The sequence below is a fragment of the Protopterus annectens genome, chromosome 2.part0, assembly GCF_019279795.1.
Source record: "Protopterus annectens isolate FY-2018-M chromosome 2.part0, PAN1.0, whole genome shotgun sequence".
Lineage (NCBI taxonomy): Eukaryota > Metazoa > Chordata > Ceratodontiformes > Protopteridae > Protopterus > Protopterus annectens.
In genome coordinates this window covers 717849961-717922049 of record NC_056728.1, presented here as the reverse complement: position 1 = coordinate 717922049, position 72089 = coordinate 717849961, and positions in this window count along the sequence as shown.

Sequence of the window (72089 nt, the reverse complement as noted above, 5' to 3'; positions counted from 1 at the left end):
TTGCAGTCGTCTGGAAACTTGGTCAGCCATAGTCCTCCTCTGATTGCCTGTACCTCTGAGAAGTATATGCCGAACAGGAGGGGTCCTAGGACTGAGCCCTGGGGAACTCCACTTGTAACCGATTTAGAGTTGGACCTAGCTCCTGCAACTCTCACCATGTGGGTTCTGTCCGTGAGCCAGTTGGCAACCCATCTCATGATGTAGGGGTTTATATTCAGGCTGGTGAGCTTGTCTATAATACCAGAATGGGGAATGGTGTTGAAGGCCTTTGCGAGGTCTAGGTAGACTGTGTGTACCACCTCTCCCTCATCTATAGCCTTGGTAACTGTCTCAAAGTAGTCCACCAGGTTCAGGAGGCATGATCTCCCCTTAACAAAGCCGAACTGGGTAGGGTCCAGTGTTTGGAGGTTCCCAATCTCTCTGTTAATGAGTTCCATGAAGATGCACTCCATAGCCATGTAGACCAAGCTAGTCAGGCTTATAGGGTGATAGTTCCTAGGGTCTGTTGTGGCTCCACCTTTGTGGAATGGAATAACCGCTGCTGTGCTCCACTCTATGGGTACGTAGCCTGTGGCGAGGCTGAGTTTGAACAGTGTGTTTAGGTGAGGGGTTAGTTCATCTTTGAGCTCGTGTAGGATGCAGCCTGGGACACTATCTGGTCCCATTGATGCTGTGTTTTTGGCTTTGGAGAGGGCTGTTTTAACCTGAGTGTCTGTGATTTCAGGAACTCTACATTCTTCTGGTATGGTTATGGGCCCTCTTGTGGGTGAGAGGGGGGTGAAGTTTGCACTGAACCTGTCTGTCAGGATGTTGGCAATATTGGTCGGTTCAGTGTATTTTGTGCCATTCTGCACTAACTCCGAGCAGATCTGAGCATTGCCACTTAGATTCTTGACATAGCTAAAGAATGCCTTGTGGTTATCTTTGGAGTCCTTGGCAATTTTTCTTTCAAAGCTCGACTTGGATTATTTTATGAGGGATCGTAGTTTCATACTGATACTGATCAGGGATGTCTTCCCTTCTTGGGATTTTACTCTTTTCTGTACTAGTTTCCTCCTTCTATTGTATAGCTTGTTTATGGCAGGAGTCCACCAAGACTGGTTTCCTTTTCTTGGAGGAGTGAGTATTGGCTTTGCTTGGGATGGCATGATCCATGCTTTCTTGTAGGTGCCCGTAGAATGCATTAGTAAAGATTTTTGCAGCTTGGGCAGCATTATCCTTCAGCATGGGGGCTTTGAAACTTTCCACCTCGGTCTTAAGTAACAGGAAGTTTGCTTTTGAAAAGCTTTTCACAGTGGTTTTCTTGTCCGGGGGTGGGGGTGGAATGTGGATATCCAAAGTGATTTGTTTATGGTCAGATCTAACCAGCAAGGGGTTGACCTCTGGTGTGGAACACCGGTCACCCATGTTGGTGATGACCAGGTGTAATATGTTGTCACCTCTGGTGGGAATGTTGACCAGTTGAACCAGGGCTTTTGAGTTTATAAATTCTAGGAAATGTTGGGCAAGGGAGTTAGTACTCGAGTAGTTCTCCCAGTTAATGTTTGGATAATTGAAATCACCCAATATTAGGGTGTGTGGTAGAACCTTTATGTTTCCCAGTGTTTCCAGGAACGTGGAATGGGGGTCCTGGGACATGATGGGTGATCTGTAGCAAGCTACAATTTGAATTGCAATTTTTCCCATTGTTAGTTGCACATGGATGATCTCTGAAGCATCGTGCTGTGCCACTAACATGGAGGTGTGGGTATCCTTGATGAATATGGATACGCCCCTACCTTTTGTATTTCGGTTTGGGTTCTGTGGCCGAAATGTATGGAATGAGTTGTAGCCTGGTAGTGTTGGGGTGCTCTCTGGAGCCTTAAACCAGGTTTCTGTTACTGCACATATATTGATTTTCTCCATACTGAGGAGTGCCTCGAGTGCATGAATTTTGAGGTTCAGACTTCTGGCATTGAGTAGCACTACCCTCAGTTTTTTGTTACTTGTGCTATTTACAGTGATAGGTTTGTCTTTTGAGCCTTGCCTAAAAAAGGCACTATGGGAGTGGCAAGAGCCTTGGCCAGTATTCAAAAGCCTAAGGGTGACAGGTGCAAGCCATCTCTAGCGAAGCAGTGTGGCTTGTTGAGCATGTCATCCCAGGCGGACATACACTGGATCCCCTTTGAATGACACCAGAAACTTAGCAAATTGTTGAAATTGAGAATTTTTTCTTTATACCCTGGTATCATTCTTGGTGAGGGCAGGATGCTACTCAGGGTCAGGGTCATACCGGCCTGGGCTACGTGATCAGAGAGCTCTTCCATGTCTCTTTTCATGTAGTCTAGAGAGGTACGGCTCAGGTCATTCACACCAACATGGACAATGACAGAGTCATATTTGTACTTGTTCTGTATTGACTTGAGTGCTTGTGTTATGTGGTGGATCCTGGCACCCGACAGGCAGTTAACAGTAACCTTCTCCTTATTCAGCCTAGTGAGTGGGACGTCAGTGTGCCTAACTATAGAGTCACCTATTACTAGTATGTTGGGTATGTTATTTTGCCTTAAGGGCTGTGATTGCATGGCACACTGGTTTTATGAAGTATGTGTTTCATGGTTTGTGTTGGGGGGGTGGAAGTTGCTTGGATGTTTGCTTTGGAGGTCTCTGTTGGTTTTGCTGATTTTTATTTAGAGCCTCCAAGTATGTTTTCCTGTATTTATGTGTGTTTTTTTCCAGTGCTGCTTTAATGGGTTTATGTGAGACTGGTGGTGTGATGCAAGTATTTCCCTTCTCTTCTTGACTGCTTGATCCAGTCTTGGGTTGATAGAGCTTAGCCTCCAGTTTGGCTGTATAATTGCATCTCTCGCATGTATTAGTGTTTGGTGGTAGGAGGAGGGTATTGTCTGTGTACATGAAGCAGTTGTAAAATTGCCTCAAAATGCCCAGATTCACCAGTTGGACTGGAGAGTACACCTGAAACTGCCCTTTGGACATGCCTGTATAGGTACAGTGAACTGTTTTACTGGATGGCTTGTAAGGTCGAATAGAGAGCCTTGTCCTTCTGTACAGTACAGGAGGGTCTAGTGCTATGGTTTATAAGTGCTTGCTATAAGTTTTGAGTAAGTGCCAGGCTGAGAAATGAGTGGCTTGAGTGCTTAAGTTGAAAGTTTGTCTAGTTCCAAGGGAAAAATTGAAGAGGAGACTTTGTGGAGCCAGGAATAGTTTTACCCTAGCTAACCGGTGCTGCCCAGCGTGCAAAACTGGGCAAATACGGTATTTATAGCAGGGAAATGAAAGAGATAGAAATTAGCCCAAAATGGCCAATAAACTACTAATTTCTGAGCCGAAACCACTCCTCCAGGGACAGACAGGCTGCTCAAAGCTCCCCTCTCTCACAGGTGAACAGACATCTTCCTTCTATCCAATATATCTGGGATCTTCCCACTGATTTCACAGTGGGACAGGTTGACAGGCACCAGATATGGGCCACTTTACTGGACATTCTGGACATATCAGTACAGTTGTGGGGTATAATTCTGTATGCAGACTACTCCCACTGCCAGGATTAGAACCATGGCTGTGTGAGCTAAAAATAAAACAGTTCACATCTCAGTTGCATGTGCTATTCAGGCTTTATTGTCAGCTTTTTCCCTGTTTTCTGTCTATGTGTCTCTCAGTTGTACTAAATGGCCTCTGGGGATTACACCAGTCATATACAAGCATTCCTACATATTCTATTTAAGGTGCACAGTGTGGGTAACAGTGCATAATACAACAGTACTATTACATGATTGCAAATCTACATTACCATATGATACCAGAGTATACACATGCAGTCCAGAAGTTAGAACTTTATTGTCAGACTATTACGCTTTATTTACATGCATACTATATGAGACTCTTTCTGCCATATTTTCTGGTGTATGCAGTACTTGCCTTGAACAATACAGGTTTTATACAGGCAATTAATTGGGTCTATATTAGAACACCGAACATTTGAAATGTCAGGTGTTCTAATATCGATCTGTTTTCAGTGAATGCTGAAAATATCGAAGTAACAGGAAACCAATTCTTTCCTAGGGAAAGAATTTGGTTGTCCGTTTCTGTTGCTTTGCTATTTTCAGCACTCTGGTGGAAAGTTACAGGTCGGGTTCAGGTAAGTGTGCGATTGTGTGGATGTGTGGGTTAGGGTGGGTTAGGTAAGTTAGGGTTAGGGCGTGGGTGAGGTGACTGTGCGATAGTGATGGACCTTAGGGTTAGGGTTTGGGTTAAGTGGATAGTTAGTGGTGTTTGTATAGTTTAGTGTAGGGTTAAATGTTAGAGTTTGGGTGTATGTGTGTGGATTGCTGTTTGTTTGGTGTGCTTGTGTTGTGTGTATGTGTTTTGGAACAGTGAATTTTTTCCCTAGGAAAAAATTTGCTGTTCCGGATATTCGATGTTTTTGTTTTTAATTGCTAGGGTTCGATATTAGAACACTCAACATTTTGAATGTTCAGTGTTCTAATATAGTCACCAATTAATTTACTAATACTTTTTGTTTTATTTCATATGACAGTAAATGCATGAGTATTACTGACCTGCCTCGCATCACAACCTCGCTAGGCGACTGATGTGGGCCTCCTGGTTTGTGGCCCACTCCACTGCAGTTGTGGGAGATATAAGGGAATATTTAGCCATACCTATCCATGATATACATGAGCTGGTAATTATTACACACATAGTGGGATGATACTTACACAGAGCTGGGACATCGCCTTCTCCTCTAGCCTCTTGGATCCACTAGTCCAAGAGGTTCCCCTTATGCAGCTTCAGGTCGGCATAGTGATGCCTGACCTGCTCACCAGTTTGGGGTATGCCAGTGGTACTGGTGAGGTCACACTTGAGATGGGCCCATGACTCCTCCTTATATTGGGAGCCCTGGTACTGGCCCTGCAGCAGTCTCTGATCATGGTCTTTGACAAGGAGTCCTGACATGACTCTGGAATCCTGGATGCACCCGTGCTGCACCCGAAAGTGCACACCTTCTCCTCTTCCTGACCTAGTGCCTGCAAGAGGAAGCTACAACCAGTTATGAGATATATTCCCACCTCTTGGGTTTAAGTAGGGCTGATTTCCTGCACTTTTCTGTGATTGGCTGGCTTTGAAAAGGCTAAGCTATGGACAAACCTGCTTACCTAGGGTTGGCATTGTTTAAAGGGGTATACCTCTGAGCACACTGAGTTAGCTAGCCTACACATTGCTTACACATCCTAAGCTGGCCTGTGCAATGCTTAGCATTGCTTACATTAGACTTTGCATTATATTTCCTTTTTGGCATTGATTTATTATTCATCACACCTTTTATGTATGCCTGGTATCCATGATTCATGTGTACATACACTGTATGGGGTCCTTGTGTTTTATTGAGGACTTCAACACTCTATTATAATTACACCTGACTTCTGGGCTTACTGCTGTACTCCAGTTCACATATTTATGTTATGTAGTGGGTTAAGGCACATATGTCTGTATACTGATTCCTTTCACAGGTTCAGTTTGATTTTACTATGGTGAAGACTTGCTTGTGGATACCTCGTTCTTCTGTACTTTTGTAATGGCTTGGTGGTTAACTACTGTGACTATAGTATATAGGGTCCTGGGTTTAAGACTTGCAAGGCTGTTTATTTTGTTGATGGACAGAACAAGGGCCATTGGATACAGAGTGATTAGGGCACTTTTGAGCATTTGCAAGCGAGTCTGCATGGGTTTGCACGAGGGTAAGCAATGCTAACCACCGGTTACATATGCTTACAGAGAGTTAGCTTCAAAATTGCTTAACCTGTGTGTGCATTACTTACCCCCACACAAACGGGCTTAAACCTGCTTACTAGTGCTTAAATATGCTTACTACTTCTTATTGGTGCTTAAACCTGCTTACTAGTGCTTTATTCATTATGATACTGATTATGACACCTCACATGTGCATTTACTGCAGTACTCCAGTTCATAAATATATGTTATTTAGTGGATAATGCAACACAAATATTAGTCATAACGTGTTTTGCCATGGAAAATAGAATGTGCTGCATTGGGACTCGAACCGAGAATGCCTGCTCGTAAGGCGAATGCTCTGCCCACTACAGTATCGCAACATAAATATTAGTCATAACGTGCATTGCCATGGAAAATAGAATGTGCTGCATTGGGACTCGAACTGGGAATGCCTGCTCGTAAGGCGAATGCTCTGCCCACTACAGTATCACTATGCTGCTTCATTTTCATATATCTTCCTTGTTGTCCTCTTCAGCCATTTAAGCTGCATTAACCGTAGCTAAGCGATGGGCACACCCATGCACCTATGGTTAGCTTTAATCGGATTAAAAAAAAAAAGGGTTTGTTCATTTTATTTCTGTTTACTTGCTGTTGTGCATGAGGGGGACTGTTGGTGGGGATATGCGGACACCTATGAGCGGTGTCACTCATTTCTTAGCCCTTCCTGCTGTTCTTTATTGCAGGGGCATGTATATTGTTAGAGCTCTGCTTTCAGACACACCCTCTGCACTCTTACACGTTCTGCGTAAGACTAGGAGCTCAGGCAGCCTGTCTCATTAATATGTATGGCATGCTGCCATCCTGCTCCTAAACGGCCACCCCCATTCAGGACTAAGCTAGTCCTACACGGAGGAATAGTAAATCGGGGGGATTGTGTCTTGCACTAGAGAAGCACTTAACTAGTTTGTCGTTATTCCAGTTTTGGAGTGTAATAAGAGCACTTCATGCCACTATAGACATTTTCACTATTGCTGAAATCCCACCAACAAAATTACCACCCAAGATCATTATCTTGGAAAAAATAAAACCCGTGCCTGAAATTATTTTAGATTTGTCAATGTTAAAAATGTTATCCCACCAGCCTATAGAGATAGCCTTATCATGAATAGGATGTTTTGCTAATAAAATATTCCATCCGACATAAGGCAGCCACTTTTTTACATTTAAAAGCACTTAGAGAAGTCTCCCAATCCCTTTGCACACACTGGATACTGAGTCTGCAAACTCCTCTGGCACTCAACGATTGCAGTTTTGATTTCTTGCTCATAACTAACTTTACATGTTGAAAATTGTCAAGTCCCATACACCCCACACAGATGCACACAAGTGCGCACATATGAACAGATACACACACACACACACACACACACACACACACACACACACACACACACACACACACACACACACACACACACAAAGATATGCAGTTTGTCATTCCAACATCCAAAATTCCATTAATATACAAGCTTTGTAGACATTTCTGTTATCATAAATGTGTATCTCTGCTTTAAGTTTTTTTGTTTTGTTCTTTTTTTGCACAGTCTGATTTGATTTAAATTTCCATTTTGTACTTATCAGTAAGCAGTTATGAACCAAAGATAAATACACGAGTGGCCATTTAAATGTTCTTAGAACCACAGAGAAAAACTTGTCCAACATTTCTGACTACAGTGCTATTATTGTAAAGGAAAGAGAGGAAATATATGCTTGTCTATATAAACAATAATAGTTCTCTTGTGGAAATAACTGATTTTTTAAATAGGGAAAAGATAGCAAAGCAAAGTTCAGCATGCACTGAGATAAATCAGTATAACTTGGAAGGCAAGTATTCTTTGTTATGGGAATTAAAGATTTGAGCAATGTATGCCAAAAGATAGTTTAACCAAAGATATTATCATTATTGTATATTAGGAAATGTTCTGCATTTTCAAGAATTAGATTTTGTGATAGTTTTTATATAAATGTGTGGGAAATAAATATGAAGATAAAAGTGGAAAAATAAATGGCAGAGTTAAAATGTATGTGTATGTATATACTATATATATATATATATATATATATATATATATATATATATATATATATAGAGAGAGAGAGAGAGAGAGAGAGAGAGGCTTAATTCAGTAACATTGAGAATGCAGAAAAGCATTATCTTATTTTTAGTAGCCAGAGGTCAGATTGATTCATATTTTCCTAACTCACTTGCTTGACCTTAAAATAAATTTTAATCAGTCAGAATGGGACGTTTGATTGAAATCCTTTACCCTAAATTGTAAGAAGTCCCTGACTAGAAAAAGGAAGGAAATCTTTAAAAACATCTTTAAAGCCATGTCCCAAAAGTGTACTCTAAAACTGAGTTTCTTAATGTCTAGATAATAGATTTAATGTGCTATATAGACAGTAAAAGCAGAGTCATCCAAAAATCATGAAACATTTGTTGGATTTCATAGCCATCTTTACATTTAAGAAGGGAGTTGTAGTTATGAAATCTCAGTATAAAATGAGAGCTCAGAAGAATTGAGTTTCATCATTAGAACTACCATTTGTTAGATTGCAGCATTTAAAAGTAATCAACGTGTAAATAAAATGTAAATAAACTTTTCACTGATGTGAATGTGTATGCTTGTCTGAGTTAGGCTGTAGCATGAAGCTAATACATCTCTTTGCTACAACTTCTGAAGATATTTTAGACAGATAAAAAGTTGTTATGTAGACACATAATAGCTATTTGCTCAGAGAACTTTTAGTTTTGGTCCTTATCTGTGCAATTCTGAGGGGAGGGTGCCAATTAGAGGGATTGTTCAAGATGCCAGTTGAGTGGGCTACAACTTTGCCAGACACAGTTACTGAAGTTGAACAAATTCTTGAGTCCTTTCCTCTCCCCATGATTATCATAGAAAGTGCCTTAAATGTACTTTGCAAAGCTTAAAATACCACATCTATGGGCTCGATAATGTATCTGGCTACTTAACCAACAGCACCAGATCTGGCTTCACTGAACCCCTTCTTAAACGGTTCAGCTTAAGCATAGCCACACAGTATGTTCTTGTCTTACGGAAAATTGCTATCTTTATGCCCCTTCATAAAGGGACCCCACCTCATATCCCAGGAACTATAGATCCATCAGCCTACTAACATGTATTAATTTAAAATTGATTTTGTTGACTCTGATATGACAAAAATATTAATACTCTATACTTTTTTTCAAAGCAAGATCATGTCTACTTGATCTAGTAAAGTTCTTAGAGAAAGTCATTGAAGCTGTAGACAGCAGTCATTCAGTTCAAATAATGTACCTAGATTTATCCAAGACTTTTACACAATAATCCCTGCTGGAATTGCAAATCAATGTATATGCCTAAACATAAACTATGTTGTAAGATAGATAGATAGCAAACTGGCCAATAGATAAAATCCATGTAGTTAAAATAGCAGGTGCCACCTCAGAAAGCAAAAAGGTGGTTAGAGGAATACCTCAGGGGTCATTTTCTCAGACCTCTTCTTGTTCAGCATCTTCATGATGGATCACCAGACCACAAACCCAGATGAAGGACTGACTACATTCACAAATTTCATGTATTAGGAGATGGCCTTAAGTTAAATGGAAAGAAGTGTAGCATTGTCACCTTTGGTAAACAAAACATAACACAAGCTTACATTATAGATAGTACCCCAATCCAGAACTACATGATCATCAGAGATCTCAGCACCCTTTATGAGATCTCCGTACCTTTTCACCACCATGTAGCAATTAGTCACAAAATCCTTTTGTTTAGCCCAATTAATATATATAAGGGATCTTCTCATACAAGTCCAAATGTGTTATCTTTCCTCTCTACTGTACCCCAAACAAGCCAATTCTATTTTTATATGCATCAATCCAAACACATTATGTAGCTACAAAGACCTCAGAGACTCCAAACTAAAAAAAAATTACAAGACTGAAGACCTTCAGTTACCATTGTAGGCTTGAACTCTATTCCTATAGTCTGTCTCATATAAACTCATGTGCTGTGACTTATGTCTACCATTCTGTGCTCTTAATGACTCAGTACTTCTTGATGTCCTACACCTCTGCAAAAAAATGGCTACACAAACGCTCAAACTAAAGACTTCAAGCTCCATCAAATAAGGGAGACATGTTGGAGGGACAAGTTTATTACTCAGTGCTTCCCCATCTCTGAAATATGTTAAATAAAAAAACTGACTGATACCATCACTTGTTTTACAGGAAAACCTTAATGATTACATGGGCACCGATACATTTATTCCTGACCTGGAGATAGTAGGTGTCCTATGAGAGTGGATATTGACAAGGACTAACTCAGCCTTGCATACAATGTGAATATTTGAATTTATAAAAGAGTGCAGTGGTGAGTAATTCTTTTTTTCTGAGCAAAGTAATAAGACCTGGGTATCCAGCCTTTGTCTTATTAGCATGTCATCTAAGCCCCTGCAATCACCCTTCCCAGTGTTAAGTCATCAATCTCTACTTACAAATTACTATGACTAGAAACTATGGAGAACTGATCAGTTACCGTTAGCAACCAAATGCAGTGCTTTCTCTGCAATCTATAGTCAGCTAGTCATATGAGGAGACTGCAAAGAATTGTAGAGATGTGGATTTTCAGGGATGGTTTTCCCTTTGAATGTAAATATATTGCTTAATTGCCACAAGACATCAGATACAATTCTGCTCACATCAGAATATATATGTTTTTAAATTACTTTTGCCATTATTTGGGGGGGGGGACTCCCTCAATACCTCTCAGCTTCTTTACTCAATAATTTCTGACTGCCAAAATTAATGGGAGGACAAAATGAGGGATGGTATTAAATTTTACTCTAATTTATTTAAATGTTACTAGAACAACAGGTTTTGCATTAACATGCATTTTCTGAACAATAACAAGTATTAAAGCTGTAATGTCTGGTATTATTGACTGACTGTAATCCTCGGTGATTTACCAGAAAATCAGGGACAGGGAAAAAAAGTAAGAGAGAAAATCAGAAATGTTCTGCAAACTCAGAGACAGTTGAGTGGTATGATTCCCTGTATACATCTTCACTCCTTTGCTCAAGAATTTAAGACATGAATGGGGGACAAAATCATTGGACAATTTTTTAATATTATTCTAACAAATGAATAAAATGGCCATTTTTGCATCAGCATGTATTTCCTGAACAATAAAATATGATATAATGTCTAGCATTACTGACTTGTTTATAATCTTCAGTGATTAAACAGGAAAATCAAACATTTTATGTTGGACAGTACAAAGACATTACAAAAAATTAGGACAGTCTGCAAAATGAAGGATAACTGCGGGGTTTAGCAGGGACACAAGCACAAGGGTCTGCACACATATGCTCACGCACAACAAATTCACCTGGGAATAGGCAGAAACAAGGCGGTTACTTGTTTTGCAAGCAGTAAAAACAATGGGTTACTGCCTCATAGCCTTAGGATCAACAAACCTTTTCATAATTCAGGATATAACTGAATACCCACCAGAACACAGGCTTCCATACTTTTCAGAGATATATACATAGATATTCCCTGGGATTCAGCAAGCTATGCATGGAGTGCAGGAATAGTGCAAGAGCTGCTACAGGCAATATGGCCAACAAGCGATCCAGGAACGAGCTCCCGGGACGTGCATGAGCGCTCCTACACTATTCCTGCACAGACACTACTGCTATATGCTAATTACCCCAGTTGCTGGTGAAAACCATGCAAATGAGGTGAATTAGTGATCAAGGAAGCAGGCAGGCTTTTGTGCAGGAAAAGTGTAACCTGCAGAAATGTATTCAGTTACTAAACGAATACATTTCTGCAAATTACAAAAGGGAGGCATGACAGCTCCAAAGAAAGCATGTATTCAATGTAGTATGCATGCCAATGGCCAAATATATGGCCATTGGCATGGGAAATAGTTGCAAAATTATAAAAAATAACTTTTATTTTTTTTGGCAGATTTCGGCCATTTAACTGTAGGGCAACAGTGCACAAACAGGATCGGCCCGGAAATAAGAAAAAAAAGTTGAAAATAAGCTTTTAAATCCAAATCAGCATTTTGCCATGATAGTCACTGGCATACATAAGACAACAATACCAGGGAATAGTGGTTGCTAAGGGGGAAGGCTCAGTGTGAGTGTGGTAACTACAAATGAGAATTCTGTTTTATGCAAATGTGGGGATTGATACTGAATCATAGAATTCCTCTCAGTGTTATCTTGCACCCAATCGTGTTGTTGCAGCAACACCATGGTATAAGTACAAGAGGTAAATGACCTCATAAGGGGGAGTGTCATGCATGCTATAAGCTTGTTGGAGCTCTGTGGCCCGTGTTTGCCCTTAGCTAAGCACAGCTAAGGAAGGGAGTGTGTCTGAGGCTGCCTAGCAGTGTTTACATTGCCTAAATGGGTGTGCGTGCCATGCACCGGGTTTAAAAGAAAAAAAAAAAGAAACACAGGAAATAGCAGCTCTGTTCACATCTGAGCACTGGGTATGTGCAGTGTACCTCAGGGCTTAAACGGGAAGGCAATGGGAAGGGAAAACAGCAGTAGGAAGGCAATCAAGGAGATCTAGCATAGCTGGTAGGTGAAATGTATCAGAATCAGCCAATTACACAGGCAGCAGCCCAGCCCAGAACACTACTATAAACTATGAAAACACCTTTCAGTCTTGTTTTTCCCACAAACTCTACACCACCGGTGTATGCAGATGGGGAAATTTTACCTGACAAAACTAACAAAATATTAGGGGCTACTGTTGCTCTCATACATCAATATGTGGACAAGACTGAGGGTGGTGAGGATGTGAATGCTGATGACTAACTCACAGTGAGGAAAAGGAGAACAGTGTACAGACCCAGGGTAACCTACCAGGGGCTACATGAGCTGGAGATACTGGAGCACTATAGGGAAGACAGGGACATTCTACAGCAAATTGTTGAGCTGTGCCGGCCACGCCTCACACACAGAACCAACCTAGGGGAAACCAACCAAGTGGATACCAAGGTATGTGTAGACTTAAGAATACTAGCCACAGGTACCTTCCAAAGGCCAACTGGGGATATCATGGGGATCTCACAGGCATCAGCATCCAGGGTACTCCACCAGTTCCTGGATGCCACGTCAGCACATGCCGATGAGCACATATATTTCCTCAACACCCGTGAGGCGTTGACCAACAATATGTGCCTCTTCCACCAAATAACAGAATACTCTGAGGTAGTGGGTGCTATAGACTGCACGCACATACATATCAAAGCACCACCTGATGAGTGGGGTAGGGTCTACATAAACCACAAAGGCTTCCCCTCCATCAACTGCCAGGTCATGTGCGATGCCCAGGGCATTATCTTGAATGTGTGTGCTGGCAGCGCTGGAAGCTATCACAACTCCCACATCTGGCATATGACACAGCTGTATCAGACATTTGCCAGTGGGGACATCCCATATGGCCACTTAGTAGGGGATGGTGGTTACAAACTGGAGCCATGGCTGATGACACCCAGCAGAAATCCACACACACCCGAACAAGAACTCCATAATGAGGCACACGCACAAACCAGAATCATAATAGAGCTTGTGTTTGGGATGCTCAAGTCATGGTTCCGCTGCCTGGACATACCCGGTGGAGTCTTGCAGTACTCTCCAGCTACATTCACACAAATGTTCATTGTATGTGCTATGCTACACAATATGATTCTGCGGAAACAGCTGTAGCAGGAACAGCACAGGGCTAGGCCACACAGCCCCCCACCATTGCCAAGGCCATCATAGGCACAGAGGGACTCAGAGGAGGAACAACCTGAGTCTGCCCCTGTAGGCAGAAGGAGGCACACCCAGTATTCCCAGGCTTTGGCAAAGAGGCAATGCATAGCACATACACTGACATGGTAGGGACCCAGGGAATGACACCTCTCTCTGACTCACACATACAGTAAAACAGATGCCAAACATGACACTACCTGTGGTTTACCATGTATAGGGAGTGTACTATGTGCATCCGACATAGTCAGCCCTCCAGCACTGTCCTCAATACTGGCACAGCCACAAAGTAAGTCACTCTTCCTATCAATTGCTGAATGGAGTAGTATGTTCTGCTAGTTGTATCTATGGTATGGATGTGAGCATGCAAGAGAATTGGGTGGCTGAATGGAATGGCATTCCAGATAGTGGACACCTATAGGGGCAGCATGAAATCCATAACAAATACTGGTGTCAACAAAGGAGGCAGTACTAGACAAGGTGACAAATTCCACTGCAGTACGTGTGGTGGCCCAAATGTGTGTCCATAGCCCACACACATGCATGTCAGTGAGGCTCACATACCCAACACCAGCCTCAGCCAGCAGGACAGGTGTAGATGACCATAAAGAAAGGCTGTGCTAAAGCCTCTAATTGATGGTAATGGTGAACAGTCCCCCTCCAGACCTACACAGACAGACTACAACAGGTCTAGTAGTTGTATGTTAGTTCTGAAGGGTAAGAAATCTGAAACTGAAATGTAGGTCAATAAAACCCAAGATATGTACTCTACGGATATGCCTCTAGTCTGCATGATAGGTCAGAATACAAAATGAAATGGAAGTGGAAGCCAGTAGAGTACCTAAAATACCAGTGCAGTCATAGAAAATATTTAAAGTCTTCAGGTGTGCCCCCCCCCCACAATCCTATGTGGAAATGCAATAACATGTACGTGTGGATTTAATAACAGTGGAGCACAGATTACCTGTGCTGGCCCAATTTACAGGATAGATTGTTGCATGTGTACAATATGCAGGGGCCAGTGTGTTAGGTTGTTGTATGTTCAATATTGTCTGGAAGTGGTCAGCATGTAGGCATGGAGGGTTGTGTCTCAGTGGCCTATGGCCAGTACTGTTGATGACAGGGCTATGTTCTGACAACTGCAGTGCCAACCACAATGCATCTCAGCAATACCCATGTCAGCAGTCATCCATACTCACTGTCCAGATGTCAATATCTGTCACCATCTGAAAGATGGACATGCCATGAATGTGGGCCCAGACATACACACAGTACACAGGTGGAAGTATCCTAGACAGAGTACATAAAATGTAACTGTCAACTGCACACACCTTTGGAATTGTACATACAGGTTAGCAGCACATTAGTTGTCTGTGTAGTATGGAATAGTGATGTAGTCTGGTAAATCAGTGGCAGACCACAAAAGGCACAGTTATGAAGTAATGAGAGACTGTCTATGTCCCCTCACAAGGCAGCATAAGGGGAAAATCACAGGTATATCTGTGAGTCAGCTGCAAGAAGCTTCCATATCACACATGCACTCAGCTCACCTGACCATCAGCCACAGGTTTATCACAGGTCATATCCCTACTGTTGAGAATGAGTACAGTATGACCCCCACTTCTGTATGGGAATACCCACAGAATGCAGCATGCTGAAGAGGTGTCCCATGCAGGTGTGTCCCTAGCTGTAAGCAGCACCCTGACAGCATCCAGACCAATGGATTAATATGAACAAGAACTATTGCCATTAATACCTCACACACTTACCCTGTCACCCCAGGGGAATTCAGTGGCTCACAGCCTGGGAATGTAGGAGTGACAGAATGCACTGGCCTGCTACAGATGGTCTGCATCACTACCAAATGGCCTACAGTCCTCTGTCAAAGGCCTATGCCTCACCCATACTGCCAATGTATGGTATCTCATGGGGTCCCAACTAACAACATAACACAGTCAACAGAACACAAATGCAAGGCCATGTTGACAAATCCCAGCAGCATGCCCACCATGTCCTACTGCATGAACTGTGGACCAACTCCTAAATAAGGGACAACTATAGGGATTCTTCTCAGATATTGCTCGCATAATGTTACGAAGAGGATAGAATAAAAGTGTGGGGGTGGGGGGTGTAGAAGCATGGACGTCATGGAGTGTGTAAAGTCTGAAACTCTGATATGTGCCCATACTACCCCTGCCTGCAAACCCAGTAATGGGTGGCTACAAACTTACTCATAAACCAGAATGTGAAGGGGAACTGACCAGATATATGAGTCCTGCCTCTGGGTAACCTGGGTGAATCTGTACAGCTGAGAGGTATGGCCACAGCAGGATACGGCCCTTCTGTTACATTGATTTATGTACAAGCAGAGGATCCTCAGTCACCACAGTACCAAGGTGCTGGACCATTTACACAGACCTATCAGCAAGTGTCTGCAGCTACCCCTCCAGAATGGCATGAGTGTGCAAGAAAATGTAGGCTGCAGACTGCAATATTGGACACAGCTTCATTCATCTTGTACTTCCCAGGAAATAACTGTGAACAAATAAGTATATATGTCAGTAGTTGATGACATAATACATCACAGTGTAAAACAGTACATATGTCTGAATATCTCTGCGAACACCAACCATGTAACACAAGCAGCACAGACACAATAGTTACAGTATCCCACTATCTGTCACCCATTGTGACTTCATATTGTCAACCTATCTACAGATATACTGCAGAAACAGGTTGCTAGCTGTAGGTGTAGAACAACAAACCCTGGACTGGAGTACAATCTACCTGGAATGGATTCACACACTCAATACAGAAGGTCATACTGGGCATGCTCCTACACTTAAAGAAATGAAGCCCATGTCTGACAACACAGTGGACTATACATATCTGTCAGTTGCAGATGTCTGTGCACACACACCACATTGCACACCATTCATGCTTTGCACACACATTGGATAGGAATACTCGCACATATCCAAAGCTAACACTATAATATGTCAAACATACACACATAAATATATGGGGGAAGAGAGAGACAGACAGTGACAAGAGAAATTTCCATCATGAGGCCTGTCCCACCCACCACACATCCAATTGGCCAATATCACATGATGCGCTGATGTCAATCACTGTAGACGTTGCTTTTGGTAGCCCTCAGCCCTATAGTGTCTGTGGTGCTTGTGATAACTGTGTAACACGATAGTACAAATCAGTATTCATCTAGCATTTGTATACCCAGTCCTGTCAAATATAAAGTTGTGTATGACTGAGTGTGTGTGTGTGTGTGTGTGTGTGTGTGTGTGTGTGTGTGTGTGTGTGTGTGTGTGTGTTTCCAGAGGAATGGTTTATGGCCCATTCACACACTCTGCACTTCCCAGTGCCCATGTTAGCACTCCTGCTGATGTCAGTCATCTTGAAATAACCCTCTGGCCAAGTCTAAGCATGTAAACTGCGTGGCGCTTCTGATACATGTGTAATACTGTAGTGTAGAAAACTAGTTAGGTAGGAGTTCTAATCCCAGACATGGAAACTGTGTTCATGTGTTGAGATAAATGATTTTGAGGCCATTCACAGTCACTACACCTCCCATTGCCCTACTTCAGCATGCCTGCTGATGTCAGTCACCTTGAAATAACCCTTTGGAGAAATGCCAGCCCCATAAGCTCTATGGCGCTTGTGAATACTGTGAATAGTATAGTGTAGCATACTGGTTAAGTAAGATCTCTAATCCCAGAAATGGCAACTATGAAACTGTGTGTGTGCTTGTGTGAGAGAGTATGTGTGTCTTTAATGATACCTGATTTTATGGACATTCACACTTACTACTTTCCCCTTACCTCTCCTTTAGCACTGCTACTGATGTTACTCACCTTCAAAGATACCTGTGGAGCGCTCTCCAACATATAAACTCTGTGCTGCTTGTGATAACTGCGTAATACTATAGTGTTGCATACTAGTTAGGTAGGAGCTCTAATCCCAGAGATCTCAACTGTGAAACTGTGTGTGTTTGTGCGAGAGAGTGTGTGTGTGTCATTGATGATACCTGATTTTATGAACATTGACACTTACTACTCTCCCCTTACCCCTCCTTTAGCACTGCTGCTGATGTTAGTCACCTTCAAAGATACCTTGGCACAGCTCTCCACCATGTAAGCTCCATGGTACGTGCTATAAATGTGGAACAATGTAGTAGCAGTAACTGCATAGGTATGGGTTTGAATCTCATCTGTGGCAATTGTTTGTGTGTGTGCACATATGTATGTCTGTATCTCAAAGATTTTGGCCCCCTTTACACTCAGTACACATCTCAGAGCCTGACATTAGCAGTCCTGTAGATATCATTCACCTTAGAAGTATCTGCTGGCAACCCTACACCATGTATGATCAGTAGTGCATATGGTAAATGCATAATATAATGGTCTGTAAAGATTGTTAGATAGAGGTTTGAACCTCACCCCTGGCAAATGTAAATGTGTGCATGTAGGGTAAAATTATTTTTGGGATCTTTCACCTACTACATCACCCAATGCCAGTATTTCAAGGGCTGGTGATGTTCCTCACCTTTGACGTACCTTGAGACAGCATCCATCCTATAAGCTCCATGGTGCATGCCATAAATGTGGTACACTGTAGTAACAATGCATAGCTAGGTAGGGGTTTGAATCACAATACTGGCAAGTGTGTGTGTGTGTGTGTGTGTGTGTGTGTGTGTGTGTGTGTGTGTGTGTGTGTGTGCATCAGTATTCTGTGTGGAGGTGGCTGTGAGTGTGTAATAACAGGATCCATTGTGGGGCAGATTTTGCTAAATTATTATGTTGAGGACCTAGTACATGTCACAATGTCCACCTTACAAGGACAACAGATGTCAAACACTGGAAAGGTTGGTGTAGACAATCCATAGCCCTACGTGTGACATTATGGATTGGTGAACAATATAGGCAACCCTTCTATTATTTAAAGAACACTGTCCACCCACATCTCATACACAAACACACTTGGCTAGGCAACAACCACTTTATTGGTAGTCCCCTGCATATTGCTTCACAGATAGTAACCACGGTGTGATTGCAGTGGACTACATGCCTGTTGACCACAAGAGTGCCACTGACATCAGAAAGTACTTTGATGTGTTACATCTCCTGAATGAGTGTGTGTTATCTAGCAAGTAAAAGGACATGGCACCCTGTTCCATCCCCGCAGAAGGCAAATAAATGTGTACAGTGGCCCTTTTACTATGTTCCCTACCGGACAACTGCAACAACTGTAGAGTCTGCAAATGTAACCCACAAAGGGAATACCATGTCTTATACACATGCCCTGTATGGACAGATGCCACTAACTCCACTGAATACCTGTATCATGCTGTCAGTGTAGATGCAAGCACAACCTCTGTTACATAGCCAAGTCTCACCAAATGAGGTCAGGAATGCTACATCAGAAGATAACAATCTGTCCACACAACATTCCCCAGAGACCTCAAGTACACTTCCACATGTCAAAGAACATGCATGTGGGACATGTGCACAACCCAGACACTGTCCATGTTATGGAATATAGATCATATACATTGGAAGCAGTGCACATCACTGGCCACCCACAATAGTAACCCAGATGAGTGGATGGTGAATACAATACCTACCCCTGGGCACCACTCCAGGGACTACACCCCTGAGCCATACTGGGGACTATTGCCATGTGGCCTGATACCAAGGTATTCCCTTTGCCTAGCCTTGTACAGCCTTCAGGCCCATTCACCTACTACACACCTGTGAAGCAATGAACCTATGCATCTCAGTACTGGCAAGTGTGTGTGTGTGTGTGTGTGTGTGTGTGTGTGTGTGTGTGTGTGTGTGTGTGTGTGTGTGTGTGTGTGTGTGTGTATGAATGATTGTGAAGCTATTCACACTCACTACACCTCCCATTGCCCTACTTTAGCATGCCTGCTGATGTCATTCACCTTAAAATAACCCTTTGGCCATGTTTCAGCCCTCTAAGCTCTGTGGCACATGCAATACCTGCATAATACTGTAGTGTAACAAGCTAGTTAGGTAGAAGTTCTAATCCTGATCCTGCCAACTGTGACAATGTATGTGTTTCTGCGAGAAAGTGTGTGTTTGTCTTTGTTGACACCTGATTTTGTGGACATTCACGCTTACCACACTTCCCTTACCCCTCCTTTAGCACTGCTGCTGATGTCACTCACCTTCAAAGATACCATTGGCTAGTTCTTCAACATGTAAGCTCCGTGGCATGTGAAATAACTGTGTAACACTGTAATAGCAATACATAGTCAGGTAGGGGTTTAAAACTCAGTACTGGTAAGTGTGTGTTTGTGTTTGTGTCATCAGTATCCTGTTGCGGTGAATGTGTAATGACAAGATCCATTACAGTGTGGTTTTGCTACATCATTATATTGAGGACCTATATGTCCCAATATCCACATTACAAGGCCAACAGTTTTCAAACACTGTAGAGGTTGTAGACAATCCTCAGCCATAAATGTGTACAGCTATGTGCAATTACTATGTGACAGTATGGATTAGTAAACAATTTAGGCAACCATTATAATACCCAGATACCACTCTCCACCCATGGATCATACACAGACACGCTTGGCTCTTACTCCCTTCCTTTCTTACTTTCTCTCTGTCTCTGTCTCTCTCTCTCTCTCTCTCTCCCTCTCTGGTGGATGAGGAAAAGTACATCTGTTTTGCATAGGCAGCAGCTTGTGTTTTGTAGGTAATGCTCATGATCAGCTGATGGCCTGTGCATGAAATGGAGTCCCCCACTTGCTAATTGCATGTGGAACAGCTGTGGTATCATTCTTATAGCCAATTGCATGGACACACACTACTATAACTAAGCACTTTATGTGGGTGTTGGCCCTTTTCCTTCACTGTGAGCAGGACTTCATGTGGGTGTCTGACAAACAGTATCACAGAGGGTAGTTGGACATACCTCTTACAACATACACTGTGGAGACAGGCCAACAAACAGGAGGTGGATGTTCCAGAGATGGGGACAGAATGTAAGTATTGCTGTTCTATATTTGAAGTAATGTTGGTTTAACAGGGTTTGTGTGGATATGGCTGCTCTACATGATTTAAAGTCTGGCATGACAGTGTTATGTGGTTGAGGAAACTCTCACCTGTAGGGCTATCTGCAGACTGGCCAGAGTTTGGAGTCTTAGATGTGGTGTGTTGTTCACACATTTCTTATCTTTAGAAATTCAGTAGCATACTCTGATGATTGCACTCAGTACATGGTGACATCCATGTGAGTTACTAACTTCATATCCCTCAGAAGAGATATGTCACAACAAACCCTGTTACACCAAGAATTTTCTCAGTTTATCACATCAATATGTCAATATTGACCCAGTGTTTGTGCCTCTGTCTCCCAAGTCTGTCACCCTTTGTCTATATGTCATGCAGTAAGAGGTGCATATGTACAGTGTATCATTATTTACTGACATCATTCCTGATAACAAGTCAGTGATATATCAGACTGCTAGACATGTTATATATAGTAGGCCTTATATTTGAGGACAAAACCTGGACATTCTGTTGTAGTCTGTACAGTAGTGAGGTCTGTGTACTTATAGTGATTTTTGACAGAGTGTCAGTATTGTGTAGCAGTATATTGTGAATATGTTACTTGGCCTGTGTACAGACTGTGGTAGATGTCAGTGTTCTTGGTCCTGTTCTATCTGACATTGCATGCTGCTCCAGTTTCTGGTACCCTGTCAGCGTATATGTTTGTAGGGCAAGACTGAGACATGTCACATACCACAGTCAGGCATCAGACTGCACTGTGAATTTGGCCAGTATATGTAGGGTTAGTGTGGGAGTGGCAAATATGAGGATAGTTTTGGTCACACAGTCCATATACTGTACTATTAATTAGGCTTACCATAATGTGACTATGACTGTGTTGAGATTGGTTGTGGGTATGCACTTTCACACTGGTTTCTGTTACTCCATGCTGTTACATGCCTGTAGTGCCTGCTATATTTGCAAGTGCATGTGTATTCCCTCATAGGAAACTTGAGTCAGTGTTGTGGCAGTCTGCCTGTAGTTTACAGAGTGCTTTGAGACATGCCTAGCAGCACAGTGTATTTACCTAGTGCGATGTTATGTCCAGATATTTGTCAGATGTACTGTTGCCTGGCCACCATATGTGTTGTGTATTTCTGAAAAAGCAGTGGGATGCTGTAAAGATGTATGTCACTAACTAGTGGGAAGTATGTGGGCTTGGGACCTCTGCTCCTCTGGTTAATATGTGTTAGGACAGACAGGATGGTGTGAATGCATTAACTGTGTGAGCTTATCTATTCCAGTATTTGTGTGATATCCCCATTTTCCTGGCTGTAAACATCCCCTTTGTCATGCTTGGTCCACACGTCTTGCACTAAGGAATTTTGTGTATACTTCTGGACTGACCAGATTGTGTCAGACTGTCCATGTTTATTGGTCACATTTCTGCTGTATTCCACAGGATAATTACTGTGATTTGCGTCGTATTTCACTATGTTAATTTTATGATGTCTGTTAGTAACTGATGGCGTACATGTAAGTATCAGAAATGACTTCCTACACAACATGTCTGTTGACACAACCCGTGTTACTGTAGCAACATTCTACATTTATACCTGCAATACTTAACATTACATCCCCTTGCACTACGAAGTTGTGAATTATGGTGCTGAGGTATGACTCCACTACATGTTATGGGCATATATTATATACACACACACACACACACACACACACACACACACACACACATATAGGAATACATGCATTTAGTCGAAGTAACTACCTCCGAACATCAGTTTTTCCGAACCTGAATGTCAAATTTGTAATTGCCGGTTGGAATGTCATACGAAACATCGAATTTGACATTTCCGACCGCTCTACCACCTAAACAAGCACTACCGTGGGTCAAAAAGGGGGGATATTTTGTGTTTTGACAATCTCCGGTTTGGACATTTGAGAATCTGCTGCACTGCTTACGACATTTAGCATGTCGACAAGGTAACGGTCGGCTAAATGCATGCATACCATACATATATATATATATATATATATATATATATATATATATATATATATATATATATATATATATATATATATATATATATATATATATATGTGTGTGTAGATACATGTATACATATAGCTACATATATCCATATATATATATATATATGTATATATATATCCATATACTTATGTGTAAACATGAGTGTTGTATATACCTTCCCAGATGTATCACACCATATTTATATGATATGTGTATATTTTGATATAAAAACATGACTGATTCAACACTATTTTCACTTACAAGTACTAAACAATTGCAGTAGTCAAAGTAGTTGTTCACTACTATCCAGTATGTGTACTGATATATTTGAAAAAAACAGCAGACATCTTCACAGCTCTGATGGCTTAGTGGTTAACTACTGTGACTGTAGTGTACAGTGTAGTGTTCAAGAACTGCAAGGGCTGTTTATTTTGTTGCTAGGCAGAACAAGGACTGTTGGATACAGAGTGGTTAAAGCAGTTTTGAGCAGCTTTAAGTGGGTTTGCACGGGTCTGCGCAACAGTAAACAGTGCTAACGTATGGTTAAACGAATAGGCACTTACACCATGTCAGCTTTGCTTACCAGTGCACAAATCTGCTTAGCATTTATATTTAAGCAATGCTTACATCTGCTAAGCATAGCTCAGCCCTGGTAACCAGTGATCACATTCCAGTCTGATAAAATAGCAGGGTAATGACATTTTAATAAGTGTATTTAATCCCACGTACATAACATGCTTCTATGTGCTGTCATTAAGGCCCTGAGTTGTTGCACATCCACATAGACCTCCACCTGTTGGTGTTGCTGACCTACGTCCATGTGGCCACTGCCCTACTACCACCACATGCTCTACCACAGACACCACACGGTCGAGGTTTCCCAACATCTCACCCAACCATCTATCCAGGACCTCTGCAAAATAACAGTGGACACCTGCAAGATCATGTATGTTGTCAAGTACAGCAGAATGAGTAGCCCTCTGGAGCCTCAGACTCTGGTGTAATGCTCCATATGTGCCTGTGCCTCCATCATGGCCCAAAACATGCATCTGGTGACACCTGCTCTGGCACTACTACCAAGGGCATGATGGCCAGCAGCCCTCCTACAAGTACCCCTGTACATCTGCCTGTGTGATACCTCGCTGGTCATCTGGCTATGGCTGTTGTGTACAGACACACTTGCCATAGTCCCCACACTGTCCTGTTCCATGCCACCACTCGCCCACTGTCCCTCATCTATGGTCACTGGTGATGGGGTATGTATGGGCATTGAGTGTGTGTGGGGATAGGGTGGATAAATGGCACAACTGCAGCCCCTGAGAACACTGCCTGTGCCTCACCATGCCTATCATCATTGTCAGAGTCTGTATGAACACTAACATCAGTTTGCCTGCAGGAGGGACCCTGACCCACCTCACCACCTGTGAGGGGCAAAACAATGTAATTTAAGACCTATACATTATGGTTTACCTCTACACACACTCACTCTCACTCACACACACACACACACACACACACACACACACACACACACACACACACACACACACACACACACACACACACTTACAGGTGAGGTGGCACAAAGATATTATGCAGAACTCTCATTACCCAACAGTCAACATGCATGACATATGGCACTCAACAGCATGCACTGCAGCCATACTCAATCCTTGTTATCAACATTATACATCTATGTGATGCATGAGTTATGTTAGTAAGTGATGGCACTTCCCCTGGAACACATTGCACCCATGTACACAGTATTGCTGTGCATCTGTACAGCACACTGGCATGTACTGTGCATCATGCCTTATGAGTGTACACACCATTGCTAAATGTGTATATGTGTGGCAGTTATGTTTTCTCTGTTGCTCACAGCCCCTATGTGTTTGTCTGACACATACCTTTGATGATATGACGACTGATGTCAATAGTTAATGCCTGACCTCTGATTTGCAGATCTCACCATCAGCAGTGCATGTATGAGCAATACAATCTGATTACACTGACAACCTTCAAATCTTAATGTGGATATGAGGAGTGTACACACCCTTGTTGACATGCCAGCCTCTTCCGTGGTATGCAATGGGGCCACAATAGTGCATATGTTAACATTACACACATCTATGTGACATATGACCTGTGCAATCCAATGCAGTATCAAACAAATGTGTTAGTCGTGCAGATGCTGAGTGAAATACATATAATATGTGGGTTGCATAAGTGTGCACACCTTTAACACAATGGTTTGTTGCAGCACTTGTTAAGTGAACTACAGCAGTCACAATTCCTGATAAGGGTATACTAGCATGACCCATCTTCACTTTCCATTGTTTGGTCACTCCGACCTACAAATGTCCCCCAACTCTGCCGGATTGCAAGGTCAGCTCATGTGCACAGCCCTTGGAGGTCACACAATGGCTTCACTATTGCTGTGGAGTCAAGGTTATGTCTGATGCAATTCATGACCTTTACTGTGTTCAGATACAGCCATTTTTAGTGAGCTTTGTATGTATGCTTCAGTTCACTGTTGTGTTTCAGGATGACACCCCTCCTCATCCTCAGCCTTATTGCAGATGCTTGACAACTATGGGCCACACATGAGTGTTATTTTGCAGTGTTCCAAATTCCGAATGCCATGTCTACCAGCCTAGTTCCTGCTAATGAACAGCAAACCTAAAGGTGCACACTGGCACCAGCAAGGTAAACATGGGGATTGTGGCCCTGAAGTTTGGTGAGGTGTTGCTTGTGCACCACATGTATTTTTATGAATACTGTCTGTAGGTTTCAGCCTTGGTCTCATGACACCATTACACATTGCAACACATGCCTTTGGGAGACTTGATGTTATGCATATGCTATCTGTAGAGAGCCGTGGATGATGCTGCCTGTGGAACAGCTGTTCCGTTTGATTACCCTAACCCATAGGCCACACTTATGCAGATTCCAGGTGATTGTCAACACAGGTACTGCACAGGTAGCACTTGCTAGACATTCCTGCAAGTCCCTCAGCATTGCTACATGTTTCTGGGCAGCCTCCATGAGCAGTTTGCAACATGTGTTGTTATCTGTTTTGGATGGGCATCTGTTTATTTTCTACATTAATGTTATCCCATACTTCATACACACATACATGATTGTCTGCACTGTTTGCCATGGTATATGCAATGGTGAGGTAAGGCTAATTTTTCCACTCCTGAGTGCTACCTTTTATATATGGGATCCATTTCATGGTTTGTAAGATGTGTGCAAGCCATGGATGCCTCTGTTGCAGGTGACTGGGCAAATATCATGGACATACTTCTTGGACAGCAGACCATTACTTGATGTGACATTGAGGCCCTGTACTTGATGGAAGGTCTTTACTCAAGAAGAGTGAATCCTGTCAGTACCTCACAAACTGCTTCCACAATATTTTATTTGGAGTGTGTGCACACATATGCTTCCAGTGTATGTTAAGGTATGTATTCCCCATATTTGTTGTCCTAACATAGGTTTCCATATTACACATTCATTGCTCATGTTAGGATCACATTACAGGTTGTAAAAGGTGTGGAATGTGGTATTGTGATTTGCCGCTGTTTCGATCATGAACATTTGCCATTGTAATAGTGGTATATACACTGTTGCAGCCACTGTATAAGGGTAATATTTCAGACATGTTCCTACTGTAGGTCATTTGTCCCACCATTGTGTTCATCTCTGTCCACACATATTGCACTGACAGGTTGTTAGGTATACTGCAGAACTCTTACATACCCTTCAGATATGCCACCATGGTGACCACTGTAATGCAGTGCAGTTAACAGCAACAATAAGTGAACATGTACAGCGTGCATTATGGGTAGGTGTGTTACAGGTGTGCATGACACATAGCATGGCCATAACATGGCCGGTGTATTGACAAACCTGAGCAAAACAACTCCATACTCACAAGGTACAGGCTGCTGCCTCAGTTGTATACCAGAGGGACCTAAATAGTTGTGTGAGAGACGTAATGTCAGTAGCCACACCTGTGGCATTGGTACAGGTTGGGAGCAGCATTTCAGCACATCAACAGTACAAACCCACAATACTAGAGATTATGCACATCTGTTCATTACTACACTGCAGCAACAAACTATCTTATCCCACATATGCATGTTGATACTTTACAGATGAAAATGGATAAGCAACAGTGGTCTACTAATGTGTCCTGGGGCCTTACCTGCACACTCCTCATCCATTGTGTGGGTGGCACCCACCTCCACAATGCTGTCTTTGGCTTGCTGGCTTGTCTGGTGGGCAGGTACCCCAAGGTTGGCGAGGAGCTCCTCAGCATGGGTCATTGGGGGCTGGATGGCATGATCCCCATCTGTGGCTAGCTGGTCCTTCCTAACTGCAGTGGCATGCTGATGGGCGTGGCGGATCAGATCCATGCAGCGATGCTGCACCTGCTCATGATTGCGGTTGTGCAGACTGACTTTGTTTACCCTATGGACGAGCTTGTTCCACAGGTCGGTCCTCTCCTGCAGATCCTGGGCCCTGCGGCCGAAGAGGATGGCATGATGGACTATGAGAAACTGGATTATAGCATCATTTTCCAGGGGTGTGTATGTGGGCAGGCATTTCCGGGGCATTGTACCTGGAAGACATAAACAGGAAAAAAGGTCAGGGGACCTCATTGTCCATGTGCACATCAACAGTGGGTATTACTTGCAAATAATCCAGACTATACCATAATACTGTAAGCTATCATGGCTTGTACATCTTGCATTACACTCCTTGACCTGACCTGTCTAGTTTCCCCAGTGCTGGACACTTAATGGCATAATCCACTACACATCGTTCATTTCTGTGTAGAGGGATGACAGTGGCCATCTTTCATGTGCATGGTGTGTGGATAGTGGCATGAGTGTGTTTGACTGTAGTGTGTGATGGGACTGTGAGCACATGCCTGTGTTAATGTAGGAAGCAAACTGTGATGTTCTCATGCCCCATGGAGATTTATTGTTGTTGCCATCAGTTGGCATTCTGTCCATGCTCACCATTGATATGGGCAGGAGTGTGGGTGATGTGCATATCCCCCTGTACTACTGTTGTGGACAGGGTGCCACTGTTCCCACCTATCCTGTCTGACGCAGGTTGCCTGTGTCCATGGCATGTGTGTATGAGATGTGTTTTACCCCCAGTACAGGTTAACTTGTGTTACTGGCTCTGAGACTGTGTATATATGTGTAGACATGGTTGCAACTGGCCTTGGTAGTTTGCGTATGTCTGATTTCTAGTCATTGTCAGCCTTACAGGAGGTCACCTGTGAACCTACATGCTTGCTCAGATAGAAGTGCACTTGGTTCCAAGTTTTGGTCTGCACCTATGTGTCCCTGTACAGCCACTATAGCAACCTATTATGTGCTTTATGTCTTGGTGGTGTCCACTAAGGGGGATTACTCTCTCGTTGGTGGAGGATGGTTGTACAGGTAAGGTACTGCTGATTCCATATAGCTACAGTGGATATGAAGTGTACACACCCCTGTTGCAATGCATGGTACTTGTGCAATTGGAACATGACCCCACAAAAGCATATGTCAGTACAATCCCCACCTGTGATATGTCCTATAGCCTGCTCAGTTCAATAGAGAACATAACAACCTGTCCTGTGAAAACATATAGGTTCATAGGTTCATAGGTGTGTACTAGGCTAATGGCCCTGGAGCCTGTGCAAGCCTAGCCTATGGAATTACCCTGGCATTGTGCCACCTGACCTTAGTTCCCAGTGCCTCTGTTATGTAAAGCCACTGGAGTGATCTCTGTGGTGAATTTTCTATTTCCCATCCACTCATCAATATTCCTCTTGAAGAGGGCCAGTGAGATGCTCTGCTTGACATGTATGGGAAGTCTATTCCATAGCATGGGCAGTCTCTGTGTTATGAACCTGTTCCTCCACCATATGGGAAGTAATACTTAGTATAGTAAGCCAATTAAATGTGTGTGCACACCCTAACACTGTTATGTTGTGTAAACACCTGCTGAGATGATTACAGCATTCAGTTGTCTTGGACGTTATATCACATCTTCACTTGGCAATGGTTGCTCACCTTCCATGAAACAGCTTTGTTTCTTTTTAAATATAATTTTACAGGTTATGGGTCACATTTGAGGTGACAAACGTTTTGACATGACTTCCTATGGTCTCATTGGCATACAGCACACAGACCTGGCATTTCAACAGAGGTGTGTACACTTTGATATCCAGTGTATATGGGTGTTGATATAGCTGTTAGTGGTAGGCATGGACAGTGGGCCATAACACAGCTGTACACTTCTCTGATTACTATGTGATAAGCATGCCTACTGTAGTACCCATATCAGTGTCATGGCAATGCAGTAATCAGTAGCAGTACACATTTTATTTTGTTGTATGCAGTGACAGTGCAGGCATTGTCCCTTTACCTTTCCTATATGGAAGATATCCTCCCTGTGTGTGGGCAGCGGTGTTACAGAGAGCAGATAGATAAACCTCTTACAACAGGGATTGTGCACACAGGCCAACTACATCTTTGTATAAGGTTTCAGACCTAGGGACAGTGTGTGAGTATTATTGTTATATGCAGTGAATACTGCTAGTTTTACAGGGTTTGTGTGTACATGCTAGTTTTGCATGGAATGCAGTATGTCTGCATAGCTCTCAACTGTGGGCCTATCCACATGATGGCCAGAGGATTGGCTGTTATGTTTTGCCTGTTCCCCACCCAGGTCTTGTCCCTGACATATCAGTGGCATTCCCTCTGTTGATTGCTGACAGTACATGGCAACATCCATTTGTGTTTCTGACTTTATATTCCTGAGTAAGGGTATGTTGCAACCAATCCTGTAACACCAGCAACTTTCACAGTGTATAACAGCAATATTTCAAATATGGCCCTGTGTTTCAGCCTCTGTCCTCCACCTATATACCAGGCTTTGTCCAGATGTCATGCAGTAGAAGGTTGATAGTTAATGGTCTATCACTATTTAGTGCTGACATTCCTGTTATCTTTCCAGTGATGTTGTGGACTCCCACACAAGTTGTGGGGTAGGGGGCATATATATGAGGCCTACAGCTGGACAAATAATGTGTGACCCTGTACAGTCTGGAGGTCAGTGTATGGAGAACACTGTTATATGCCCTTGTAAGACATTTTGTGGGGGAGGGGTATTAAATGTTTTTAACCTAGGCTGTTACAACATGTGAGGGATATCAATGATAAGAAACATTAAGGTATATGGCTGTACATTTCCATATGTTTCAGCATGGGAACAGTGGTGGGCTAGACCTTACTGTCTTGCACACAGTTCTGTTTGTCAGTGTGATAGTGACATTTTAAGTTAAGCATTGTTATGTAATGGATACATTTACATTGTGATAACTAATACTTTTCCCCCTAGGGGGTTGAGTACAGAGTGTAATTGGAGGCTGTTGAACTACATCTGTAATTAAGTGTTGATTGATTCTCATCTTTAAGGCAAGTGTGCTTTTCACTGTTGTACTACTTGAAGGCTTTAGCCTAGACAGCAAAGTATGTTATGTTTTGCAGATTACTGTATCATATGTTTTCTTTGAGAGTTACATTAATCAGTTATTATGTATTTCAAACACCTAAATGCTATAACAAATGGCATAAACAACTGAAATAGTACACAAACTTTTATATGTATGCAAACTGAGTGTGGTGTCGTGTCCTTTGCATTGTGTGTGGGTATATGTTTCATGCAATAATTCTCATTTGTAGGAAAGAATGGGACACTGGCCATTTGAAAAGGTGGCAACCATAGGAATAATGGCTGTTTGATATGCTGTGCACCCTCTATATATACTCTATTTATATATATATATCTATAAGTATTTATATATTTATATATGCATGTGTGTGTGTGTGTGTGTGTGTGTGTGTGTGTGTGTGTGTGTGTGTGTGTGTGTGTGTGTGTGTGTGTGTATGTATCATTAGAATGTTTAGTGCTTCCAGACTGTACATTCCCTATGGTAGACTGACTATTCATTATGATATGTTATAGAAATCATCCCAACATCTTACAACTTAGATGACTTACTAGTAACTTGTTGTGGAGGGTTCTGGGTTCAAGACTTGCAAGTGTTGGTTATTTTGTTGCAAGGCAGATCAGTTCAGCTGTGGAGGAAGGGATAATGGCAATAATTACAAGAGATCCCTATTTTGGGCTCCTTCACCCCCATTTACTGTGCCTTTGGTCAGGTGTTTTGCAATGAGAGGTTCAGAGTGTGGATCGGATGTCCGAATACAATACATATATAGATATATGTCTACATATATAGATATATGTCTACATATATATATACATATATATACACACACATATTCCCAGATCCCTAATTAATATTATGCACATACCTCTCAATCTCTTAATGCACACACTCTGGACAAAGCTTGTCAACATGAGGGTACAAATAGGGACATATTTTGAATATTGCTCTTATAAACTTGGAGAGTTGCTAGAGTAACAGGATTTGTTTTAATATACATTTTCTGAAGGATTTGAGGTCTGAAAATCAAATGTATATCATTATGTAGTGACTACAATTCTGAGATAATCCCAGTGATTTGCCAGGAAGACAGAGGAACAGGCCAAATATATGAGCCAATTATCTGGACATCCTGCAAAAATATGTACAGTTGAGAGGTATGATTATGCATACAGCTTACTCCCACTGCCAGGATTCGAACCATGGCTGTGTCTGCTAAAAAGACGAAAATATTTGTTTCATCAGAGTGAGCTATTTAGACATTGGTGTTTGTTCCTTTACTGTTTTCTGTCTATGCCTCTCTTGGTTGTACAATCTGACCTTGTAATTACAACAGTCTTATACAGACATTCCTAGACATATTTTTATGTAGCACAGTGTGAGAAATAGTGGTTGACACAACAGTACTATTCTGATATCAGTTGTTGGTGAATGCTACATGTCAGGCCATACAATACCAGAGTAAACACTACCAGTCCAGGATTTAAATCTTTATTGCCAGGCAGTTACAGTTTTCTTTTCTGACAGACCTGTGTGTGGGGGAATGTTTGTTAACACTACCTGACTGTTTCTACATATATTCTCAGATTCATAGTTAATATTATGCACATACCTCCCAATCTCTTAATGCAAACACTCTGGACAAAGCTTGACAAAATGGGGGTACAAATAGGGACATATTTTGAATATTGCTGTCATAAACTTGGAGAATTGCTAGAGTAACAGGATTTGTTTTAATATACATTTTCTGAACGTTTTGAGGTCTGAAAATCAAATGTATGTCATTATTTAGTGACTACAATTCTGAGATCATCCCACTGATTTGCCAGGGGGACAGATGAACAGGCTGAAAACATAAGCCAATTATCTGGACATTCTGCAAAAATCTGTACAGTTGAGAGGTATGATTATGCATACAGCTTACTACCACTCCCAGGATTCAAACCATGGCTGTATCTGCTAAAAATACAATAATTTAAGTTTCATCAGAGTGTGCTATTTGGATATTGCTGTCTATTCCTTCGGTGTTTTCTGTCTAAGTCTCTCTTGGTTGTACAGTCTGACCTTATACATACAACTGTCTTATACAGACATTCCTAGACATTTTTTTATGTAGCACAATGTGGGTAACAGTGATTAACACAACGTTACTATTCAGAGAATGCAATACTAAATGCCATACAATACCAGAGTAAACACAACCAGTCCAGGATTTAGAAATTTATTGCCAGGCAGTTACAGTTTTATTTAAATATGACCTATATGGGACTATTACTGTCATATTGTCTGGTTTATCCAGTACAACCCATACACAGTTTTTATACTACCAGGTGACTTTCTACTACTTTATATTTATTTGGTATGACTACTACAAGCAGGATTGTTACTCACCAGCCTCGAGACACAGCCTTTGCAGCCTACTAACATGGGGTTCCTGATTCACAACCCACTCAGCTGCAGCTGTAAGTGAAATAGAGAAATATTTAGACATACCTATCCATCATATACACAGGTTGGACATTAGTAAACAGTTATTGGTATGACTACTTACACACTGCTGGGAAGTGCATGCCCTCGCCAACTCCTGCCATACTGCCTACAGTGGGAAGCTGCAACCAGTTATGAGCTGTATTCCCGACTGTGGGGTTTGATTACTGCTGATTTCCTGCCCTTTGCCCTGATTGGATGGTTTTGAATATGCTGAGCTAAGCTAAGCTACGCTCAGACCTGCTTAGCTAAGGTTGGCAGTGCTTAAAGGTGCATGTTCAGCATTGCTCACCAATGGGAAAATCCACTTAGCTGGGCTATTCATTGCTTAGTATTCATATGTACACAATGCTTACACCCAGTCAGCAAAGCTGTGCAATGCTTAGCATTGTTTATTGTTTATTTTACAAACTATCTGCTGTATGGGATTGATTTATCATTCATTACATATTATAAATTTGTTTACTGTCCCTGACAACCCCCAATGTGCTTTCATTGCATTTATTCATATGTGACTATACTGTATGGGACACGTGTTTATATGGGGGTTTCATATCTTTATTAAACTGACACCTCACATCTGGACCTACTACAGTACACTGGTTAACAAGTATATGTTATTTAGTAGCTAATTATAAAAAAAATGTTTATGTACTTCTTTCACATGTAAGATGCAAACTGGTTATACTGGGGATCGAACCAGGAATGGCTGCTTGCAAAGCATACGCTCTAATCACTACACTATTGCAGTGCCACTTATGCTGGATGTCTCTTGCTATTTAACTTCTTGTGCTGATTAAGCTGGACTAAGTGTAGCTAAGCAACGGGCCCACCCATGCAGCTATGCTTAAACTTTATTGCATGTTTAAAAAAAATAATTTGTTGTTTTTTTATTTGTACCCTTCAGAATATCCATGCTAATGCTGAACATGTTATTCTATCAACTTTCTGCTTTGTGGGACGATTGTCCCTTTTGGCTTTGTCCACATTCCTTACTCTGATGGGTTGAGAGGTGTGTGCTATGTGCTTATGCTAAATGTGTTATTCTAACAACTTTTGTCTTGGTAGGGACAATTGGCCCTTATGGCTTTGACCAGATTGGTTATCCTGATGGGTTGGGGGTGTTATGAGTGTTCTCGCTCATTTTAAATTGCCGAAAGGCAATTTTGGAGTGCAAGGGGCATGTATATTGTGAGAGCTCTGCTCTCAGACACACCCCCTGCACTCCTACATGGAACCATGTCCGTTTTACAGCACGGCAGCATGCCTTTATACATATGATACATATGCATGGCACGCTGCCGTGCTGAACAGGAACAGTCCCTGTCGTGCAGGAATAACTTATTCCTACACGGCTGTTTTCTGAATACGGGGGTTAGACTTTATGTTCAATAACTCATAAAAAATCACTTACTGAATGCTGTGCTTTACAGCTGCATACTCCCAGTCCCTAAGAAACTGCATGCAAATATACATTTTTTTAAAAAGTGTGCAAATTAGAATTTGCCCCAGAGTTTTGGTGAAAGTCAGTAAAAGCAATGTCAGTCTCCCAATGCGATGTCAACCTCTAACACTGCGTCCCACAACAGTATTAAAGCAACTTGAAGATATGAAGTATTCAGACTGTCACATATTTATCACCACTAATGACTGTTTGCTTGTAGAATGTGAAAAGAAAAAGAAAGCTTGAGTTAAAATCCATTATTACCTAAATAACACAAGTGAGAAAGTATGTCTCCTTGTAATGTGAAAAAAGGTCAACAGTCTTGATTATTTACTGCCCAGTACTGCTTTCTCTAATAAAGCTATTACTTAAAAGGAGAATTTCACCAGAAAATATTAAACATGCATCCATTTTCATCATATCTTGAGATTCTGTTTAATAAACACATCAAAATCATGCTTGTTTCTTCTATGTGAAGAACTTGTGGAACAGTTCATCGAAGCACCTCTCTCCTTAACTTGAATGATTGCATGCTACTAAAATGAAACAGACTTTCCTTGTAGTGCACATTAAAAAATAAATAAAAAGACTTGGACTGCAAGTCACTTTGCTAAAAAAAGGTCAGGTGTCACTTCCAAATGAACCACAGCTCATTGTTATGGACTAGAAATAGATATATTACTGTTAATCAGTGTTCAAGTTAAGCTAACTGATTAACAAGGTTGCTTGTGTTTGTCTGCTTCCTGTTAGACTTAAGAATAAGTATTGTGCAGTGCACACTAGCTTAACTGTTGTATTTCCACCTGCTCAGCAAGTTCCAAAAAATCCACCCATTTTTCTCCATTTGAAACTATGTAGTTTGAAAAACACAAACCTGTTCCTACCAGTGCAAGACTGAAACGGTATGGGGAGGAAATTAAAGTTAGCGAGGAAAAGTGAAAGTAATAATCTAATTTTTATACTGTCTGCAAAGTTAATGTTGAGCCCATTAATTTTTGTTCTATGGTCACATCAATTGATCAATCAGAGTGACCAGTAGGGACCACTAAGACAGGGAGATCTAGGCCAAATGCTCTATTTTCCCCATTACTCTATCCCCTCCATTGTCTCTTTAGTGCAGCTGGAAAGACTCCATGAACCTAACAAGTGATTTGATGTATAATTTGTCCCAGCAGTTTGCTTGACTCTCTTGAGCTCTATTTGCTCGGTCTTTAATTGCTCAAGCTATATTTGCATAAGATGCCCTTCCAGTATTTATTCCCTGGATACTTATTGTAGAGATGTAGAAAGTCTTGAAAGTGTGTATTTTTAAAACATATGTTTCTGAGCAGTACCTCACATTTCTAACAAAATTTGGAAGAGTTATGTGCCATGTGGTATTCACATTTTATGCTAATTAGATGTCTAGATTGTTGGCTGGATATACCTACTTTTCAAGGGACTTTGTCCCTATTTTCAGTATATTTTCAGGCTGAGAGGTGTGCTAGCTGGACTAACTAGACTAAGTGGTCTGTGAAATGAACCAAAGATCAGCCCAACAAAGAGATTATCTACACCCCTTCTGGTCAAAAGGGGTTACACACTATTGGACTTCCAGGTCTAAGGTATGTCATCAATAACACAAGATTACATAACATAAAATACAAAGGCAACAAGCTGAGAAAAGCCAAAATCCCTCATAAAACATAGAGTTCTTGAACAAGAACCATGGATTAGCCTTCAGCTCAGATGCTGAAGTCGGTGAAAACCAACCACTTTGGGAATTCCAGCACCGAATCAGTGAGGAAGATTGAAAACTCTTGAGTGAGTTTGCTCACATTAAAAGGTGGATGGTAAGTGAAGAGAACTCACTGCTTATTCCTGTACCCATGAGACATTCAAAACAGGTGTGACAACCCATTTTGTTAAAGTTGTGACATCCCCACTCGGGGCCAGTAATCAAGGAGCCTCAATCCTCACCACTGGCAACAGTGAGGGATGTACAGTGGGAGGATAACATGTACACATACAGTATTTCCAGATGCAGCTCTCTGCATCAAGTGCAATTTCCCTTAAGTGCACACCGAGACCACAGTCAGTCTGGGGCTGGTTTCTCACTCTTCCTCTAGATCCCCAATAAGACTCACCACTGGCACAGCTATAGAGTTAAGATCTCAGCTGAGTGATCAAGCCAAGACCCCCAGCACCCTCTCTGCCAAACCAGTACTTTGTGTTCCTGCCCAAGTAGCTGACAAATGCACACTTTGAGGTCTGTTTTACACACACACATGGGAAAGGCTGACACAGGTTTACTAGCTATGGCCTCTTCTGCCTAGACTATAATGTAGTTATTACTGCCATCAGTCACTCCATATCAGCTACTTTAAGGCCCTTAACAAAGGGTTTCTGATCTTACGGTGTAATATTAATATTAACACAAATGGTAGTTTGACCAAGGGGAAGGCTATTAGGAGTGGCCCAGACAGTGTTACCAAATAAATATGCAAGTACTCTCAAAACTTAAATATTTCTACCCAGATCAGCCACAATGAAAGGTTTAAATATATTTAATAATAAATAATAAAAGAACAAGAAATACTAAATATATATTCACAGTAACATCAGAGTTCAAAACCACAGGAAATATTTAAAAGAACATTGCAAGACAGTCTTAAATAAATAAAGGCAAAACATCTAAACTAAGCTTTACTATATTCCTGACTGTATCTAATAGAGTTATACTGTTCCCTAAAAACTTTCTTCATTAGAGCAAGGCAGATGTGGTGAATGGATCTTCTAGCTGTTGTCAGGTCCAAGACAGACTGCAGAATGCTCTGTCTCTCTAAGAGACTTCTCAAATTAATATCTCAAATATTACTGCTGGGATAGCTTGCAGAATGACATAATTTCTTGTCATCTGACTCTATTTCCCAGGTGAAACCCCTACTGCTGGTAGCTGGCAGTATTTAGCATCTACCTGTGAAAATACATAGACCTCAGATCTTTGGCAGATGCTGGAAGTCATAAAACAATTATATTCCTCCACAGTATGGGTGATGGTGTCCTAAGACCTGGCAAGGTCATGATATGCAGTGTGAATCAACCCTACTGTCATCTACATCTGTACCAAGTACATCAGTTAGGTTGATCACAGTTCATGGCCGTACAGACCAGACTCAGCAGGATAGTTGTGCATTATGTCCCATTATCAATGGTGTCTCCCCCTTTGTGGGGTGTGATAACTGTTGCTGTGCACCATTTGGTGTGTACACAGCCTGACATGGAGCTATGATTGAACATGATGTGTATGTGGATAGCTGCATTTTCTTACATTTGTGTAGGATACACCCTGGGATGTTGACAGGTCCCATGAAAGCTGTATGTATGGCTTTAGTGAGTGCAGCTTGTACCTGCATAGTCATTAGTACAAGGGCCCTGTAGTGTACATAGATATATTACTAAGTGTACCTGTTGGGGGTAGGGGGGAGGTGGGAGTGGGTTTAGGTTCTCCAAGACCCTATCTGGATGAACGGGTGCTATTACTGTAGGTGCAGTATTTCCCATGCCATAGTGCTGTGCAGCACGGCAAGTCTTGTCATTGCCATTACAATTAATGACACAGCTATAGAATGCTCTGTGCTTGGCCTCATAATATGTGGCTGATTAGTTTCACAGTAGTGTTGCATGGTTTTATATGGTGTATCTGCATATTACTGAGGCTGACCAGGGATCACCTACACTCATGTGTGTTCACTCTTGCAACAGTTACTACCTTCTGTGGTACAGTTTAAAGCATGGTACCACCAGTTTGCCTACTTGTATGTGTTGGGTTGAATCCTGGTTCTGTTTCAAAGGCACAATCACTGCACATATGTGGCTGCTTAAGGTTCATTTGTGTAGGATTCAGGATTTGCACATGCATTGTCCATCTGCATGGGTGCCATGGGACTCACCACTCTGCTCTTGGGAAACATAGCATTGGTATTGGAGACTAACTATGTGTAGCATACTGTTAGCCCTGTTTGTGTGACTACTGTGATCTAGGTCAGTGGGGTCGATGGAATCCAACATGCATTGAGCGCAGGTGTTGGTACATGAGGAGTCTTCCTAGTTCATACTGGAATAGTTGAGAGTAGCCATTATTATGGTTCTGTCTCAGACCTAATCTTCCCCATTACAGCACATTATGACGGTTGAGAAGTCCGCGGCCTGGTGGGTGATTTGTCTCACGGTGCATTTTGAATTACACTTTGGCACAAAGGCAGTTGCTCAGCATAATGCATCTGATGTTATGCAAGTGCAATTAGCGTGGGGGTATACATATCCTTCAGGAATATGGACACACCTGTGGCCCATGTGTTCCAATAAAGGATAATGTGCAAGAGGTGAGGTATGTGTTATAACATGGTCATGCAGGTGTGCTCTCCGAAGCATTGAAACATGTTTCAAACACTGCACAGATATGTTCTCCATGTTAGGAATTGACATATGTGTGTCCATATAGTGTTTCTGACATGTATCATTGTGTAGCGAGACCCACAGTTTATTGCTTGGCTGTCCCTGTAACAGCAGTGGACCCTCACTTGAACCGTGCATGATGAAGGCACTATAGGGGAAGCATGAGCCCTAGGCAGTATCCAGATTCCCAGGGGTGACAGGTGCAGGCCCTGTCTGGCAAAGCATCATGGTCTGTCAGCCATGTTATCCCAGCACAACAGATACTGGATACCCTGTGACATGCAACACTACACTAGACAATTGTGGAATACAATCCTTTTGTCCTTGTACTGCAGTATCATTCTGGCCAATGGCAGAATGCTACTCAGGAGTTGGGACATACCTGCATGGGCTACAAGACCTGACAGTTCCTACATGTGTTTCCATGCAGTCCAGGCTACTGCATCACAGGTCCTGTACAACAACATGGCCAGAGCCATGTGTATAGTTCACAAGGTGGTCTGAGTGTATGAGTATGTGGCTAATCATGGCAGACAGGCAGCTAACAGTATGTATGCCCTTGTATAGGTCTGTACCATAGTGCTAGAGTTTGCATTCACAAATGAGTACTGTTGGGCATGTTTCCAGTCATGTGTTCAGAGGTGTGGCACAATTATGCAAACTATGTCATACAGTTTGTGTATTTCGGTGTCTGTCTCATCCTGCTTGAGGGGTCACTTGTTTGGCCAGATACGTAGATGCATCTGTGAGTGTTTGTGATTTCCGGTAGTGTGTGTGGGTGTCCTTACTGTATTCTGGTAAGGGTATGTGTTGGTTGTGTTGATGAGCTGCATGTGTTAACCTACACCTCAAGACTGTCCAGTCCAGTCATGGCTGTAGACTGGGCTGCCTTCCAGCTTACCCCTGTAGCTGCATCCCAAACAATATGTGGGGCATGGTGTTAGGTGGGTCTGGCAGTGTACATGGCATAGAGATTACATTCCCCCAGGATGGCCACATACACAAAGCTAACATTAGAAAACACCAGTAGCTGACTAGTGGACATGCCTGTATGAGCAGTCAGACTACAAGTACCAAGTACCATATTTAGTTTACGTATTGCCTATGAAGATGTTTTAGACAGTGATGCTTACATGTAAATATCTGTGTTATGGACGTCACAACACTGGCTATTATGGAAACATTGTAGCTACCTTTAGAAGCAATCCTCCTCTGAGGAGCACATCACATCCTGTTAGTTGATCACAGATGATGCAAGTGTCTACAGGTCTGTTTCCTTCTCTGGGTATATACTCACATATCCACCAGGACCTTGAGCTCTGCTGGGCACAGACACCCACTCTCCAAACAGAGTCATGTATCAATAGGCTCTGATGCCACTATCAACATGATCAGGATATAATCAGATAGTGTGAGCCATCACCTATGATGCAGCTATTACACATGGGCAGCTGTCTCCTACATATTACACTCCTACTGCAGATGTTACACTGGAATTAAAGATGATATGCAACCTGTTTCATTACCAGTGCTGTGCACTACCATACATACAGTATGTGCAGGTGGCTGTTAGGTTGGCAATGAGAGGTTGGGCTACACAAACCTGGTAGTTCAACCAGTGTGTCTGTACTCTCAATATCCACTCTATGTAGGTGTGCACATAGCCATTTGGCCCAGCCCTGTGACAAGGGTCACTACACATTTGCATAACATGTACAAATGCACAGCTGTTATTGCTTGCAAACAATAGTAGAGAGGTGGATATTACATGTGTTATGTGCATGGATAGTTACATGGCTCTTCCAATTATCTTTGCTATCATGCTGCTAACCTGTCAGATGAATACTAATGCTATGTATCCTGTCATTGGGTATTGTAATTGCCAATAGACATAACTACTGTTTGCATAACATAACAGAACTGCTATGTAGAATAGAATAGAGATCTGCCTAGAATACTGTACATTACACAGTTATTGGTACAATATCCCACAATGCACACCATATTTGCATGGTAAGCCCACCTTTAACATGTTCATCTTACTTATACACCCATACATATGTCGACTGTTACAATATATCAGCATATACTATCCCCTGTTATAGCACATACTTGTTGGACCAATCCTGACACTGACAGTGGCTGGAAGCAAATTGGTGGGTTCCAAGCCCATGTCATCCCTTGTGTTGTACGTGGAGTGTGCCGTGTGACCTACAGCAGTACACACATAGAATACTACAAACATTACTACTGCTCAACAATACATCGCTATAATTTCCACTATATGCATTGATTACACTGTAATTCTTACAGTACAGATACTACCTACACAGGCATACTACATGTTATATATACCGTCTTAGTAATCTGAGGTGTTATTAACTGGTGTAATACTCATTCCTGGTTCATCTTTCAGTGTTTTGTACTGTCCTACAGGTAGATACAGATGGTCTGAATGTGTGACAAGGCGACCCTTTATAGTTACAGATCAGTAACATGTGCTATCCCGAGGACCAGTTGGTGTTCCTAAGTAGCTAATTACATGCACATCAGCTGTGGTGCTACTGCCTTAGCCAATACCATGGCTACAGTGGAGTATAACCAAGTACTGCACTTGGGTGTTGTCCCTTTGCCTTACTTGTGAGGAAGACAGTGTGGAAGTTTTGTTTGGAATCTATTGCAACAGCTGTATGGAGACAAACAGTAATATACTGTGTGTAATGCCTAGAGGAGTTGGTCTAAATGTGAGTACTGCTGTCATATTTCTGAACATTGCTACTTGTGCAGGGTTTGTCTGTACCTAATACTTCTGCATATGTTTCAGTCTGGCCAGGTTGTTTGACCAGCTCAAGGCTCCATAGCTATGCATATAATGTTATGGGGTTTACAGTGTGCCTACCAGACATATTTAGTTTGGTGTTACTGTGTATCATACTGTGCTAATAATCAGTACTCGGTAACACTTCCTGGTGTACGAACCTTTAAACCCTCTGAAACGGGATTAGTTCATACAAACCCTGTTACATCAGCAGCTGTTCAATTTTATAACTGCAACTATTTCACATAGGGCCATGTTAGTGTGTCTGTGTCCAGGTATGTTAAGGTTTCAGCAGATGTTGTACAGTAGTTGCATAACTGGTTATGGTATGACAGTATGTATTGATGTAATTATTTTGGTTGTGAGGTAGATGTTGGTGGGTGTACATAGCACATGCAGGTGTGTAGGAATCCCTTTCATATGTCTGTATGTGTGTGGGTGTTCATTCCCTATGTGAACACCTATCCCTTAGTGGGCTAATACTATGGTAATTGCAGGCTGATTCATTAAGGCACTATTGCATGCTTCCTGTATAGCATACAGGTACTGTTAGTCCTTGAATCCTTTTGGCAATACATCGGAATGTAATAAAGATTTGCAAAATGAAAGCTGTCTGTGTAATTCTGTCATGGATATTTGCAGTCATTGCAGTTGTGTTGGTGACTGTGTCCATAGAACATATTTGTAATAGTGTATTGGCATATACTCTTCATATGTTATGTTCATATTGTTTGGGGGGGGCGGAATGTGTGATCGCTATGGTCCATATTATACTCAGATATGACCACTTCAGATGCTGTCTACAGACATGGATGTATGTGTGTGTGTGTGTATATATATATATATATATATATATATATATATATATATATATGTGTGTGTGTGTGTGTGTGTGTGTGTGTGTGTGTGTGTGTGTGTGTGTGTGTCTGTGTGTATATATATATATATATATATATATATATATATATATATATATATATATGTGTGTGTGTGTGTGTGTGTGTGTGTGTGTGTATATGTATATAGATATATACATTATTGCATACGTTTATCTGTACCTCCATAGATGCATCTATATATCTACATATATATGTAGACCTGTATATATCAACATATGTCTATCTCTCTCTCTCTCTCTATCTCTCTCTCTATATATATATTTATATATATATATATATATATATATATATATATATATATATATATATATATATACCTATATATATGTATATGAGCATACACCTTTAATTGGGTACATGGCGGGTTGTCCTATTTCAACACATTCCTCCCTTTTGTGTTTTAACCTGTCTGCATACACAACTGGGATAGGTACATCCCAGGTAGCTTAGTGTCAGGTTACTCTGAGGATGGAGTACATGGTTGCGGGTTCTACTCCTGGAAGATGTTATTATTTTACCTCTCAGAGTAGGCACTGCTAAGGAAAGTGTGAATAACGCACATTTAAGCAGTTGTGATCAGGTTTGCCCATGGTCTGCGCAATGTTAAGCAATGGTTAAACACGTGAAGCGCTTCTCTGTTTAACGTGTTTCAGCACCGCTTACCATAGTGCAAACACATGGAAACCTACTTACATCTGCTTAAGAGAGCTTTAGTCCACCTGCATCCAAAAGCCCTTATTCTGGGCCTCAAAATAACCTAACAGACCTTGCAGGGCTTGAACCCGGGAACATGATCACCACATTCACTGGCTTTACCACTAAGGCATCTGAGATATGCACAGATGTTATGATGTTTAGAATATACACTGTACTACAGACATTCCTCACTACTGAAAAAAAATGTGACAGTCGGTTGGTGTACATATGTCTGATACATGTTAATGTTCATATGTTTGTGAAAGTAGGTGTTGCAATGTGACATGACAGGGTGTATTATGAATGAGAAAGGTTCTTGCTTTGTGTCCTTTTTATATTGTCCACATACTCCATGTATGCTCCTCCAGTTCACTTATTGGATATCTGACACAGGCCCTCCTTGATGCATGATTGCATTACCCATCATTCCTCCCCCACCCCAATCTTCACATACACAACAACCACCCCTTCTATGGTGAATTAGGTTAATATTTATTTGTTATAATACCAGAGCTGCATGTGTTTTGTGTACACTCCAATTCCTTTGGAGTGCTTCTGTGTCACAAAGTGTGTTTGTAGATGTTTATATATATGGCTATTGATATAACTGTATAATATATATATATATATATATATATATATATATATATATATATATATATATATAAGTAATACATCTTTAGACTGGAATGTGTTGGTTCACAAACTACAGTACATTACAATGTACTGTACATATGTACACAAAGTCACTGCCCCATTTGTGATCATTACAGTGAAATGCATATGGTATAAGGTGTAGTCTCAAGACCATGAAACATGTGTACACCTTGGATGGCTTAGTGGTACGTCCCATGACTATAGTGTGTATGGTCCAGGGTTTTACACCTGTGATGCTTTAAGAATGTTTTTTACTGCAGAATAAGGCTCATTTAAGCAGTTATAAGCATGTTTAAAACTGTTTGTGTGACATTATAGCAGCGGTTAAACACAGATAAACAATCTTTGTAACGTATAACCTGTGCGCGCAAACATGGCCACATCCGTTAACTACTCCGGATATATACATGCCAGTGACTTAACATCTCGCTATGTGCTGACATAACATTGCATTCTCTGTTGACTGTAGCCTCCTGCACACATGGGTTTATATGGATGATTCGAATGTTTATTATACAGATGATTACTACCTATATATGCAAGCTGTGGTTAAGGTATACTTTTGCACATGATAATCATCCCTGCCATTATCGGGATTGTAACCTCAAATGCACAAATACTATACAGATGCTGTAGCCATTACACTGTTGACATTAACATTGCTTCCACCTATTTCTTATTTAGATGATTTCTATGTGTAAGCTAGGCTAAGCAAAGGGCGGGAGCCCCCAAACTCACTGAGCTTCACATACTCTTGAAATAACAACATATAACAAATGTACTGAGAGACAATACATTACATTCCTGACTACATTAGACACAGCCCCTCACTGACACACTTCAAGAGAAACCTTGATGTGTGAATGGGTAACAGACTATACACCCCTGGGATCATGTGTCCCAGAACCATACAGCCAGGGGGTGGGGGAGCCTGTCCGGTTTGATAACTGCAAAACCTGTTGGGGGAATTGAATTGTGTTGAACTGCCACATTAACATGCCCTCTTTAGATCACTAAGTGCCCCTATCACTCTCCACAACCCCCAGTCTTCAACAGCTTCCAGCAACTCTGCCTGGAATTGCTTCATTGGCTATGCTTGACAGAGGCTCAGTTACTTCATCAATGGTGCAGGGAAGGCCAACACTGTTGCTATGCTTCTAATTGCCCTTGGGCAGATAGGTAGTAGGCTATCTGTGAACCTCTAATGTGCAGGCCATCACAGCCATAATATGTGAATAAATAGACCTTCAGATCACAATATACAGTGAGAACTCATCATGTAGTCAGGAAGCAGTTGAATACAGCAAGAACATACAGAACACTGATACTTAGTCACTCCAAAAGCCTATCTTGGAAGTTAGAAGACTTGTATAAGTTTAAGGCTTTCTATTGCTTACCAGCAGGTTACCTATAGGGGAGATGAAAAACAAGCACAGATGGGGAACATGCATGCAATGATACCATACCGGCCTATGTGTCAGCCTTACGCTTTGGAATACCTGCCAAGGCTATTGGCGCCCCCATGGTGCCTTATTTAGGAGTGTCTCGAAGGTGAATACCAGCTCCATAAACAGCACAATAGCAGATTTAATGAGGATTATGCTACTCAACACCAGGGGTTGTGATCACAACATGCATTCACTCACAGCACTCCTCAGGATGAACAACATCAACATCTGTGCATTAACTGAAATCTGTCTTAAGGCTCCTGTGAGCACACCAGCACTACCAGACTACATCCCATACCACACATTTCAGCCCCAGACCATGGACTGACAGACATGGAGGGGCTGTAGCATATTCATCAAGGATAGCTACACCTCCAGGTTAGTGGGGCAACATGATACCTCTGTGATCATCCATGTGCAGCTAACATCAGCCACAACTGCAATGTCGAATGTGAACTGCTATGGATCACCCTCCATGACCCAGGACCTCCACTCCACCTACCTGGAGACAGTGGAGAACATGACAGTCCTAACGCACACCCTGACATTGGTCGATGTCAACTACCATACCATTAACTGCAAAACGTACTCCGGTACTCACTTCCAGGACCAGCGCTTCCTGGAATGTATCACTTCATATGCCCTGTATCAGGTGGTAACCTCCCTAACGTGGGGTGGAAACTACTAGATGTGGTCATCACCAATATGGGCAACAGGTGCACCACAGCAGAGGTTAACCGGTCACTGGTTAGATCTGACCATGAATTATTCACTGTTTCCACACCCTAGCATCTCCTCCACCCACGGATACCACAATGTATACCTTTCCTACAGCTAAATTTACACTACTAGTGACAGGGTTGGGGGGTTTCACAGCCCCCACACTAAGAGGAAACACTGCTCAAGATACAGACAGATTTACAAATGCAGTCTATAAGCACCTACACGGATGTATGGATCATGCCTCACTGGTAAAGCAAAACTCACTCCTCCTAGACAAGGACACCAGTCTGGTGGACCTCTGCAATAAACAGGCTATACTACAGAAGTAGGACAGTGTTCCAGACTCACAGCAAATCCCACGAAGGGTAGACATCCATGTCCACTATTAGTATGATACGTAGGTCCCTCATGACATCATCCAAGGCTAACATCAGCAGGAGAATACGCAAGGATTCGAAAGATAACCACACAGCCTTTTTTGGCTATGTCAAGGATCTATGTGGTGACACACAGATTTGCACTGTGCCGGTGAAATATAGCACAAAATATGCTGACCCTACTGATATCGCCAACATCCTTGTAGATACATTTGGTGCATACTTCACCCCCTAAAGAGCCCACAACACTACCCGAAAGGTACAGTATCCCAACCATCAGAGACACACAGGTGGAAATGGCCCTCTCTAACAGGAGAACACAGCATCAATGGAGGCAGATGTTGACCCAGGCTACATCTTGCAAACTGTGCAAGACAACCTGCCCCCCACCTAATTAAGCATTCCTACCTCAGCCTCTCCACAGGCTACAGGCCCATACAGTGGTGCATGGCAATGGTTATTCCACTCCATCAAGGTGAAATCACAACTGAACATGGTAACTACCACCCCATAAGCCTGACTAGCCTGGTCTGCAATGGTATGGTTTGCATCCTCATGGCACTCATTAACAATGACATTGGTAACCTTCGAACACGTGACCCAACCCAGGTCAGCTTGGTTGAGTGCAGTTCATGCCTACTGAACCTGTTTGCCATCGTACATACAGTCACCAAGACGTTAGATGATGGGGGAGGTGGTTCACACATACTACCTGGACCTCACCAAGGCTTTTGACACCATGCCCCACTCAGGTATTATTGATAAACAATATAAAACAGGCAAGCCTCTGAGTAGACAAGGGAACCAACTAAAGTAGATCAATAATAGTAAAAATAAAAACAGATGTGGTTCCACACGGCAGGAAATTATTGCAGAAGAAATTTATTGCAAAAAGTAAGCGCTTTCGCGAATAACATTCGATTCTTCAGACTGTTTAAAAGACAAAATAGCACACACCCTTATAAATGCTCATTCAATCAATCATGCTGCAAATCAAGCCTAATTGCTTTGACTTACAAAATGCCAAATTAGTTAAAAGCAGCACTCTGCAAACATTTTAAATACATAAATTTTGTTTTCATGCTTTTTGTACATATGTGATTTCAGCATCCCAAACACACGCTCTATGATGATTCTGGTTTGTGCATGTGCCTCATTATGCCATTCCTGCACGGGTGTGTGTGCATATCAGATGGGAGTCATCATCCACAGTTCCAGTGCATAGCCAGCATCCCCCACCAGGTGGCCATTTGGGATGTCCTCCCTGGCAAATAACTGATACAGCTGTGAGGCATGCCAGATGTGGGAGTCATGATAGCTTCCAGGGCTGCCAGCACACACATCCATAATAATGCCCTGGGCATTGCACATAACCTGGCAGTTGATGGAGGGGTATCCCTTGTGGTTTATGTAGTGCCTACCATGCTCACCGGGTGGTGACTTGATGTGTATGTGCATGCAGTCTATTGCACCCAGTACCTCTGGGTATTCTGCCACATGGTGGAAGAGACGCATATTGCTGGCCAACTCCTTCTGCGTTCAGGGGAAGTATATGTGCTCACTGGCATGTGGTAACATGGCATCCAGGAACTGGTGTAGTACCCTGGATGCTGATGCCTGTGAGATACCCATGATATCCCCAGTTGGTCTTTGAAAGGTACCTGTAGCTAGTATTCTCAGGCTTACACATACCTTCGTAACCACTGGGATGGGTTCCCCTCTGTTTGTTCTTGCTCTGAGGTGTGGCCGGCACAGCTCCACAAGTTGCTGTAGGATGTCCCTGTCCACCCTGTAACGCTCTACTGTCTCCAGATCATGTAGCCCCTAGTAAGTTACCCTGGGTCTGAACACTCTCCTCCTCCTCTGGTGCCTGCAGTGGTTGTGTGCATCATCCTCCACACCATCTTCAAATCTCCAACACATGCTGGTGGATCACAGCTATGGCAGTCCCTAACATGTACATAATAAAAGTTTGCTGTCTGTATACACCACTGGTGCAGAGTGTATAGGAATACACAAATGTATGTGAGGTGCTTTCACACTTAATAGTATTGTGCTGTGGATGCTGCTGATGTAAGTGGGTGTGTATGAGCTATTCCAGCTGCTGCATGTCTTAATTATGGGTTTTGCAATGAGTACTACATGTGTGGGTCCTTTACTGTGGAGATTTACTTGCCTGCCTTAATTAATCTGCTGCCCTTTAATTCACTTTTAGACCTGGATCCCTTCCCATTATCAGGCATGCATCCACCTGCCATCTTTCTTGTTTTGTACTTTCCCTACCCAGTCATGGCGAAATGTGCCTTGTAGCTGATATACTGCATATCGCCTTTGTTCTGCTTTGACACTTTGCTGTTTTCTTTGCAGTACAGCCCCTCCCCTTCCCTGTTCTGCAGTACCTGCTTGCAGCCTTGTTAGCTGTTGTCAATGGCCCACTGTAGGCTCCTAGGTGTTAATTAGTCATTTGTACTCCAATTTCACTGCTGCAGCATTTCCTTATTTCTTTCCTTTATCCTTCCTGTTTCAGCTGCAGTGCATGCCGCACATACCTGTTTACTGGGTTTACGCACGTTTTCATTTCCGTTCACATGCATACTCGGTTAAATTCTCTCAGCTAAGCATAGCTATGGGCAATTCGACACACGCGTATCCTGCAGCTTTGCCTAGCTAGGGGCAGACCGGTTTAGCAATGCTCCAATATGCTTACAGCAATGGCGACACACCCCTCTCTTGATGTCATCTTTATCTCAAGGGCTCTCCTCTGTGTTATAACACTACGCTGTGAGGTGTATCCTTACACCAGTGGGGAATCTGCGATTCACTATTACTCCTCTCATTTGCATGGCATTGCCTACTAATTCCTAGCTACTGCGTATAACACTGTCACTGCCCCTTAGCAACCCTTGCACCATGAGTATGGTGTAGCATGCCTGCCATTGACTATTATGGGAAAATTGTGATATGTGTTTCAGTGCGGTTTTATTCTATATTTTTATATATTCCTTGCGATCCCCTTTGCGCACCGCTGCCCTGTGCTTCCACATCGTGATAGTGCGACTATATATATTAAATGTTAATTTTATATTTTGCACATGTTTTTGTATGCCAATGGGTATATATTTAGCCATTGGCATATATTAACAATATAATACATGTGTTTGGTCGGCTGTCATGGCTCCGATTTAATGTTTGCAAAAATGTAAACTGTTTTTACGGTTTACATTTCTGCATGCTTACACTATGCCTGCACCACTTCCTGAATCACTACATACCTTCATTTGCATGCTACACTGCTGTAAATGGGGTAATTAGCATACAGTGCCTGGGAGCTGTGCGGGTGTAGCGTACGCAGGTAGTGCACGTGGGAACGGCTAGTACCTGAATCGCTCGGCAGCCATCTTTGGTGTTAGAACGCCGACGATACGCCTGCACCTGGCGCAAGCTTCGTGAATCCCAGGGAATGTGTCTGCTTTTGCACTGAAACTCAGAGATAATATCTCTTGTTTATGGCCCAGCTATAAAGTAATTTAACCTCAACTATTCTTAAGTTTTGCAAGTAAATCTTCTATGTTTTAGCAGGGTATGCTGTGGTTGCAGTACATAACATACAGTTCTGTATAACTCATATCAATATTCACAAATGACATAGAATTATTTACAAAATTCCAGATAGCTAGGTTGCCAGTGTGACAGTGTTTTCCTTCCTCCTTCATTGCATGACAATTTGGAGGTGTAGTGGAATCTTTTTTTTTCTGAATCCTCATATAAATCTCAATGTTTCTTCATTCTCTGGAATAGTGACACATGGTTTCTTAGGCGTAAGCTTACTGGGTTCAGCTACTTACTTCTGCTTTAGAACATTTATACCTGGCATGGCTCACCTTAGTAAGAAGGCTGTGTTTGATGTCATTTCTTGATTGGATGAAGAGGTTAAGGTGTTTGATTTCATTGTGGAAAGGGTGGATTTTGTATGACCTAGAGGTATCACAGCTTCAAAGCTTTTGCACTGAAGGCAATGTAATCAACAAGGTGTTCTCATCAAGCTTTAGCCATGAAGTGCAGTGTATACCCACGAAGGAACTCGTCATTGACACCACATCTAGGATTGCTCTACAAGAAGTTGGGAGGGTGGCCTAATAGTTAAGGTGTTTGTCTTGCAAACACAAGGTGCAGGGTTCAAGTCTCCCAAAGGATAATTGGCTAGGCTTAAAATAGCTTGCAAGGGTAGTTAGCCTAGTACTGATCTATGTTTATATGTCCTACTCATGCTGTTTATTGTTGCTTTAAATCATCTGTACTGAGTACTGCTATTTGTCTCTTGGTTCAACAGCAGCATTACCAGTACAATGTGCTTTCTGTGATTCAGACACCCTCTGCCTGTGCTCAGGAATTTTTTGAAGAAGCTACTTGGTATGATGTTTAGGCATAAAACAACTTGACTTTATGCATATCTCCCTTTTGAACTGCCAGTTTTCAAGGCTGAAATAGGAAGTATCCTTTTTAGGAAATAATTCCCACAGGTTGCATGCATCTTTCTGACATTTTGCAAAGGGTGCTGTCAGTCCTCTAGATAGAGTGGTGGGGTTTAAGGGCTTCAGTTTCCCAGATTCTTCTTCCTCTGTTGATATGGGGGATGGCTAAGGTTGACTGTGGCTTCCTCCAAAGAGTTTTATTTTTTGAGGATTTCTACATTTATTATTTCCCTCTTTTTCTTTCTTCTCTGGTTTGGAGTTCCTTATATTTTACTTTTTTGGGGCATCTTTTTTCTGAGTGTCTGGTGATCTCCTTATTTCCTGTTGAGATGTAGGACTTCCTCTTCTTTCCACATGTATTATTTTAGAGAGGGGAATGAAGGATAGTTTCATGGTATCACTGTGTGAGCCACTTATATTTGACTTCATTCCTTATTTCAAGGAGAAACAGAAATGAAGTATGTAACATAGTATATTAGCGTAAAGTCCTCACAGTAACTGTACATGCCTGACTTCACACAACTCTTTCTCTCTTTTGTGTTTTTCACTTCCTCTCTTTCTTGGTTTGAGGCCTGTGTTTCACTCTGTTCGTCTTATCCTAGTGTTTAGTATTGTTGTTCCTGGGTTTCTGGGAATTTCCTATGCATCCTTTCTGGCATAGAGTGCATATCAAAGATAAGACCAAAATGGTTGATTCTAGAGTTGTCTACCCTTGGTGGGTTAACAGCTTTAATTGATGAGAAGTGTATGAGTGATTGTTTTCCCTTTCTTGATGACTGCTGCCTGAAGTATTTGGCTTGGCCAGTGCTGTAGCCCAAATAGCTAGCATATGACTATGTTACATTGTGATGGATATTGTAGCTGTAATTGTTTCTGAGGCTGATATAATTTTGTTGTGCTAGGGCCAGGGCATTCAAATCCTTTGTTTTTTGTTTTTTTTCATATCAGTACTTTATTTTGTTCATATATTTATTTGGGGTTGTTTCTTTTGAGATCTGATGATGCTTCATCCTCCTGTCGTAATTGATTTATTCTTTGTTGATCATAAAAGGCAGAGTCCAGTCTGCAGGCTAGGGAAACTTAATTTCTGAAATAGGCGATAGGGAGGAGGTATATTTTAATTTATTTGTTTTTAACTATGTAAGTGAAATAGCCATTGTGGACATTTTTTTAGGCATGACCTGCAAAGGGCAAGAGTAAATGCAATATATGGAGTTGCTTTAGAGTAGTCAATCAACCTACATGGAGGAAACTGCAGTACCCAAGGGGGAAAAAACATAATGAAATCATATAAACTTCACTCAGAGAGTGACCAAACATCAACGGTGATTCCTAAATCCTAGAACTGTTAGGCAGAAGTCTTAACCACAGTACCGCTGTGTTCCCTATATTTGTAAATGTTATTGTTCCTGAGAGGCTGGAATAAAGTTAGACATCAAGAATGTCTTATGATGGGAAGTACCTTCCTCAGATGTATTTTATTTGTATTACTATTCAGTGCTGAAATAGTGTGGGACTTGTAAAAGGGTAAAAGGAAAAGGTTTTGTTCAACTGTTCCTAGGTATGAAAATAGAACCATGCTGTAGTTCATTTCACAACATCCGGAGTGTGGAAGTGGCTCTGAATTTTGATTAATTTTATGCCATAAAGAATAGGGAAATAAACCACCACTGGGGTGATGTCCTTAATTTCATGAGGTACTCATGGATACTCATACCTGTGTCATCAAATACATAAGCACTGCTACTTTATTTCCACAATTGTTCCTACTCCTGACAGCTCTTCGACTAAATTCTTAAAGGTATGGAAATGTGATGAGGAACAACAAAAATATGACATTACAGAAGCACTATTCTGTGACTATAGGAAGGATTTGAACACTGAGTGAGGGAGTTTGCAATTAAGGAAGCATCTGCATTTCAAGCTAATTACCTTCCTTTGATGGCATGAATGTATTTTAACCCAGAATAATTAACATGTGCTTGATCTCGCTTAGTGATCAATAAGCGTTACACCAACAATTTGTGTTTGCAAATAATTTACATACTTTCTGTGACTGCAGCCAGTAAACCACTACTTGACCTATGTGTTGTACCTTACAGAGGAAGCATATCTGAGCCAGGAACTCCTGCTTCAGGATTAATGGGGACCATAGCACAGTAACACATTGTTTTCATTCACGTCAGTGTCTTCATTCTCTTCCAAAATTTATTCAGACAGTGGGAATGTTAGTTTGCTGCACAAGCCATGCTCACTGCAGTGTTTCAGCTTCAGTAGTTAACAGTAAGTCACAGCTAAGCAATAGTTTGGAGAGAGCAATTGTCTTCAGAATCAAAGCCATGTTTTCCAGAAAAGTATTATGAGTTCCATTACTTCAGCAGGTTTATTATTTTCCTTCTGTCAGTATAATCTACAGCTGTGGGGGATGTGGAACATGGCATAAATAAATAAATGAAATAAATAAAGTCTTGACTGAATCTGACTGGTTGCAGGAATATTTTAGCAAAGGTGTAATGAGTTTCCTTACTTTGGCAGTTTTATTTTGGTCATTTACTTTCAGTGTGTTCTAAAGCTGCAACTGGGTAAGAGAAAACAACACCATGCACTACTAAGGAACAGGGACGTCGGGAGGCATACGCACTGTACTGATTTCAGTACATCTTCTTTAGAGGGGGTAGCATTTTAATTTAAAAAAAATTACATATTTTTCTTTTTATAAACAGCGTTGGCTCCTTTAAGTATGCTGTCAGTCAGCCAGTCGGAATTGAGCTCACATCATCAGATCACATCATGTCCGGCTGGCTGGCTGCGAGCGGGAAAAGTGCATTATGGTGGAGGCAGCCGCATGGATAATTATTGCTGGTTGTAGTGAGTAGAAGGGCAAGGCAATCGCAAATGGATTATCGTTGTGGTGAAGGCAATCTGGTGAATGGATTATCAGGTAAGGTGTGTGAAGGCAATCGGGTGAACGGATTATCAGGTAAGGTGTGTTTGTGTGTGTGGGTGTGTGTTGCTGCTTGTAAAAGTAACTGCACTTGGATGCTACTTGCTTATTTATTTTTTCTTACGTCTGTCAGCTATTCAAGCCTCTTCCAGTTGCTTGCCCCGTCATTTCCTTGTAAGGGGTAAGAACTGAGCAATGGCCAGGTTGTAATTCAGGCAGCCATGTAGGGTGAATATTTTATTTTCCTAACGCATGTATACATGTCTCATGGCAACCTTACATTAGCTGACATCCAGCAATATTGCCTGATGATGTGCACATACTTTGCACATTTAACCTTGGCTTCCAGACAACTGAATGGGTGCTGCTATTTTGGCATGTTGTGCTGCATGCCCAAAACTCTTCCTCTATCAGGAATCAGTCATATAATGGGTTGCACTTCTCTCCACACGGATGGACAAAATAGCATGTGCTGATGGCTCCTGACCTCCTCCTTTGGCTCTTCCAGGTCTCAAGGCCCTATAATTCTGGGTCTTCTAGGTAGAAGTTAGGGCTTTGAATATTCTCTGTCACAGAGCTAATGTTATTTAGCTGGTATTTATCAGTTTTAATAATACAGCAATGCTACAGTTACTATTAACTGTAATCCAACATACTGTAGTTATAAGACTAATGTTCAAAAATTCAGTAATGCTCTTTACAATAATTGTGATAATGTATCAAGTTTCATTCCATTTTGCAATTTTTTTTACTTTCTTGATGATGTAAACTTCCATTTCAAAAAATAGACATTTTGACGTCTAATGATACCACAATACAAAGACAAGATGATCAGCTTTAACAATTGGCTCAAGTACTGGTGTCATTCTAAGGGGATCCAATGTCTGTCTGCCTGGGATGATATGTTGGACAAGCCAAGCTGCTTCTCAAGGGATGGCTTACACCTGTCACCACTGGGCTTCCGGATATTGGCTAAGGCTCTTGCCACCCCCATAGTGCCTTTTTTAGGCAAGGCTCAAAAGACAAACCCACCTCCTTAGAAAACAAAAATGGAAAAAACTAAGGGTAATGCTGCTCAATGCCAGAAGTCTAAATCTCAAGATGCAGGCACTTGATGCACTCCTCAGCATGGAGAACATTGACGTCTGTGCAGTAACTGAAACCTGGTTCAAGGCTCCTGAGAGCACCCCAGCGCTACCAGGCTATACCTCGTATCATGCTTTTCGGCCCCAAAACCCGGGCCGAACCACAAAGGGAGGGGGAGTGTCCATATTCATAAAGGACACCCACACCTCCAGGTTAGTAGCAACACATGAAGCATCAGAGACCATACAGGTGCAACTAACCATAGGCAAAACTGCTATACAACTGGTAGCATGTTACAGACCACCCTCCCAATCTCAAGAACCCCACTCAGCCTTCCTGAAGACATTGGAGGATATGAATGTATCACAAAATGCCATCATACTGGGAGTCTTCAACTACCCAAGCCTAGATTGGGTACATTATTCTAGCCCTAATACCCTAGCCCAAAGGTTCCTGGAATTCATAAATTCAAATGCACTGGAACAACTAGTCACCTCTCCCACTAGGGGAGATAATATACTAGACCTGATCATCACAAACATGGGGACAAAATGCTCCACATCGGAAGTATACCCCTCACTAGTGAGATCTGACCACAAACTAATCACCCTGGATATACATATCCCACCTCCACCCCCAGCACAAAAGACCACAGTGAAAAACTTCTCAAAAGCAGACTTCACTCTTCTTAAGACTGTGATGGTATCCCTTAAGCCCACTGTGCCAGTGGATACCACATCCCACAATGCCGAATCCTTCACAAATGCTTTCTATGGACATCTCCAAGAATGCATGAATCATGCAATCCCAAACAAATCCAAGTCCCTCTCCACCAAATGTAAGCATCCTGTCTGGTGGACCTCAGCCATAAACAAATTGTATAATAAAAGAAGGAAGCTACTGCACGTCAGAGCGAAATCCCATGAAGGGAAGACATCTCTGATCAACATTAGCAGAAAACTACATTCTCTCATAAAAACACCCAAGGCAAACTTTGAGAGAAAAATCGCTAAGGACACTAAAGATAACCACAAAGCCTTCTTCAGCTATGTTAGAAACCTGGGTGGAAACCCTCAGATATGCTCAGAGTTGGTTCACAACAACAAAAAATACACTGAACCCACAAATATTGCTAACATTCTGGCTGACAGGTTCAGTGCAAATTTCTCCCCTCCTTCACCCCCAAAAGAAGAAATACTTATCCCAGCTGAATGTAATCTCTCTGTCATCTCAGATGTCCAAGTGAGAACCGCCCTAAACAAAGCAAAAAACACAGCATCAATGGGACCTGACGGTATCCCGGGGTGCGTGTTACGTGAACTCCAAGAGGAGCTAAACCCACACATAAAAATGCTATTTAACCTTAGCCTTACTTCGGGATATGTACCTGAACACTGGCGTACAGCAACAGTGGTCCCACTCCACAAGGGGGGTGCCTCTACAGACCCTGGAAACTTCCGCCCCATAAGCTTAACTAGCCTGGTCTGCAAAGCTATGGAAAGAATCATTATGGAACTCATAAAAAGAGACATAGGGGACCCACCCAGTTCGGCTTTGTAAAGGGCAGATCCTGCCTTTTAAACCTGGTTGACTTTTTCGAAACAGTCACTAGAGCCATTGATGAGGGCAAAGCAGTCCATACAGCATACCTGGACTTGGCTAAGGCCTTTGACACAATACCCCACTCAGGCATCATAGATAAGCTAAACAGCTTAAAAGTAAACCCTTATGTCACTAGATGGGTTGCAAACTGGCTAAAGGACAGAACCCATAAAGTTAAAATCGCTGGAGCAATGTCAGACTCAAAGCCAGTCACAAGTGGTGTCCCACAGGGATCTGTCCTGGGACCCCTCTTGTTCGGCATTTATTTCTCAGATGTTAAAGCAAACATGGGAGGGCTGTGGCTGACAACGTTCGCAGATGACTGCAAACTAGGCGCCATAATCAATACACCAGCAGACACACACATCCTACAAAAAGGCCTCACTGAAACGGACAACTGGTGCCGTAGTCACGGCCTTAAACTAAATGCCAAAAAATGTATAGTCATCCCTTTTGGAAAAAACAAAGTACCCACAAATTATCACATAGACAGCAACCCACTGAGTATGGAAAAAGTAATCAGAGACCTAGGGACCCAAGTAGACAGCGACCTCTCATTTGACACCCACGTTGCCAAAGTGGTTAGAAAAACATTCTACCTTGCACACCTCATCATGAAGGGATTCACATCCAGATCCAAGGATGTCATTGTACCCCTATATTCCTCCCTCATCAGACCCATGATTGAGTACAGTGCCCCATTTGGTATGTACCTCACCCGGCATTTGCAACAGCTGGAGAGACCACAAAAGTACCTCACCAAAAGGATCAAGGGTCTCCAACATATGTCTTATTCTGCCAGACTAAAGAAACTTCAGCTCTATTCAGTAGCATACTGCCTGCTCAGAGGTGATCTCTGCCTGATGTACAAGGCAATGTCCAATCAGGATCTGATGGACATGCTCCACCTCAAAAAATCCAAATCCATCAGGACCACGAGAGCTAAAGACATAAACCTCGGCACAAGTATGAATAGGACATGCTGGAGGGATAGATTCATAACCCAGAGGCTTCCCATGCTTTGGAACAGGATCCCAGTTCGTATTAGGCAGAGCCCCTCACTGACTCTCTTCAAGAGAAATCTTGATGAGTGGATGGGAGATCGTAAGTTTACCCCAGGAGTCACATCTGTGTCACTGCTAGACAGGGGCACAGTAAACTAATTCTATTATATAAGGGGACCTTCATTGTGTCACTACTAGACAGAGGCACAGTATTCTAGATTTATTCTGTATATTTTTGTACCATTTCATGGGGTGGCAAAAGCCACATCACTATGGCTAGGCTTACAAATGCCCCAGGGCAGATAGCCTAGTACTATACTATGAAACTATGAAACTATAATTACCACAATATCACTTCTTTTTAATTCAGAGTAATTTTTCTCCCCCTGCAAACTTTATCTCCACAGGGTTTTCTCCTAAGGCAGTGTGAATAGTGTCTTTGGACTTATGTATTGCTTGGAGTTTTCTGCTTGGTTCTTCAGAGCATCTTCAGTGAGATCATCTGATTTTGGAGAGTGACAATTCATGCTTACTTCTGGGGATGTCACATAAGCCTGGGATTCATTGTGGGGTACATGACAGATTGTCAGTTATGGTTTAAGAATGGCTATGCTCATGCATCATTTTAGGGGCATGACGTTGCTTATCCAACATAACTAAGGTTCACTCTTTGGCATTTAATGTCCATTAGATATGTGAATAGTTATTTATTCTTAATTGGTAAATTGGTTAGTTTCCAATGTGTTAGTTTGTCCACATTCATACTTTGCCTTGTCTTTCCTTGGTAATAGCTTGCCTTGTACCTTTGTAAATAATAACATAGATTTTAATAAATACAGTACACAATTTCTGTCCAGTGTCTTCAACCCTCAAACTTCATAGGTTCAGGTGACAAGCTTATGACCTACTGCCATTCAAGAAGCTGGACTGCTATAACCCAATGTTCAATTCTTGTGTTGATATTATAACCCAATGTTCAATTCTTGTGTTGATATATATCTGTGCATGTGTGTGTATGCCCCCCACATAATACACCTGCTTGGCTATAGGTGTTCAGGCTCAAACCCTGTACCTTTGCTTCAGGATAAGAAGAGCCTAAAGTCCCTAACCACCACCATTTCTGAACTTTGTTCAGATTTGTTTTTCTAACAGTTGTGAGCTATGGTGAGAAGTGAGAACTGAAGCTGTATTTCCCCCATTATTGTTTTTGTTGTTTGTCCAGGTTTTTTGTGCTAAGGTGTGAAGTGAGAACTAAATTTTTATTCCCTCATTATTGGCTTTGTTTGTCCAGGTTTTTTGTTCTAAGAGGTTGAGAGCTATCTAAATGATAGCCATTAAGTTTCAGTCTTCTTATTTTTCAAACTGCTGATTTAGCATAGTGGTATGTTGCACTGACTATAGTGCATATGGTTCTGGGTTCAAGACATGTATGGTGATAAGCAAAAACTCACGACCGAAGAGATCACCAGGACCAGGATGCACATAGTTTAGTACAACTCTTCTACAAGTTTTTTAAAGTTTACATATAAAATAAATCCATTTGAATTACATTATTTGGATATTATTTTAAGGAAAAACAATATATCCAAACAGTTTGAATCAAGCATTTTTAGAAAAAATACTTATTCAAACATGCTGTTGCACTTCGAAAGCAATCACCCATTGTTTCAAAAAAAGGGGATCATAAAAGGCCAATTAATAAGGGCCTCCAGATATTTGTAGTACGGACATACTTTATCAGAAAGAATGTGAATACCTCAAAGAATTGTTTTTAGAAAAAGGCTACCCAAAAAATTTATTTGAAACCTTGGCTAATGAAGTGTCCCGAAAAAGAAATACACAATTTCCCCCATTACTTGGTAATACGAAGCCCCAAGAAATTGTTAACAAAAAGAATAGTAATATGACAAAAAATCTTTCTTTTCTATACACATATAATATGAACAACTCAGAAATAGAAAGTACTATTTGCAAATTTTGGCCTATTCTTTCTATTAATGATGATCTTAGAAAATGTATTCCCAACAGACCACAATTTGTTAGAAGAAGGGACTGCAATTTAAAAGAATTATTTGAAAGGGATACACTACCTAGTAATAGTAAGAACCAACTTGCCAGAGGAACCTACAAATGTAATTCCTGTAACCAATGTTGTTTTATGTTAAACAACAAAGGCATATATCTAAAATCCAGAAATATAAACCTATTTCCATCAGGTCATTTTAACTGCAACTCAAAAGGTGTAGTTTATTTGGGATTCTGCCAACATTGTTTATGTTTTTATGTTGGTAAAACTGAAAGGACCCTAAAAAGAAGGGTATATGAACACAACTATGAAATCAAAAGTAAAAAAGAATCGAATGCCTTTTACAAGCACTCTTTAGTTTGCAGTAATATGTGCTTGAAATTCTTAGTTCTGGAACAAGTATTTAATAGTGTAAGAGGGGGTGATTGGGAAGCATCCCTGGAGTATAAAGAATTGTTATGGCAAATAAAATTAAATGCCACAAAGTCACCAGGGCTTAATGATGCCATCAGTATCAACAGTGCCCTTAAACTACGAAGGGCCAAGCTGTAATAAATTATTAATTTATATAAGAGAAGATTTTTTCATCTGGTTTTATGTTTTACAGTTGTAACATGATGGCATCATAACACTTGTTGGTATAGCTTTTTATAGAAAGATTTTTTAAGTATTTATTTTCTGCATTTAATATGTTAGATAGTCCATTTTAATACCAGTATGTATAGTAGGATGTATGAATATTAATTTATGCACAGTACTTTAGCATTTCTTAACGCATTTTTTAACACCTTTTTGGTTTATTATACACACAGTTTTTAATAATTAATATAATATTTACTACAATATTTAACTTACAAATATATATTTAGGAATATTTAAATCATCCTTTTTAGATGTGTAATAGATTTATGATTTAAAACCTAATATGATTTAAAACCTAATAATATTTATAAGTCTGTATTTATCAACTTTATTTACAAAGGATAAAAGTTTTATGAATGTCATAAATTATTTTTTATGAGGACCCTATGAATGTCTTTGAATACATAGTTTTAAGTATTAAAAAACTTTTTAAAATTTTTTCAAATAATATAAACAATTCAATTAAATTACGTAACATAATTGAAATATTGGGAAGGCATAGGTATAAAAAGGAAGCACATTTCCTGTATTCTTGTCTTGATAAAGCCTGGGAGAGCCCGGGCGAAAGTGCTTGACTGTATTGCTTTTTCAGTGACTTTTTAACTGTGGATGTTGTACGTGGAATAAAGAAACTGTTGTTCTAAACTATCTGCATCCTGGTCCTGGTGATCTCTTCGGTCGTGAGTTTTTGCTTATTGGTTATACTCGTTGTGGGTTCTACAGATTTTGTTGTCTTTGTTGCAGTAACATGGCCGAGAATCCAGGAACTGTGGATTTTAACAACACGCCTGCTGTTCTAATCAATAATAACGATGACGAACGTCCGGATGACACCCCCGTAACCAGAGGGGAGTTCAAACAAGTTATTTGCTTGCTTTCACAACTAAGCGGTCTGTTGCTTAATGAAAGCAGCAATGTAATGACAGGTTTGCCACCCAACCAACAAAATTTAAATGACTGTACTGAACCGGTAGTCAAATGGAAAAGAAATGCCTTACTAGAAGCTACAGAGGATCTCCGTGAGTCATGTCATTCATTTCAGGAGCAACAAGCTAAGGGTCCAACGCCAACGCCAAAACAAGGAACTATGCTAAATGATTTTAACATCAAAAAATGGGCAAGCAAACATTTTAAGTTTGCCGAAGGTACTGTGCATTTTAATAAACATAATAATGCTAATAATGTTCAGCTTGAACAACTGGTTTCGGATTTTAATAGCAAGTTGTACTCTTTTAAATCAGTCCAACTTGAAATTGAGTATTTGTCTGAGTGCATCAGGGTGGAGCACATACTGAAAGGGTTGCGCTTCAACAAACTACCTAATAATGCAGTTCCAGGCTCAAAGTTGTTTAAAGAGATTTCCGATTTGTTTGATAAAACGGGCCTGGAAATGCTGAAGCTCATGGTGGCAGATTACGAATGTAGAGCAAATGCACTCCTTGCTGATATTAATTCTATTAACAGTAACATTACTAATAATGCTAATTTCTCGAGTATTAAAAGAGATTATGAGAAAACATTCAATGAGGTTGACGAGCATTGTGATAGGATTGTACAAAGAAAAATCAAAAAACTGGAAAGGGATTTACAAGATTACAACAATGGGGTTGCATACATTTTTTCAAAAGGAACTGGTGGGTCCTTTCCTAAAAAATATAACTACAGAAACATGTCAAGAAACACAAATAATGATGGGTATGAGGTTCAAAACACATTTCATACTCCAAAAAGGGGAGAAAGACCACCCCAGAGAATTAATCAAGCCCAAGACCAGGGTTTTCGTTATGCCCCAGGGAGACAGGTATACCGAGAAACAAATCAGTCAGCCCAGGGGTGGAGCAGATTCAGGAGATAGTTGCTCTAATATCTGCTTTAATGATAGAAACTATTCATTTACCGACCTGCACAGTGGCTAAGCAAGGGAATTTTTCTATTTATAATTACATAGATGTTTTGGTCAATAATTTGTTTTTTGAACTATTTAAAAAAGGCTTTCACTTTGTTCCTGAGAAATTTATGAATATCCCAAAAACTATCTTGGATCTTAAACTTTTTACTCGAAATTTAAACTTAAATATTTATTTTAGAGGTGAGCAGAATGCCAAAATTCCCTTTCAAAGAACCAGTACTTTCAACCCACCCCTCCACCCTGTCTTGAAGGTATTTGAAGATATGGTAGAAACCGAATTTAGAAGTTTTGTAGTAAACAAAGAGAGATATAAAGCCAACAATTTTACAAAGGATTTTTTTGAGATTATAAGATTTTTTAAGAATGAGGAAATTAGACCAATGAAACCAGACAAAGGTGGTGGGGTTGTTCTCATGTACAAACATGAATATGAAGCACATATTTCCAACATTTTACACGATACCGAAAAATATACAGAAGTTTCAATCAATTAATGTAATATTGCATATGCAAAAATCAGACTCATGCTAGAAGATCATCTTATGCAGGGAGTCCTTAATGAGCAATTATTCAACTACCTCTTGGTACAGAAACCCTTGACGCCAATTATATTTGGCATTCCAAAAGTCCACAAAGGCCTTGATCCTTTAAAATTTAGGCCCATAGTTGCCGGCGCAAAGGGTATTACTGAACCATTGGGCAACTTTATTGATATCTCAACCAAGAATTTGGTATCATCAATAGAATGCCTTTGTAAGGATTCATGGGAATTTCTAAAAGGGATAAAAAATGAATTCTTTAATATGACTAATTACATGATTACCATCAACATTGTAGATCTATTTCCCAGTATTCCGCATATTATTGGAATTGATTGGTTCAGTAGAATACTTATTGAAAAATCAGGTTTCAGCAATAAAATAATAAATTTATTAGTCGAATTTATGGAGGTTATTTTGAATAATAATTTTATTATTTTTAATGGTGAGCTATTTAAGCAGAACAAAGGAGTAGCAATGGGCACACCTTGTGCCACGGCCTACTCCAATCTAGTACTACATTTTTGGGAAAACAAATTTATTTTTTCAACATGTTGGGCAGAAAATATTGTTCATTATAAAAGGTTCCTTGACGACATATGCATTCTGTGGAAAGGTGATATTAATGATTTTGAAAAATTCATACAACAAATTAATTCTTCTACAAGTTTTTTAAAGTTTACATATAAAATAAATCCATTTGAATTACATTATTTGGATATTATTTTAAGGAAAAACAATATATCCAAACAGTTTGAATCAAGCATTTTTAGAAAAAATACTTATTCAAACATGCTGTTGCACTTCGAAAGCAATCACCCATTGTTTCAAAAAAAGGGGATCATAAAAGGCCAATTAATAAGGGCCTCCAGATATTTGTAGTACGGACATACTTTATCAGAAAGAATGTGAATACCTCAAAGAATTGTTTTTAGAAAAAGGCTACCCAAAAAATTTATTTGAAACCTTGGCTAATGAAGTGTCCCAAAAAAGAAATACACAATTTCCCCCATTACTTGGTAATACGAAGCCCCAAGAAATTGTTACCAAAAAGAATAGTAATATGACAAAAAATCTTTCTTTTCTATACACATATAATATGAACAACTCAGAAATAGAAAGTACTATTTGCAAATTTTGGCCTATTCTTTCTATTAATGATGATCTTAGAAAATGTATTCCCAACAGACCACAATTTGTTAGAAGAAGGGACTGCAATTTAAAAGAATTATTTGAAAGGGATACACTATCTAGTAAAAGTAAGAACCAACTTGCCAGAGGAACCTACAAATGTAATTCCTGTAACCAATGTTGTTTTATGTTAAACAACAAAGGCATATATCTAAAATCCAGAAATATAAACCTATTTCCATCAGGTCATTTTAACTGCAACTCAAAAGGTGTAGTTTATTTGGGATTCTGCCAACATTGTTTATGTTTTTATGTTGGTAAAACTGAAAGGACCCTAAAAAGAAGGGTATATGAACACAACTATGAAATCAAAAGTAAAAAAGAATCGAATGCCTTTTACAAGCACTCTTTAGTTTGCAGTAATATGTGCTTGAAATTCTTAGTTCTGGAACAAGTATTTAATAGTGTAAGAGGGGGTGATTGGGAAGCATCCCTGGAGTATAAAGAATTGTTATGGCAAATAAAATTAAATGCCACAAAGTCACCAGGGCTTAATGATGCCATCAGTATCAACAGTGCCCTTAAACTACGAAGGGCCAAGCTGTAATAAATTATTAATTTATATAAGAGAAGATTTTTTCATCTGGTTTTATGTTTTACAGTTGTAACATGATGGCATCATAACACCTGTTGGTATAGCTTTTTATAGAAAGATTTTTTAAGTATTTATTTTCTGCATGTAATATGTTAGATAGTCCATTTTAATACCAGTATGTATAGTAGGATGTATGAATATTAATTTATGCACAGTACTTTAGCATTTCTTAACGCATTTTTTAACACCTTTTTAGTTTATTATACACACAGTTTTTAATAATTAATATAATATTTACTACAATATTTAACTTACAAATATATATTTAGGAATATTTAAATCATTCTTTTTAGATGTGTAATAGATTTATGATTTAAAACCTAATATGATTTAAAACCTAATAATATTTATAAGTCTGTATTTATCAACTTTATTTACAAAGGATAAAAGTTTTATGAATGTCATAAATTATTTTTTATGAGGACCCTATGAATGTCTTTGAATACATAGTTTTAAGTATTAAAAAACTTTTTAAAATTTTTTCAAATAATATAAACAATTCAATTAAATTACGTAGCATAATTGAATTATTGGGAAGGCATAGGTATAAAAAGGAAGCACATTTCCTGTATTCTTGTCTTGATAAAGCCTGGGAGAGCCCGGGTGAAAGCGCTTGACTGTATTGCTTTTCCAGTGACTTTTTAACTGTGGATGTTGTACATGGAATAAAGAAACTGTTGTACTAAACTATCTGCATCCTGGTCCTGGTGATCTCTTCGGTCGTGAGTTTTTGCTTATTGGTTATACTCGTTGTGGATTCTACAGATACATGTATGGTGATAACACAGCATTTTATTCTAGAAACTTTCCAAAATTATACAAGCAATGTTTAAAATGTGTCCCTGGTTTTTGGGCTTTTGTCCCCCCCCCCCCATAAAATGTTGGCTTTTTCCAGATTTATTGAGCTACAAAGTTCAGAGATACAGCTGAGTGTTGAGTACATTTTACAGCTGCAGGGGAACTAAAGTTTAGTGCTGCTTATACTGAGTCTGCTTATACTGTTAATAGCACAACAGGTAGTGTACTTACTTTTGATGCAGAAGGCTGTGGGTACTTCTCCCACAGTAAGTAGATGCATTGCTGATACTGTACTGTGTTGTAAAGGGGGGTGGATGCTGTAGTCCTTTTTGGCAAAGATATCTAGTAGTAACTATGAACCTGTTATCAGTTTGCCATCCATACCCTATTGCAATATTACTAGCGTATCATTTTTTTAATGCAACATAGGCAATTTATTCCTCAAGGGCAACAGACACTTTATTTGTAGATGAAACCATGAAATATAAAGTTGTTTGCTAGCAGCAGCCTCTTCATTAGTTACAGATTTCTTTAATGTGGAATTATGTAGTTGACTTTTACTAGTTCAGAGATTGTGCATATTTACTGATACTGATGGACTAGAGGTTTGAGTAGACTTTTATGATGGAAATGTTCTGAATTGGGCTGTTTTGTCATTATTGGTGCATGCATTTTGTTTCATTGTTTACTGGAAAAATGTTCAAAACAATAAATTAATAAAACAATAAATTACAGCGAATGCCTCTTCATCGACACTAAAAGAGCGAACCGTAAATTACGAGAATGGCCGTAGCTTGGCTGGTGAGGGGGGTAGCAGTTTGAGAGCTGTGAGTACAAATTTGAAAATCCTAGCTACACCCCTGCTAAGAAACATGACAGCTGATTAATGACAAAAAACACTGAAGCCTAATTATGCAAATTAAATGCACTGAAAACCACTTTCAGTGAAACGGACTTTGCCCTTTCCCTTTGAAAACATGGTTGCTCACCTGCAGAAAATGTGTTTCAGTGTCTCTAAAAGTGGCTTTCAGTTGTCAGTATCTAAACAACTGGCTTCACAGATGTGAATGCCACTGCTGTGCCTTGCATTTTACAATAATATTTTTTTCATTTCATCATGTATAATTCAATTTAATAGTTGCCAGCAGTTGAACAGTTGTAATGAAACGCATTCTGACAAAGAGCATTTGTAGTTTGGGCCATTTATTTGTTAAAGTTTTGGCATCACTTATGAATTAAATATATTTTTATTTAATCAACTATGCAATGTTTTATGAAAAACATGCCAGATAAGAAGATGTACAGTTGGGTTTGCTTGCTTGGAGTCTGTGACATTTGTCTATTAGCACTTTTTATAGCACTTGAGAAACGAGTTTAATTTTATTCATTTAGCTAGCTATTTATTCTAGACTAAAATGCTATATGTTGATACTCACAGTCACACCCTGAGATTCAGAAGCATGGTAGGTGTGTTTATAGGTAACTTGCCACAGTTTACCTTGTTTGAACAAAATAGACTGATGCTCATTAACAATTAGCAGCAAGGAAATTAGCATCAGATGAGGAAATGATTAACTATCCTATTCATAGCAGCAGTAGGATCTGTGATAAGAGAATGCACTACTAAGCTGCAGGGTTCCTATCATATGTTCGAAGGTTTAAAACTTCGAATCACTAAAGGTCGACCTTTAATGATCGAAGTTTTAAAACCTCGAATCATATAATGGAGATAGCCATAGAGTGTGGGAAGGGAAGATTTCTCTTTACTGCACTGTAGTGCGATCTCAGAGTTGGTATATTTAAGTAGCGGGGGGTGCAGGTGGACTTGCCCCCCTGCATAGAACTTTTTTTTGTTTGTTTTGGGCTTAAAATTTTTTTTTTTACATTCGAAGTATTAAAAGTTCGATCATTAAAGTTCGAACTTTAGTGATTTGAACTTTTAATACTTTGATATTATGATATAGACCCGAGCTGCAGATCAAGGGAAAGAGAATGAATAGTAGTAAACTATGGTCGTGTACATGTTGCAAAAAGGCTCTCCATGATGACACACAAAGATGCTGCAAGACGGAGATGTCATGCACAGGCTATAATCAACCATTGTACTGGTGTTCTAATCTAGTTTTTGACTAAATTAAAGGGTGGAAATATGAATATAAGAAAGTAAGAAAAAGGGGATAAGCAAGCAGAGGACAGGATATAAGTTAAAAATTAACAAATGAAAAGTAAGGAGGTAAGAAAGGTGGGGTAAAATATTTTTGTTGTTAATTTGTCTCTATTCGTATGTATTTGTATGTCTGTTTGGGGCTTTTCCCCTCGGGTCTCCACTGAAAAAGGGTAATTCTTACCCAGCTGGACCAACCCAGTTAACAAATGCAAATAAATAAATAAATAAAGTGTTCATCTATATGTACATGAGAAGGTTAGGGAAGTTAGAGGAGTGCAGAAGGGGCACACAAACAAACACAGAAGACAGGCAAGACCGATATGGAGGCCCTGACATAATGAAAGAAGGAGAGCACAATGGAGAAGGAGACATCAGGCAAACAGAGACAGAGGTGTTTGGGAGGACTGGCCAAAAGCAAGGGCAAGCATGGACCAAAAAGGGAAGTTAATACCATGATGGGGATAGGATTGGGTTGTGCAGTGACATTCCTGTTGTCTGCAGTCCAGTGTGAGCTTAAACACCCCCCGGGATTCATGAACTCGGTGCAAGGACAGTTTTAGCCTTGTACCAAGCGTCCTCATTACAGGTGGTGTAGCAGCGTCATATGAATATTTATGAGGGCGCTGCCGCACCCTTGACATGCACAGGAAACGTGTGTGAGTGCAGGGGGCGTGTACAAGTGCTCTACGGAGGCGTAAACATGCCCCAACAGTTGCACAACCTACTATGCTTACTATTAGAGTCTGCCTCTAATAGTAAGCCAGTAATTCAGTGTCCATGGATACCGAAATGAATGCTAAGCATACAAGAGTGTCCACGAACAGTGAAATACAATCAAAGTAATAAACACACAAGCACGTAGTGCAATGTTGAGCCCCGTCCCTAGAACTTTCACAATTAGATTCCCCATGTCCCTATTTTACATTTGTATTGCTGCAATATTGAAAGTGTAAGCAAAGTGTAGCATGTTTGCGAGTTGCTGCCCTCCGCTGAGCGTAGCTTACACATCAAAATCATTCAAATAGAGAAAAACATGCAGAATCAACGTAAGTGTCAATAGTGTAGTGGTTAGAGCATCCGCCTACTGAACAGGCATTCACAGTTCAAGCCCAACTATAGCACATATCATTTTCCATGTGGAATGAATGTCGTTTTGCTGTAAAACCAACATAATAACATGTAAATGTGAACTTGAGTATCGCATGAGATGTTTAACTAAATGTCATTCAATCAAAGTGGTACTGTCATAATGAATAAGGCACTAGTAAGCAGGTGTAAGCACAAATAAGCAGCAGTAAACATATATAAGTACCAGTAAGCAAGTCTGAGTGCACTTGCGTGGGTGTAAGCAGTGCCCAGCATAGGAAATGTATATAAGTATGTACAGATATATAATATATATATATATATATATATATATATATATATATATATATATATATGAAGAATGAACGTTGTAACAATAAAGCATACAAAAGGAATGAGAAGGGAATCAGCAGCAACTCCAGTATTATATAGTGCTGTCAGCGTATGTCATATCAAGCTGGGCAGGAGTGAGTAAAGTACTGCTACTCACACCACAGGCAGGATATTACCAGTGGGAGTAACACTGTTGATCTGTTAAGTCTACTTTACAATCAGAGGGTAGTCCCTGGTGGGACTGCCCAAAAATTGATAAGATGATTGGCCATACGACCATTACACAAGCAAGGGCAGGTATGCTGAAGGACTAAATGGTGGGAGAGCCTGAGAATACATGGGTTGAGACAACATACATGTAGGGCCCCTAACGCTCAGGAGAGGGCAATGTGTGAAGGTGTGTCATGGCTGCGATAACAAGTGGACAATGGATGGTATCCATGTATGTTGAACTCGGGTGGGGTGGAGGAACTATGGGTATGAAATTATGGATCCAGGCGTGTCAGGGTTGGATGGGCTGGTTCTAAATGGACTGCCTCATGGAGGTCAGCGAGTTCATTATAAGTATATATGCATACACACATGCATACATCTATATGTAGAAGTACATTCCTTGTAACACATTCATTCCATTTGCAGACATAAATAACATGAATGTGCCCTTACAGACCTCAACAGTAGATAGAATAATAGGTTGTGCAAAAGAGGGAAGGGACGAAACTGCTAAAATGCAGAAGTGTGTACAATGTCTGAAGTCAGTGCTGTGCTGAAAAAATCAAATGTGAGGCCTTTTATCACACATGGAAACATTCCTGTGATCTGCCCGCTATGGCAACGCCAATTACTAAACCGGTCAATTTGTAAAAGAATTATGCCGAACTCGTACATAATTAGCTCTCATATGTAACGTGTGCTTTACCACAGTCATACTTATTAAGTTATTGTAGTGTCATGTTAACGGGAGTAAGGATGTAATGAAGTATAGAGTCTAATCTTGAAATAAAGACATGCGTGTCCCATGTGGGACAACCCACAAATTGCGAATAGTGTCCTATTGGTCGCTCGTATCACCAATGTTTGTGGACTAAAAGTTTGGGATTTCTGAGGATACGTGGAGTGAGTCAACCGATGGGATGGTCTACAGGGGTAGGGAGCGGCCAATGTGTAGTGGTGTGGATACACCGCAAATCCAACTAGAGAATGGATGACTGCAGTGTTAGTGAGGTGTTGGGGTGGGTGTTTGGGGAACTAGGAGTCATGGGTATATGGGTATATATGCAAATGAAGCAGCACAGCAGCACAGCAGCACAGCAATAGTGTATTGGTTAGAGCATCCACCTAATGAACAGACATTCCTGTTCCGAATCCCACTGCAGCACATACCATTTTCCATCAGTAATCTGTATATGAACATATTTCGACATCTGTCTGCTGTATAACTTGCAAAATAACAATTAAAAGTGAACTGGAGTGAAGTGTCAGTGGCATAATGAATAAGGAATAAGCAGGTTTAAGCATATATAAACACCAGTAAGCATGTGTACGTGTGTTTGCATGGGGCATGCATTGCTTTACAGACACACACACACACACACACATATATATATATATATATATATATATATATATATATATATATATATATATATATATATATATATATTAGAGACTTGAACCTCAGCACTGAAATAAATAGGACATGCTGGTGGGACAGATTCATAACCCAGAGGCTCCCTTCACTCTGGAATAAAATCCCAGTCCAGGTTAGGCAGAGTCCCTCATTGACTCTCTTCAAGAGGACTCTTGATGAGTGGATGGGAGATCGTAGGTTTACCCCGGGTATCACTTCTGTGTCACTGTTAGACAGAGGCACAGTATACTAACCTCGAAAAAGGGCATAGCAAAATTAATTTAAAATGGGTGATGAAAGCCAAACACACCCTGACTAGGCTTATAAATGTAAATGCCCTAGGGCAGATAGCCTAGTATGAACCTATGAACCTATATATGTGTATACATATATATATATATATATATATATATATATATATATATATATATATATATATATATATATATTTATAAAACTACACACATATATAGATATATATATGGTTGCAGACATATACATATACATATACGATATATTAGATATATTAGATATATTAGATAATAATAATATATATTATATTAGATATATTAGAGGGTCAGCCCAGGTTGGAAGGTTTGGAGACAAAGCCAGAGAGGCAAGATTATGTTGGTTTGGACATGTGCCGAGGAGGGATGCAGAGTATATTGGGAAAAAGATGCTAAGGATGAAGCTGCCAGGTAACAGAAAAAGAGGTAGGCCTAAGATAAGGTTTATGGATGTGGTGAGAGAGGACATGCAGGTGGCTGGTGTGACAGAGCAAGATGCAGATGACAGGAAGAAATGGAAACAGTTGATCTGCTGTGGTGACCCCTAACAGGAGCAGCCGAAAGAAGAAGAAGAAGAAGAAGAAGAAGAAGAAGAAGAAGAAGAAGAAGAAGAAGAAGAAGAGACATACATATATATATATATATATATATATATATATATATATATATATATACATATGTGTGTGTGTGTGTGTGTGTGTGTGTGTGTGTGTGTGTGTATTTGTGCTTAGATATACACAGATATACAGCTATGACAGGAAACAGCACACAAGAATGACATATGTTCACAGGCTATGCCAATGGAAGTGAGGGGCCCAAGCAAGAAACATGAAACACGTAGCATGACCTTCCACCCCCCCAGCTGGACACAGGAAACATACACACAAACCCGCAAACAATGTAAATAGTCCACTGCTCCCCAGACCGCAGGCAGGATACAACCGGGGGGTACACAGTGCACCCATGAAATCTAATCTTGGAACACAGACAGGAGCGTCCCTTGTGGGACACCCCAAAAATTGACATAAGACAAAAGGAAGGTGATACGCCGACCATTTTGTGTGGGTTGTGTACATACCTGGAATACAAGGGTGGGAAAGCCTGATGACCCATGGGTTGTGACAATGTATGACATGAGTCCTGTGAAGTGGAGAGTGGGCAGCATGTAGTGGTGTGTTTAGACCCGACCAGGACCCAGAGTAAGGACGGGTGCTGTAGAGGAGGTGCGGGTAGGGGAACTATGGGTAGCTAGTTATGGGTCTAGGTGTGCAGGTGTTGGCTGATGTGGGCCTATATGGACAGCCCCAGAGATGTAAGCAAAAGCGTTCATTGGGCAGAGGCATCGCCCAACGAGCAGCCACACCTGCTACGAGTCCCACTGCAGCAAAGTGTAATCTACATGGCATGGAATGGAATAACCAGATGTAGATGTATATATGTAGAGGTATGTGTGTGTATATCTATCCATAGCGACATAGAGATATACCTCTCCCTCTCTGTAGTACAAATGTATACATACAGAGACAGAATACATATACATACCCACATATAGATATATACATATGCAGACACCCGTAGACCCATATGTTGTTAGATATATATAGA